Here is a 72089-nt window from a genome sequence, read left to right on the forward strand (position 1 = left end):
TGTGAATAAAAATTCGTTATTGTGGCATAAAAAAATGACCACTTGGAAGAAATTACTAAATCAGTGTTGGGAGTTCATTTTTGGCGCAATAAAGGTACAAACGAAAGTTAGCAAATTACTGATTTTAGCAAAATTGGAAAGAAAAATTCGTTGTGTTAAAATTGATAAGTCCCTTGAAACTTCATTGGTTCCACTTTTCTTGCGAACGTAGGTGGTTACAACACCTGTCTATCTGCTGAAGTTGTTTAAAGTCCAAATTCAAATTAGGCTATGAGCGAGTCCTCAGAGCAGAGCTCAGTATATTTTGGGACACCTGAAGTTGCTTAGAGTGCACTAACAAATCAGACTCCACGGGCTTCTATCAATGCGCATTCCAGTAAAATGCGACTGCCGACGCCGAAATGAAACCTCCTTCATTCAAATTCCTCGGATCAATTCCCCGCAGCTTGAGAAGAATTGTTTTTTTTACATACCACGGTAACGTCGTCTTTTATGTTTGGAACGACTTATGCGGTAAATAACGACCACGCCGGGGGTCGCTGCAGATGAGCCGTGTAATGGTTTGGAAATAAAAAAGGGGCCCGGCCAGCAGAGCGAAGTGTGGCCAACAAGGGTACAGCTGCAGTAGACAGAAAGGCACTCAAGATGCGCAAAGAGGATTCACGCTCCGAGCTGCCTGAAATATACTAAGCCTCCTCCATGCCGGTGGTGAGTGGGTGGCCAGCTTTTCACTTCATGCAGAGCTTGAAATGACTAAACCTTCGACAGAAAGCGAATGCGCTGGCTCGTTGCTCCTCGTCATAACACGACCCGCAATTTTCTAGCAAATTGGTGGCGTGAAACAAACCGCTGATAGAGGAGTATCTCACACAGGAGCTGCGACCAATAGCAGAGAATAAAATGAAATCAGTTCGAAATTACTGCAAAGCAAAACCGGCCCCACGCCTTGAATTGAAGATGCGAGGAGGTCTTCCACATAGATTCTTCACATAACTCAGGGAGAGATATGTTAGATAGAGCAAAATACAAAATTAGAATAGTGCTGAACACGACAACAGAAGCGCCAAGGAGAATTTTGATTTCCAGGAGAAATTTGAATTGTTATCGCCCTTCATTAAGAAATAGGCACTATTTGGCATGTTTCTGATTTACACACGCACACTCCAATTTAACTTTTTAAAATGAAGGAAAATACAGGCAGTGCCGTGAAACCGTCCCTATAGGGTCTTTACCGCCTTGGTTAATCATGTCGTGCACCTCCATTTTTTGCATAGCGTTTAGTCAGACGGGAAACAGACGTCACGAGGCTCAAGACCCCTTTTGTGAAACGTCCTTACACATCTTTTTTATACTTCACTGAGCTTTGCCTAGGCTGATTAGAGCGTACCTTTCAGGACAAATGTAGATAATTGGCTGGCATCCTAATCGCCGGGACGTTCCCGCTTTTCCTCCAGCTCCTAGTTTCAGCGGTTCTCAGTCCGTTGATTGACTAGTTAGGTGGACGCCGTGAGCTGCAGTGACGAATTCTGGGCCAGAGAAGTCGCCTTTTCGGAGGATTGACAAAGAGCTGCGTTTCCTTGCATGGCGAAGAAACCGCAATGAGTGCGGTGACCGTATTGGGGTCCAGCGCGGATTTTTTACCCCTTTTGTAGGAGCAGACCATTCGAGTATCGAAACGGGGCGCTGAGACGTCTTTACGCCTGGGTAGGTTCACTGGCCTTGGGAAGGAGTAATCTTTAACCACGAACAGAAATATTCGCCCGGAAAAATTTTTCTGAGGAATTTCTCCCGTCAGAAAGAATTCTGAATGGAATAATATAAGATATCACGTTTAAGAATAAGACGAAAAAAAAAACTTTGGCCGATGGATACGTAAACTTGGGCCAGCAAGACTTAGTTTCAAAACGAACAGCGAGGGGCATCAGCATGCCCATCAAACGATGTTAATGTTTAGTGCAGTGCTAGAAGGTGTTTTGGACGCCTACGCCAACTAAAGTTGCCAATAACACTGCTCCTCGAGGCTATCCGTGTAAGCAGAAGCAGCCCGAGATTTCACTTTCAGAGAACGGAATAAACAGTGAGGAAGTTTGAATTTGTCCATTTTGTTAACAACACAAATCAATGAAATTAACTTTCGGAACGCCTTCCGATATTTTCGTGTCTGACAAATTGCCTCGCTCTTTTTCTTCTGTCATGTTTTCATCAACTCATGAATGTCCTGTTCGAGCGTGTTTAGGCAACGTGATCGCCTACCCCGCCAATTACTACGCAGCAAACCTGATGAAGGAAAACAAAATGCGCCACGTCGTTTCCGCTCGAGATGTGTGGACAACCTGTTTGTTAAACAATCAATAGGCAGTAGGTTTCGCCGAATGCCATTTTGAGCGGTTTTCGCAAACTTGAGAATTACTTTGAGGACTGCATAGTATCCGCTGTTGTAGCGTGTGACATGGTGCCCTGCTCGTTGATGCCGAAACCGATGCTCATTGTGGCTTTTGGATAATTCGTAATTATCAAATGCGCATTCGAGAACGCGCTGTTCAAGAACCGGCTGGTTGCGATGGCGCAGTGGTTAAGGTGAGTTGAGTTGAGGTGCTGAATGCTACTGGTGGGATTAGCCTTGCTGATTCTGCCGGCAATTGCTCCACCGTAGCGTCAATTCTATATTGATAATGTCATAAAACCTGTCCGACCTACCCCGCTATGCGCACAGTCACTTAAAACATTATCCACACCCGCAGTCACCATATATGCACACATTCACTCCCCGCAGTCCACACCACAGTCCACCCAAGAAGTAACTATCTATGCACATATTCTGTCACAGTAGAATACAGTTCATTGCAGCGCTACAATTCATATATACATTCGCTCACAGTATAACATAGCCCACTTCAGAAGACACCATCTAGGCACACATTCAATCGCAGCAGCCCATAGTCCGTTCCTGCTGTCACCATTTAGAAACAAGGTTAGTGTCCAGCACAAATAATAAAAGAAGGCGTGCAGCCTCCCTTCTGCAAGTCTTGTTTCCACTCGGGTAGGCAATGTCTAAACTGTGCTGTGAAGAGCTCCTGTCTTCTTGAAGGACGAGAACATCACATACCTTTCCGCGTTGTACTCTGGGCAGTACATAATGTAATGTTCGATACCCCGGCACACACCACATAAAGAACATAGCGGAGACGAAGTCATGCCTGTCATGCATCAAGGCGGGAGTGCGAGCAGAGGCCGTGCAAATTCGATGTAGTAGAGTCGCCTGAGAACTTCTCAGTCCCTTGATCACACTTGGCTTGTGGGGCACACTCCACAGAGTACTGAAATGATCGAGAACCGTTTTCTTGTAGAGCCTTTTTCCATCTTGAGGTACTTTCTTGAAGGATTCCTTGACGGAGCTTTAAGGTCGAGACCGTCTGCAACCTTATTCCATCTGACTCCTGTGTGAGAGGGCACCCATTGGAAATATGGATTAAAGCAGCCTCTGCTAGGCAGATTCTGCACCAAGCGTAGAGAGCTTATAGACAAAGCATAAGCACGGAATGCGCGCTCTCACCTCTGAAGGGCAGATCATGAATCAGTTAGGATGACAACAGGTCGAGCCGGACAACACCCTATCTTTCGTAAAGCCGGCTCAATAGCAACACTTTCGGCCGTTGTGGAGGATACGACATCAGTAAAGCGTACGGACCACTTACAGTCCAAAGAAGGAATGTAAAAAGCCGCTGCGCTAGCTTGTTTGATCTTGTCCACAGAATCACCATCAAAATTTGAAGATGGCGGACATACTCTGTTTCTTAACGTTCAAATACGAGCGAACGAGTTGTTGCCAAAGAAGAGCTGCGCTTTGCGCTCATATGGAGAATTGTGACCTTACAGTCAAGGGTCCGACATGACCAGGGGGGTTTCGACACTTTCCTTTGCCTTCGGACATTAAGGCCTAAAGAACTAAGAGTATTAAGTGCCAAGTAGGCATTCGACTCATATCTCTTGTAGAGCCGCTGGAGACGAGATCGCCCAGCTACCGTCTCTGCTAGGCGCCCGGGGTGCATTAGTAGTCTCGGAGAAGCGACAAGGCTAAGAGGTTTCAATAGAGACTCATGAAGTACTGCTTTGTTCGCAGCCGCCTCAGGAATTACAATAGATTTTCTTAGGCCATTTCTGTGGAAATATTTAAGGCGTTCAAGCTGTGATGCCGAGGTGTAAATTAAAGGTAATTGATACAGTATGCAACTGACCACCAGCGCCTCATAAAGTTTGACAATAGAAAAAGGATGGTTTCCTCATTGCTCAGTTGCAATTCTACGGATCACATACAGACGCGAAGATAGAGATGAAATAGTCGCGTCGACAGCTTTTTGCCACTGTAGACGGGAGTCAATAACGACGCCCAGGAAATGCGTGTGGTGGAATTGGCGGATGCAAGAGTGACCAAGGTCTAACTTCAACCGCGCTTGCTCCCAATCTTCTATTTGTTATAGTACGCCTGTAAAGAAAATTCATAGCCGACTGCATATCGTAGTAGCCATTTAGAGCAGCTTTCAGATGATTCGTTTTAATGATTATAAACCGACACACCGGAAACAATGAATGCCGGAAAAACAATTTCGGCAGAGAAGCAGGGCCCGGAGAAAACCCCCAAAGCCTGTACAGTATTGTGCATTTTTATCGTGACGATTTCCAAAACTTTTCCCGCCTCAACCGCTAGCTCGTTTGCGGTGGAACTGCACACATAGCTTGCGTAATATGGTTACATTGTATGGCACCATGTTTGAGACCGGTACTTACTTAGTTGCGGTGCTTAGTTTTGCACGGTGCAAAACCATAATGCTTCAAGATCTGCGAACCAAAACCAGCAAGCGCCGTTTTTTAGCTGAAGGGCAGCAGTGGCGCGATCTATTTTCTTAAGTGGAAAGCGTCATGACAAGGCGCCGAGGCGAGGATGCCAAAGACCGCGGTGCCTTTGTTTACACAGTTTCGGCGTTTCATCTGTTTCAAACAAAGCGCGTGCAACATTTTCGGCCAACAGAACTCACAAAAAAATATTCATTTAACGAGGCTTTACCTTTCAAAGAATAATGTTTGATCGCTTTTTCTGCAGCGTGTCTCGACCCAATTCAGCTCATATAGTCGGCTTTCGTGACTCTCCGAAAGCATAGGAGGCTGACAGAAGAAAGCAAATGGCGCCACTGCCGCCCTTCAGCGAGAAAGCGTCGTTTGCGGGTTTCGGTTCGCCGATCTCGACGCAGACGATGACGTTTTTTATCATGCATGGCTCTACTAAGCAAGTACCCTTGTCAAACTTGCCACGATACAAAAGTTACCTTAATATGCAAACTCTGTGTGCAATTTTACCGCGAATGAACCAGCAGTTGAGGCGGGAAAATTTTTTAATATGCTTCACGATAAAAATGAACAACACTGCATAACATATAGCTCCGGCGTGAAGAAGCGTGCTTCACGGGAGTGGCCGTTGCGGCGCATTGCGCCATCTTGCATGAAATTGAGCAGCGGTGAACGCAGGGGACAGGCACTAATATTCAATTTGAGGTCAACATAAATCGCCAACGAGAAACAGAAAAGGCCTTCGTTTGATCAGAGCCGGCATTTTTATGCCCTGCGTTCATCCGGTATTGCGTGACAATGCCATGTGCTCCATTAACGGAGACGTACGGTTCCATTCGTCACGAACGTCAGTGGCAGAGTGACCGAAAGCTGCAGTAGAAAGTTAGCAAGCATGAAAAGCACCTGTGCAAGAGTGAGGGTGAGGTGGTTTGGCGTCACTCGGGGCATTTCCGGCGTGAGAGCGCGGAGGTGCGCGGAGCGAAATAGCTGCGCGGTGCCGCGGCCGAAACCTGCCGCGTGACCGGATTGAGGCTCAGCATGGAAATAGGCGCATATTTGAATGTGCAAGGGACTAGGTATACCGAGCAACCACTGGTGGCCATCTGAGCTGTAGCTCAGGCGATAGAGGAGATGATCAGGAAACGCGAAGTGGGAAGAATGGCGGCGGCGGAGAGAAAATGATGGAGTAGCACCCGTCCGGCTGGAGATCAGAAGCGAATCAGGGGTCTGTGAGTTGCTTTGAGGGCATGCCACTTTTGGGAAGCGACGGGTAGGCGCTGCCAGAGCTTTAAAACCATTCAAAACCACGTTTTTGCATGCTTGATCTTAACTGAAGTCCAAGTTGTCACGTCGCGACTAGTTCATACATGCACGCACAGCCTCGTCCAGCTCGCGAACACATACACACACACGCACACACACGCACACACACACACACACACACGCACACGCACGCGCGAGCACACACACACACACACACACGCACACGCGCACACACACACACACACACACACACACACACACACACACACACACACACACACACACACACACACACACACACACACACACACACACACACACACACACACACACACACACACACACTTGCAACCGGACCGTTCACTAGCACTCATGTGAAGTCCGTTAGTGCCCACGTGAGCCTCTTCAGTCGCACTGACGGCCCATGTGTGCCGAGCCACGACGTGTCTTAGCCGACTCGATTAGCGTCTAACGATTAAAGAGCTCATTAGGCTGGAGCCACAACAGGGCGACAATTCTACAGCTGATGCCCTCGGGATCAAAAATGTCCGGTACTTCGTAGGTCAGACTGCCTGACCATGCGACGCCTTTGATAGCACGCTCTCTCCATCGCGCCTCGACAATGCTCCTCGTGAGGACATGGTCGGAAACCCCTCGACTGCGTTCGACAACTGTGTGGCACTCTCTCTGGTAGGAGCAACTGGTCTACCCCCGTCTTCTGCCTCGGATCGAAAGTTTCTCTCTTCAGTAGCGATTCTGGGTGGCTCATGCGGTATGCTGGACCCAGTGTGCCGTTGCGGCAACATTAGGTTTCTTTCTGCCACTAGCTCGCCAATCGATCATCGGTCGTCACTGACCGTTTCATGGAACGAAATTTCCTTTTTCGCAGCTTTTCTTGCGGCCACACTTTTTGAAAGGTCGGACTAACTTCAAACATTTCTGGGCTTGCGCCCTCGTGTCAGGTCCCAACTGTGGTACAGAGATTCTGAACAGCTAGATCGTCGGAATGCGCGATCGCTGCATCTACTACCGCGGCGCGGTGTTCCGTCCGGATCCCCTCTTCAGCTGAGATTCCGGTTTCGCGGAAATCCGCCTCACTGCTTACCACTTCCTGGCTATCCTTGCCATGCTCCTTGGTCGTGTCTGAGGCCACCACCTCAGTAATTCAGCTTGCCAAAATATGACCGCTGGCCTCTATGTTATCTGAATTGGTCAGCTGATTTTTGCTGCTAGGCTCCTGCAGCGGCGGAAAAACTGCGATACTTTCGCGCACCTCGGGAGCCTTGCTTCACTTTCTGCGCTTTCGGCAGACCTTCCTAACGAACAATAGTTTGCGCATACCAGTTGGTTGCTTACAGCTGCCTCACTGCTGTTTCGTTCGTCTGTGATTGGCAAGCATAAGCTTTTGCTTTCCAGCAGAGGTGTCCTTCCCTGCTGTCGGGACTCAGAGCATATTACCGTAGCCAGTTCACTGGCTCTTCTACTCTCCGTGAGCTCAGCGAGCTCGAGCTCTAGCTGCTCGCGTTTTGCTACTACCACCTTGGTCATCATCATCATCATCATCATCAGCCTGACTACACCCACTGCAGGGCAAAGGCCTCTCCCATGTCTCTCCAATTAACCCTATCTTTTGCCAGCTGCACCCACCCTTTGCCTGCAAACTTTTTAATCTCATCTGCCCACCTAACCTTCTGCCGCCTCCTGCTACGCTTACTTTCTCTTGGAACCCACTCCGTTACCCTTAAGGACCAGCGGTTATCTTGCCTTCGCATTACATGCCCTGCCCAAGCCCATTTCTTTCTCTTGATTTCAAGTAGGATGCCATTTACCCGCGTTTGTTCCCTCACCAACTCTGCCCGCTTCCGGTCTCTTAACGTTACACCTATCATTTCTCTTTCCATGGCTCGCTGCGTTGTCCTTAACTTAAGCTGAACTCTTTTCGTTAGCCTCCACGTTTCTGCCCCGTAGGTGAATACCGGTAAGATAAAGCTGTTGTACACTTTCCTCTTGAGGAAAATTGGTAAACTGCCACTCATAATCTGCGAGAAAACAAAAAAAAAACAAAAATAAAGAAAAAGAAAAGAAATCCTGCGGAGGCTCCCATGGACGCGCCCGGGAAAACACATCGGGAAAATCAGAAAACCCCCCTCCCGACGACGGCCCCAAAAAAATAAAGGTCTAAGAGGAGAGGGCGCCCCGAGGACTCGCCCTCGACAGAAACTTTGGCCCGAGTTATGAGGGCTGCCGTGGAAAGAAATTTCCTCCAACACCCGAGCCAACCACGGGGTGGCGTGAACGGCCATCCGGCGGCAAGGCAACATGAAAAGCTAAAAGAGCACTATCGTCTCCCTCGAACATAATCAGGAAGTTGAGCACTAATAATGGACACAATCTGGCACAAGATGGCAGATGCACGGCGATCATCAAGCCATCTGCGGCAAAGTGCAGCAGAAGGCTCCTCTCCGTGACCGGGCCACCTGGCCACCGCGTCGTGTGTTAAAGGGCACTGCGTCAAATAATGTAGGGCACTTCCCTCAGGAGCGCCACACGGACACCTCGGAGAAGGCGCAATCCTAAATCTATGCAAATAGACAGGAAAACGGCCATGCCCGGTCACGAGAGAGACGAGAGGGCGCGAGGGCGGAAATTATAAAGGTATTGAAAAAACGTCGGGCACCCCAGAAAAAATCCCGGTACCCTCGTTAAAATCGCGCCACCACACGGCCCACCTGGCACGAACGACCTCGCGAAAAGCCACGCGAACAGAGGCCCTAGAGCGCAGTACGTGCCTCACCCGTGGCGACAAGCTTGCGCGCGAGGCCACAACGTCTACAATTTCATTGCCGAGGACACCGGAATGTCCCGGCACGTGAAAAAGTTTAAACGGTCTAGAAGTATGTAGGGCCAAAAGGTCTGATTTATTCTTATCAATGTTGGAATCGCGTGTGGCGTACGTAGCCAAGGCCGATAATATTGCCTGACAATCAGTATAGAACCAAACTAGCGCCGCACCCGGAAGCAACCGCGCGAAGGTGACTGCCTCCGTAAAAGCGACCAGCTCCACAGCGTAGGAAGAGGTCGCACCCTCCACCCGAAAACGGCCAACCGCCCGAAGGCGACCGCGCAAGCCGAACGCCACAAAAGCAGCGCCCGTAGAGACGGAGGTGTAAGCACCGTCGGTGAGAAGTGATGCGCCGGCAACAACGCCGCAGCCGCCGCCGCCTCCACATCCAAACGACTGTGCGGAAAAGATACAGCCTCTGAAGAGTGCCGCGCGGAACTGTCGAAGGGCTCCTCGACCTCAACAGCCCGGAAGGACCTCGTCCCGAAAGCTACGTCCTGCCGACGGGAGAAGAGGTCGAACTCCGCGTTTAACCTGTCAAGGTCAATCGCCAAGGGTGGGGCGTGCAGAAGAATCTGCAACGCCCGCGTGCTCCTTGTGGAATAGGCCCCCGCCAGCACCAAAAGCGGGGACCGCTGCACCGACACTAAGCGAGAGCATAGGCCGGAATGGGAACGCCCAGTCCACCAAACTGGCGACGCGTAGGCGAGCGTTGGCAGCACGACCTGGCGGTAAAGCGCCCTCAGACGAGCAGGCGCCGGTGTGCCGCTTATGCGGAAGAAAGTCGCCAAGCGGGAAGGCAGCGTCTCGGCACGCTCCTTGAGCCTCTCTGCGTGGGGAATGAATGAGATGGTGCGATCAAAGACGACGCCGAGCACCCTGACGGCAGACCTGAAAGACAGGCGGGCACCGTCAAGGTGAACGGCAGGCATTGTGCGACCCATTTCCCACCGAGGAGGAGAAATGAGCACGCACACCGTCTTGTCGCGTGAGACGGTAATCCTCGCCCCTCTCGCCCACGCAGCAACTCGACCGAGCGCATCGTCCTCGAAACGCACAAGCTCCTTCCTCCCGGCTCCAGGCACCAGAACGACGACGTCGTCCGCGTACGCCTGGAGTGACACACCTTCCGGCATGCCCACCGCCAAAAAGCCACGCACTACGACATTCCACAGCAGGGGAGACAGTGGGGATTCCTGCGGGCTACCCAAGGTGGGACGCACGACCGCGTCTCCCGAGAAACAGCGGAAAACCACCTCTCGGTCAGACCGACACGACCGGAGCAACGCGCAGAGGTTCCTCCGGCACCCCCAGTCACCAAGCGAACTCAGGACCAGGGGATGCCACACGCTGTCAAATGTCCCCTGGAAATCTATGGAAATAAGCAGCGCGTGCAGACCGGCATCCCGCAGCTGCCGCAATTTGGAAACTAGAGCGTGGAGGGCCTGAACAGCCCCCCGACCCCTCGTGAAACCGAATTGAGCTTCGTGGTGCAGTCCACAACGGGACAGAAAATGCTATAGGCGATCGTACAGGAGCCTCTCCAACACCTTTCCGACGACCGAATTGATTACTATCGGCCTCGGGCGGACGACCGGGCTTCAAAAGGCAGATGATTCTTCCCCGCCGCCAGATTCGGGGGAAGTGACCGAGGCGGAGCACGGTGTTAAAAATAAACATGAAAAAGCCGGACCAAGCCGACCAAAGTGCACGCAGCATGCGAGGGCTGATCCCGTCAAGGCTCGAGGCGGTCCCTAGTTTGGTGCGGGAGATCGCCAACTCGACCTCACCAAACGTAACAGGAACGTCTTCGGGACCCCCCAAAAAATGACGGGCCGCCACTGCGCGCAATGCCGCGGGCCCGGGCGCGTCCGACTCCATGTCGTCACACGGGACCTGCGCTTCCAGCAGGACCGCGGCCGTCGGCAGAACGGAATCCGTCATGTCTCCGTCGGGTCGCAAGACCGCAGGGAGCAGAGGCGGTCCCCGCTGACGACCGAACGCCCTCCTGAACGGCCGCCCGCAAAGATTTTGAAGAGTGGTCTCGCGGGCAAGCCCGCGCACGGCCGCCTCTCGCGCAGCCGCGACACGGTTCCTGAACCGGGCCAGGGCCCCGCTAAAGGCTGTCCTGTAATTAGCACGCATCGAAGCGTCGCGCGTGCGCTGAAAACGCCTCCTCAGCGCACGCACGCGCTTGCGCTCGAGGGCCAGGTCGTCCGTCCACCACGACGCGCGCTCTCGTCGCAAAGAAAGCATCCTGCGGGCGGAGGAATAGCGACGGCGTTCGCGGTCGAAGACATCGTGAAAACGCAGAACCACGAGATCGAGCGCGGCACCGGAAAGGAGGTCGCCACCAACGACCGCAGAAAAGAAATGGTGTTTGCCAATCGCGGCAATGACGCGGGCCGCCCCGCGAGAGGTTATAACCCTATCGCGAGGCCCGTCGCCAGCGCCAAAGCGAACCTCAATGTGTTTGTGTTCTGATAGCGACTCGGTTCCGGCCACCGACCAGCTAAAGCCCGCCAGCGCAAGCACCTGACTAGCCAGGGTGACGTCAATCCGGCTATCGTTATATTTTTTGGAATATGTGGGAGGTGAGGAGGTATCATTGAGGACGAGGAGGACCGCCCCCGACGCGAAGCACAGGAGTTCGCCCCCACGCACATCACAGAGGTCCGGGCCCCATACCTCGTGTTTTGCATTGAAGTCCCCGGCAAAGACAGCCGGAATTTCAGGTGCCAGAGCCAACGTCGCAGAAATCTCTCCGAAGACCGGAGTCATCGGAGAGTGCGGCGGAGCGTAATCGCTGACCAGTAAAAACGATGCCGAACGGTTTCCGCACCGAACGGCAACCACGCACTCGGACACCAAATTGGGGAAGATATCTACGCGCGGCGGTCGAGCGAGGACGGCGCATCGGGGGGCAGTGGGATGACCAAACAGAGCCCACTCCTGCGGAATGGAAGGAATTACAGTCTCTCACGTAGGGGTCGGAAACGAGGGCAAAGTCGAAATTGCCCTCCTCGACCAAGGACACTAAAACTTCCGTGGCGCGCCTGCAATGATCCAAGTTTGCTTGTATGAATGAAAAAGGAAAATTAAAACTCATGACGAGAGAAGGAAAAACGAAAAAGAAATAAGTTAAAAAAAGAGAAAATATAAAACAGATTTTGGACATTGCAGGCACGCACCAAAAAGTGTAGAGAAATTCCACAACAATTCCGCAAGAGCCGACCCGCACGACAGACGCAAATGAACGACCAACATAGGACGAGACGAGAGTGGGCGGGCAAACAGCGCTGAAGTATTTGAAGCAATGAATGGCGGAGGCGAAAAAGAAAAGAAAGAAAATTGAAAAGAAAGAAAAGTGACCGGTGCGAGCTCTCAGAATGAGAGCGGCGCACAGCAATTCCGGAGGAAAAGAAAGCATAAAAAAGAAAAACCTCTGTTAACAAGAAGAAAAGAGTAAGGAAGGAAGGAAGAAGGCAGGGATAAAGGCGCCCGGAGAGGAGACGCCAAGCTTTTCGCAAAAGGAAAGTAAGAAAAGAAAAAGAAACATACCACCTTGGTGGCGTACATAAAATCCTCAGGCTTTTCCTCGCACAGCGGCTTCCTTCCATTCAGCTTTGCTAGCTGAGCCTGAAGGTCCGCTAAGCGCGCGTTCTCCAGTTTCAATATGCTCGCCACATCGAGTGTGGATTGGCATAGATAACCCTCCATCCCGCCTTGCGTACCTCTCGTTTGCCCTACCGGCTGGAACACATGAACAGGGGCGTGAACAATGAGACTGAGGAAACGCATGGTTTCGATGCGTCGGTCGGCATTCTCAGCTCCTTGGTGTCGGCGTCCACCGTCACTTTCACCGCACGCTGCGATGAACTGTCGCACGCCGCTTGTCCGCTGCCCGTTGCCGTCGCCTTGCTTCGACCCGCCGGTAACAGCCGAGTTTCCGTACCACGCGCTGCCTTTCCTGGCCGGATGTGGTCCTGCGTCACTGGTCCACTCCCGTGGTCCTTGCCGTCGTCTCTCCGCAGGTCCTTTCTTGAACGCTGCTGGGCTCTACTGCCCCTGGCCTTCCCGAACTGCCGATGGCTGGCTGTTCCGGCCCCGTCGCCCCTCCCTTGTTTTCAGTCTTCCTACTGTGCTGTGTTCCGACAGCGACATGATCCTCTCGACTGCGCCAGTAAAAATGTAAGGGTCTCTTTGCAGGCCTTAATTGGATCGTTAGCTTCTCACCAGAAGTTCCCACCGCCCGAGATGGTTGCTTTATTTGACTACCTAAGGCTCCTTTTCGCACTAGCCGTGCCCCGTCAGAGACGGTACTGCGACGAACCAGGATGCACGCGTTGAATGGAAGTTTATATACAAAATTTACACTGCAAGCAAGTTGATACAGAAGAGACAATTTAAAACGGCAAAAAAGTTAAACAACAATACAGTGAAACTAGCTAAAACAAGGAGAGGCCACTATTCGGAATAGCAAAAGATGCATTACATCTGACCTTAGCCCAAAACCATTTTCCAGGGCTCCGGGCCTTGGTTTCAAAGGCCTAAAGGACCGGCTGATATTAAGTAGCGTCCAATCACGTCAAACTAAAAACGTGATAGGTTAAACAGGTGTATGGCCGGCCCTCCAATGTCCGCAAGGCATATAACCCTTTCCCTAAAGTATACAACACCAGAAATGAAGATCATATTCCTTCCAAGAAAAAAGAAAGACCCATTTTCTCTGAAGGCGCCACAACCCTTGTTACACAGGTTTGCCTGCCCGCTCGGTCTCGACTTTCCCAGGTGTTTAGCAATTGGTTCCGTCGAAGCTCGTCGACCCGGGCGCCGTTCCGCAATTCGAGCTGTCAGCGGACGCAGGCGGGGTGCTTCCGCTGTGTGCGACTGCCCGCTCGGTCCTGACTTTCATAAGGGGATTAGCGTTCTCGATTAGCATACGCGGCTTCAATTCCACGCCGATACCCGTTCGTTGGGGTTTCTCGAATCTGGCGGCCGCTGTCCAATCGTCATTTCTACTGCTCCTCACCTTGACAAGACTACTATTTTTTAAGATTTACCTACGAGATGTTTGTCGCAAAGTCGCGTCGCCTCCGGTGTCTGTCAAGAGGAGGGGGCTTCCAGCGTGAAACAGCTCGAAATGCTAGGATTAAGCGCGCGACCGTCGCTGTCAGGTGTGCTTGACCCTAACACGTGCGCATCATTTCAGCGAGCTCCACCGCCGCCCGCCCCTGAGGTGGGGGGGGTTCGAAGGGAGGCCGCAGCGGTGAGACGCCGAGACCGGGCGACTGGTCCTGGTGGCCCCACGGATCATCGATCTCTTACATGCGTCTTCGTGCTTTGCTTGCGACCAAGCGGCAGAGGACGCGGCGCACATATTCCTGTAGACGAACAGCCAGCAAGGCGGCCAAATGAGTCTTTAGAGGTGGAAAGTAAACAAATCGCATAGAGGTCGGCCACAACAAAAAAGGGCGGCCACAGTGGTAAGCGCGTAATATAACAAGGACCCATAAAATTTCCAAACACTCTTTTTCAACTGCAAAGTAATTGTATTCGGCCTTTGTAAGTGTAGGACTCGCACAGACAACGACGTCGTCATCAAAGTGAGATATGCGCTGGCCGAGCAGGGCGCCGAGGCCAACACCACCAGCGTCCATACGGACACCGGTAGGAGCGGTAGGGCCGAAATGGTACAGTATTTGCGGCACTATGAGAAGGCGGCGACAGGTGTGGTACCATCTTCGCATGCTGGAAACCACAGCGATATATCAGGACTTCCGGACGTAAGTTATTTGAGGGAGCAGCAATTTATGCAAATTTGGGAATAAACTGGCGAAAGCACGAGCACTAACGTAGGAAGCTGCGCTGACTTTTCATGGAGGTAGCTTTGGGAAAGACAGCTACGACATGATTTTTGGCTGGGTCGGGACAAATGACAGTGTGGCCTAAAATGGTCAGTGCACCTGCAGCAAACCGGCGTTTTTATAATTTGAGAGGGGAAGGTCAAGGCATTCTTCAGACAGATGAGATGGATGCCATTGTTAGGGTAAAAGATGGCAATGTGTTATAGGCGTCAGAACTACATTTTCCACCTCAGTGAACGCAAAAAGGCATCTATGATGCTTTCGAAGGTTTCAGGGCATTACAGAGGCCGAAATGTTTCACAGTAAATTGATACAATCAGTCGGGGGTCGCAAAGGCTGTTTGAGGGCGATCAGCTTCTTCCATGCGGACCTGTTGCGCCCGGAGCGGAAATCAATTGATTAAAACAGTTCAGCCTCCTGCTAACAGTCCAGAAAGTCGTGTATGCGCAGGATATTATAGACGACCTTGTGCTCAATCTTGTTAAGGTCGCAGTAATCCACACAAATATTGGGAAATTTTTTCTCAACAAGCACAGCAGGCGACGCCCAAGGGCCCCGTGAGGGCAGGAAGACGCCTTGTTAAACATTAGTTTGCCTTGCTCTTCGACAGTCTGGTGCTCGGTTGCAGACACACGGTAGGAGCGCTGCTGCAGCGGTGCTTGTGCATCAGTGCCGTTGCTTTGGGTGGCAGTCGAAATTATGCCCAAAGAATGTTGTTGAGAGTCGAACGCAAAATGGAACTCATGAAGAAGGGCGAGAAGCTGGGTCCGTAGCAGCGGAGGACGATATGCGATTTAAGAAATGTTTCTTAAGACCCTTTGAAAAATGAGGACGATTGAAATCGGACGTTATTTTTTATCGTGCAGTTCATTTATTTATTTACAATACTGCCAGTCCCATCAGGGACCATAGCAGGTGGGCGAACAAAAATGACAAACATGATAAAATTTTGAGCCGTGCACTTTGGAATACAAATCAAATACACGTGAGCAGAAAGGAACAAGAAAAATACAAGAAAAGGTAAACATTAGCAAGGAAAAAGAAAAATACATGTCTAGGAGTCGAATAGAGCATTGCCATAAGGAATTCAATTAGAGCACATGGGAACACAGCAGCGGAAAAAATAAGACTTTCTTCACAATTAATTAACAATCTAATGAAGTGATGAGAGGCGGTTGAGTATGTCAGTGAAACTGCTTTATTCGTTAATTGATAAGGATTCTATCCGTGACGTGAACTGAGTTAATGTGGTTGCAGTTATGATTGAGGGATCAAGGCGATTTCATTCTCTGATCACGAGGGGAAAGTACGAATACATGAACGTGTCGTTATGGCATGAGTATTCTGTTATCGCGGCTGCGTGTTTATGCCTCAACGGGCGTGATTGCGAGAAAGATATGTATTTTGATACGTCTATCTTGTAGTAGTTGTGCATCAGGTGAAATAAAAATTTTAGTCGTGCTTGTTGCGCTCTTGATGATAGCGTCTCTAAACCCGAAATAGCCGCGAGGTTAGTTGGTGAATCTGTGCGCTTATATTTGTTGTGTATAAACCGCAATGCTTTACGCTGTACTTTTTCTAGTTTTGTTGCATTAGTCACTGAATGGGGGATCCAAACTGTGTTAGCGTATTCTAAAACTGGTCGAACGAAAGTAGTATATGCGAGAAGCTTTGTCGATGTGGGTGCAAGGCGCAGACATCTTCGAAGAAAAAATAGTTTGCGTAATGCTTTCGAGGTTATGCTAGCAATGTGCGCGTCCCATTTGAGGTCAGAAGTTAGTGTGATGCCTAAGTACTTATGCTGGTGAACTTTCGTCAGTATTCTGCCATTAACAAAGTACGGAAAATCATAAGGTTGCCTTTTTCTTGTTACCGTCATGCAAACAGATTTAGTCGTGTTTACCGTCATTTGCCATGTTTTGCACCATTCGGTTATTTTGTTCAATGAATCGCTGAGTGAAATGTGGTCTTCGTAGCTGTTAATTGTTTTATAAATAATGCAGTCATCGGCGAAGAGTTATGTTAGAATCGATATTGTTGGTTATGTCGTTGATGAAAATTAAAAATAACAGTGGCCCCAACACGGATCCTTGAGGTACACCTGATATGACGGGTACTGTCGCAGATTCCATGTTCTGAAACAGTACGAATTGTGTCCGGTTTGATAAGTAATCTGAAATCCAATCTAAAATTTCCCCATCCCCGATGGCACCCCGTAACTTTGCTATTAATTTGTTGTGGCAGACGCGATCGTATGCTTTAGAAAAGTCCAATAATATAATGTCAGTCTGGCTACAGTTATTGATGGCGAATGCAAGGTCATGCACAACCTCTGTAAGCTGTGTGACGGTTGATAGCCCATGACGGAATCCATGTTGGTTTGGAGATAACAGATTGTGTGTATCAAGGAAGTTTGTTAGGTGTTGAAGGATGATATGCTCGAGCATCTTGCAAGCCGTGCTGGTGAGAGATATTGGTCTATAGTTCGATGGTAATGTGGTGTCTCCTGTTTTGTGTATTGGTATAATCTTTGCCTTCTTCCAGTCGTCCGGTAAAGTTGATGACTCGAGAGATTTACGAAATATTAGACCCAAGTATCTGCTGCACCATTCAGCGTATCGTTTCAAGAAATCGTTTGGGATATAGTCTGGTCCGGGTGATTTTTTAGGGTCAAGCGTGAGTAATAGATTAAAAATGCCGGCATCTGATATGATTAAAGGGTCAATGCGTGATGTTTGATTGCCGTAAAAGTCCGGAAGATTACCGTCATCTTTTGTGAAACTTGAGTGAAAAAACGTGTTGTACGCATTAGCATTGTTAGCTCTATCTTCTGGAGACAAGTCGGATAACGGGTTCGTAGTTGGACGGAAATGGTTCCAAAATCTATGCGGGTTGTTTGTCAGAAAGTTAGGCAGTGTTACATTAAAGTAGTGTTTCTTGGCCCGTTTGCCTATCTCTCTGAACTTCGCGATTGCGCACGCTAGTTTTGTAGTTTGAGAAGGACATGAACCATGATTTTTGATAGAAATACGCAACCTTTTCACATGACGTTTAGCGTGGATAACATCCCTTGTTACCCATGGACTGTTTCTTTGTGGACGCTTAGTTTTTAGTGGAACATGATTAGTTATGCAGTGTGAAACCATAGTCTTAAAATGAAGCCAAACCCTGTTAATATTGATTGAGGGGTCGGAGACCATTTCACTGAGTGCTTCAAATTCATGTGCGAGGTAGGTTAATATGCTGGCATTATTAGCCTTATCGAAGTTCAGTGCTGTCTTTACATCGGATCGTTTTTGTATTGAGCAGTCTAGAGGTAACAAACATAATGGTATGTTGTGATCAGAGATGCCTTCGATGATTTCTGTCTGCGCTTGGTGTACTGGAAAGTGATCACTGATTAGTATAAGATCGAGTATATTGTTTGCTGATCCTTGCTTGCGCGTTGGTTCTAGGATAATTTGGTGGAGATTAAAGGAGAGCATTAAGTCAAAAAGAGCTTCTGAAGATGATGATGTGTGTTGCATAGTTATCCAGTCTACGTCCGGAAGGTTAAAGTTTGCTCTCTTTTTTAAAAAAAAATCACTCTTGCCCGTGCAGTTTTGTTTTTAATGGAGCGAACACAGCTTGCAAAACGCAAGTTGGAATTAGAAACCAAAACTGGAGCTATTTCATTCTAAGGCGCCTTCTATTAGCTGTCTGCGTCGCAGCTGAGTGAATTATTACGGCTCAGTTATGCAGACCGAAATTTGACAGTGTCAAATGAGTTGAAGCAAATTGTTTTTTCTATTCGTCTTGATGGAATAAGATTGCTGAGATTTAGATTTGAATTCAAATTTTATTCTAATTCGAATCAGAAATAGTAACTGAACGCATAAGAGAGCTGCCATTTGACTAGGCTACCGTTTCTGAAAATTTGATCTATTGATTGTGCCTTCTGTTTCCGGCTCACAAGAGCGTTTACCTTGTGCCATAATTTGTCGATCTGATCAGTACAGGACGACAGGACGAGCGCTCGTCCTGTCGTTTCTTCTGTCTTTGTGTCGTCTTTTTTGCGCCTAACCTTTGATGTCATTACAGATATCAAGCCAACTAGACCGAAAATAACTCTCGCTGAAGTATTCAAAACATTTGTGTACAGGAAGTCTTATTTTGTAATTTATCGTAAAAGCTGTGTACCTAACAAGGCTTTCGAATTTTTTGTTTATCCTCTTCGGAAACAAAGTGTTTTTGTATCTAATGCTCCAAAAGATAATGGTAGCCGCACTCTACTACAGGCAAATTTGTTTGGCTGCATCAGGGGACCCTGCCTGCGCCCGTTTTTGATTGCTGAGCTAGGTAATTTAGAATGTCTGACTGGCCGCTCCGCCGGATAGACGTTCGAGTAACTGACATCAACCGCTTTTCCTCACTTGGCCGAACAATCAGTTTTCCTAACCAGTTTAGATGCTTACTTCCTGCAGCGTTCTGTCGCTTCTCTTCTTCGTGCTGTGAGCTGACTCGGAGTCTTTTCATGCATTTGTGTTAACGTGCCACAGATTTCTCTGCTGTTGTTCGGCACTAGCAACACGTTCAACCCTCTCAGCCGTGTGCTCACGTTAGCCTGGGCTTATATAGTTTCTCGCAAGTAACAGTAGCCATGGTTTTAATAAAGGCGGAGTGCCAAGTCAGTGTTAACTCATCGGGAGGCTGTCGAGAATCTCGTGTCTAGTTTGTAGCATTTTTAGTTCTCCAAACTTCAGTAATTTGTTAATGCTGTAGCAAAGGTCGAAGGACGGCCGGTTACATCGCACACTTTAGGACGAACGGTGTGCTATCAGCCGTGATAAAAAGTGCGCTGGTAGAGTTAGAGTAGAAATTTTCCGGTGGCCAAAGGGTGCTAACTATTCTTTCGCAGTAACGGACAACTTCTTCACAGCTTCTGTTAGCGTGTGGCTGACCTAGCCGACAATGTACTCGTGAAATCTAAGCTCGGGATGAGCGCGAACCGCACCGAGGCCGATGCCGCCAACACCGGTCTGGCTTATTCTTACAGCACAAGCGCCTAAATGCGCTTTTCAACAGCCGTTTTCAATAGCTGGCGCAGCCTCGTAAGGGCGTCCGCAAATGTTGGCGACCAGACCATAAGATCGTGGTCGGAGTGCAGCCGGGTCATGAAAGCGATAATGTAATAATTGTTTTTTTTTTGGGTGAAAGTAAATGGCACAGTATCTGTCTGATATGTCATTGGACATCTGAACCACGCCGTAAGGGAAGGGATAAAGAAGGGAGTGAAAGAAGAAAGGAAGAGGTGCCCTAGGGGAGGGCTCTAGTATAATTTCGACCACCTGGGGATCTTTAACGTGCACTGACATCGCACAAAACACGGGCGCCTTTGCGATTTTCCTCCATAAAAACGCAGCAGTCGTGGTCGGGTTTGAACCTGGGTGCTCCGGATCAGTAGTCGAGCACCCTAACTACTGAGCCACCGCGGCGGGTGGTCATTGAAGCGACGATAGTAGTGAAACTGCGGACGACTCGTCGGAAGTATGGGCACAGACCTATTAAGCTGCGGAGTTTCTTTATAGAAATGGGTTGTGGCAAATCCGAAAACGGTAACGGTATGGCGCCCGTGTGCTGTGCGATGTCAGTGCACGTTAAAGATCCCCAGGTGGTCGAAATTATTTTGGAGGCCTCCACTATGGCACTTCTTTCTTCCTTTCTTCTTTCACTCCCTCCTTTATCCCTTCCCTTTTGGCGCGGTACAGGTGTCCACCGATATATGAGACAGATACTGCGCCATTTCCGTTCCCCAAAAAACCAATCATTATTATAATTATTATTCGTCACAGCGCACATTGACGGTTCCGGTAGAACTCATTGTCAGTAAAGCAGCTGAATGGGCTAGTTGGTTTTGCATCTTGGTGAAAAAACAGCGCACAAGCAGACACAGACAGAAAGAAGGGGACAAGCGCTGAACTAGCAACTGAGGTTTTATTGAGAAGCATGGCGAAATATATACAGCACAGCATACAGCATTCAAAAAACATATAAAGAGCACATAAAAGGCGGATAAGAAGCCAGCATCCAAAATCATCGCTTAACGTTGCATATCCAAGAATTCCATCTCTTTTGTTGAAAGAAGGATAGACGGGGTGCTGACACATGAGTCCTCCGCTTTTGCTATCGCCCTGGCCTCGATAATTTCCCTTGTTATTGTGCACTTGTTTCGTGCCAGGATTTTGCAGCCGTGAAGGTCGGGTATGCAGGTAGGTTTATGATTGCAACGGTGACAGTGCTTAGCCAGAAAACCTGATGAAGCAATGGATCTTACATTGTTGTTATGCTCCAGTAATCTTTCGTTAAGACACCGACCGGTCTGGCCGATGTATCTGCTTCCACACGGTAACTTAATTTCATAAACAACTCCCTGATCACATGCAACAAAAGGATTCTGGTCGTTGATTTTGCATCCAGGACGAGGCTTTTTCATTGGATTTGTCGCTTTACACAGTTTTATTAGTTTTTCTGGGGCAGAAAACACAACCTTAACATCGGCCTTCTTGGCTATTTTCTTAAGGTTGTGCGAGATCTTATGCATATAAGGGATGACCACAACTTTTTGTTTATCATCTCTTTGTCCCTTTTGTTGATTGCATCCCGTCTGCCCTTCCGCTTTTTTCTCTTTTAGAACACCTTCCGCCACTGACAATAGCAATTCACTGGGGTAGCCAGCCGCACCTAGACGGGCAGTTTGTTTCAGTAGGCTTTCCTCAACTGTGTGAAAACACGACTTGTTTAATGCATTACGAAAGCAAAGCTTAGCTATACCCCTTTTCACCAATTTCGAGTGTGCCGAATCGTACGGAAGTATCGGCTTTTTTCCCCTAGGATCATAAATCCAACAGGCATGGTTGTTCGTAAACCGGAGGCTTAAGTCCAAGAAACGGATGCTTTCATCCAGAGGCAGTTCATTGGTCAAAGTTAGGGGGTTTAAACACTCCTCGAATATTCTTAGAATGCTCCCGAATGTTTCGTCAAGAGGTCGGTCTGTCCTTTCTATTATAATCAGAAAGTCGTCAACATATCGTGCCACGTTTAAAACTTGGCAGCCGTCCAGACGTGTTAACAACACATTGTCACACTCAGCCAGAAATAAATCGCTCAACAAGGGCGCTATGCATGAGCCTATACACACACCTTGCTTTTGTAGATACGTGTTTTTCCCCAGTCTACATATGTAGATGTCAGATAAAGATGCAATAGTTCCAAAAAGCCCCCTACATCTATACCCGACTCATTCTGGAATGCAACAGCTCCTGCCTTATCAATGCACGTTTCTACACACTACATTAATCTATCATGCGGGAGTGAATAAAACAAATCCTTGATGTCAATAGAAAAGGCCGTCACTGATTTTCCTTCTACAGAATTGAGATAGTTAGCAACTTCATTGGAATTTTTGATTAGGAACGGGTCATCAAAGGTAAGCTTTTTCAGCTGGTCCTGCAAGAAAATTCCAATGCTCTTTTGCCACGTCCCACGCTCCGACACTATGACCCTGAAAGGGCACTCTGGCTTGTGCGTTTTGGCGGCAAACAACATTTGTAATGACAAATTCTCACTCTTGTCTATGTGGGTTACAAGTCCTGTTAGATTGAGCTTGTTGCACAGTTTCTTTGCCTTTGATTTCGCTCTTTTTAGTGAAACATTTTTGCTGTCAAACGCAGCATTCACAGCCTGTGATGCTTTACGGGAGAAGGTCCCCACAGAAAACACTGCAAACCCACCTTCTTTATCGGCAGGCAGAACACACAGTGCCTCTTTTTGAAGGAAGGATAGCGTCTTTCCAAATGGCACCCTGGAGTTTGATTGCTTGTGTTGGTCGAGCACATCTACGCCACTCCAAATACACCCATCGATGTTGCGGTCCGTTGCCCGTCGAGAAATCCGTCTCACTAAGGCCAACTGTTCGGAGGCGGTCAGTTTTGGTTCTATGGCGAATTTCGGCCCTCTTTCCAGCACTCGACGAACTCCTTCCGGAAGGCGGACGCCGTCCTCTGTGTGGACCTGGTTTCGTGTTGTGGTGTTCCTTGGAGCCAATGAGTCCCGAAGCCCGCGAAGGACTGGTTGCCACAAGAATTCAGTAGTACAGTCCAGGCATTTCTTCCACTGTGACCACAATATCTTCCTCGTAGACGGCGACCCATGAGTGCTTAATTTTGCGTATAGGCAATCCTTGTACATATGTGCTTGTCGTTGCCATTCAGAACAAAGAAGCTTGCAGATTCTGGCAGCGTGCCCTCTGGAGGGATTTAGGCACCCGAAAAGTGCTCGTATGTCTGGTGGCAAAACTTTTTTTCTGATGCAGAAAGACAGAATTCTTGCTCTGCATGCTGCGTCGGCTGTGAGTGAAATAAGGAAGCTTGGGTCCAACTTGCTACACATAAAAGAGCCCGATGTACAAGAAATCATTGTCAGTAAAGCAGCTGAATGGGCTAGTTGGTTTTGCATCTTGGTGAAAAAACAGCGCACAAGCAGACACAGACAGAAAGAAGGGGACAAGCGCTGAACTAGCAACTGAGGTTTTATTGAGAAGCATGGCGAAATATATACAGCACAGCATACAGCATTCAAAAAACATATAAACAGCACATAAAAGGCGGATAAGAAGCCCGCATCCAAAATCATCGGTTAACGTTGCATATCCAAGAATTTCATCTCTTTTCTTGAAAGAAGGATAGACGGGGTGCTGACACATGAGTCCTCCGCTTTTGCTATCGCCCTGGCCTCGATAATTTCCCTTGTTATTGTGCACTTGTTTTGTGCCAGGATTTTGCAGCCGTGAAGGTCGGGTATGCAGGCAGGTTTATGATTGCAACGGTGACAGTGCTTAGCCAGAAAACCTGATGAAGCAATGGATCTTACATTGTTGTTATGCTCCAGTAATCTTTCGTTAAGACACCGACCGGTCTGGCCGATGTATCTGCTTCCGCACGGTAACTTAATTTCATAAACAACACCCTGATCACATGCAACAAAAGGATTCTGGTGGTTGATTTTGCATCCAGGACGAGGCTTTTTCATTGGATTTGTCGCTTTACACAGTTTTATTAGTTTTTTTTAGTTTTTTTTAAGTTACCGTGTGGAAGCAGATACATCGGCCAGACCGGTCGGTGTCTTAACGAAAGATTACTGGAGCATAACAACAATGTAAGATCCATTGCTTCATCAGGTTTTCTGGCTAAGCACTGTCACCGTTGCAATCATAAACCTGCCTGCATACCCGACCTTCACGGCTGCAAAATCCTGGCACGAAACAAGTGCTCAATAACAAGGGAAATTATCGAGGCCAGGGCGATAGCAAAAGCGGAGGACTCATGTGTCAGCACCCCGTCTATCCTTCTTTCAACAAAAGAGATGGAATTCTTGGATATGCAACATTAAGCGATGATTTTGGATGCTGGCTTCTTATCCGCCTTTTATGTGCTGTTTATATGTTTTTTGAATGCTGTATGCTGTGCTGTATATATTTCGCCATGTTTCTCAATAAAACCTCAGTTGCTAGTTCAGCGCTTGTCCCCTTCTTTCTGTCTGTGTCTGCTTGTGTGCTGTTTTTTCACCAAGATCCGGTAGAACGCCATGCATGAAGATCTCGGCCACCCACAACACCAACAGATCTGCTTCTCTGGTCACTGCGCGAGAGCAGTATGCTGTCGGTGCACCCAATCAAGGCTAGTGTTAAACTGGAACACGCTCTCGCGCTGTCCATTGCACATCGTCGCCATCATCAACTTCCATCTGCAGCACGAACAGAGCAGATCAGCAGAACCTGAGGCTAGTACCGTCGCCAGACGTGCCGACGACCCAGCAAAAGAAAACCATTAGCCAGTCAAGCTAAACACATACTTTTGCACTTGTACTCTGTTTAATTACGATAAAACCCTGCCTTTTTCTATGCCCGCAGATGCCCGCAGGCTTCTGGATGGCTGAGTCACATGGTTTTGGAGCAAGTCGCGCACCATTTCGTCAATGATGCGGGGTACTGCGGCTGAGACTTTCCACGTGTGTTGCCCCGCAAGTATACTAGTGCCAGTGTATATATGGTCGGTAATGACTGTGGCTCAGCCAAAGGAAGAATAATTAAGCAAACCTTGGAAACGCTGAAGGATGCTGCAAACGTCAGCTCATTGGGGAGGTGTCAAGCCAGCATCGAAGAAGCATTATAAAACATCGAGAAGACGGGTCACCGATGTGCTGATTTGAAAGGTAGCCGTGATATCGATGAGGCGGTGACCTTTTGCGGCATCGAGCAACTCGACAATGGCAAGTGATTGCCCAAAGACTTAAGTAACACGGCAGGAGAACGGGTTTTAAACAATAGCAATCGAGGACCTAAGGATGGTGAGCACTGACTGTGGCAGCAAAACTGAGCGGCGATGGCTGGGGACTGTAACGCTGCGGTTGGAAGAAATGCTCACTTTGTGCCGGGGCTGGGTTGGTTCTTGACTGTAATTGCATTCTGGAAAAGTGTTTTCTGCTCTATGTAGTTCAGGACACTTCGTGACTGACTCCCTCTATGCCCACAGGGCAGTGGCAGTTTTCAGACGACGTTCATGTGACATTTCTGTGATTCTGAGCTGAAAGGCCCAAATGCTCAAAAACACTGCTTTTTGTTCGAAAAAGTCGTATTCTGCATTTCAACTGCTTTTATCAGGATTTTTTTTGCGGGAACAGAGAAATCCGTAGACACTGGGAACATTATCCACACCGGACGTGCTCCCCTGACAGCACCACGTGCTGAAAATACATTTAAAAATATCTTTTACAGCAGCATTTATTGAACCGAGCTTGCTTTGTGAACATTATTTGCAAGGCACTTCGTAGAAGGAAAGTATGAAAGGAGAAATGGCACCTGAAAAAAATATCTACAGATTCGAAAATTATTACTGGTTCCTTTAATTTCATATGTCTCTTTCTGGGAATCAGGATATTTATTACAGACAATGATGGCGGTCGAAGTACACTAATGCCTACGCAATTTAGTAAGGTTAACACTATGAAAGTTGTTTACCATGAATAAAAAATCAACTAATATTAATACGACTCTGAGTGCCATGGTCATGCGTAGAGGTGGTTATCTTGCTGCGGTATCTGCAGTTAACAGGTCTATACAAAGATGTATGCGCCGTACATTTCAAGGATTACTTAGGTACCGCGCATCAGCGCAAATTGTAAAGACAAGCTTTTCTGCCAACGAACTAATCTCAAGATTTTTTGCACGCTTCTATCTGAAGCTAAGGGCTGCATGTCATCAATAAATTTTTCAAACGGTGTTTCTTTATTAGTTCTACTTTGTTGCTTTACTTTAAAGCCGTTGTATGTCAATAAAGTCTCACCTTCCGTGATGTGGGCGCCTATTTGGGCCCCATGGCAGAAACAAATGCTTAATATACGTAAAAAGAAATGTATTTGGCCAGGAGCCATTAACAAGCTCCTAAAACTAAATAATGAAAAATGCGAAAAATTTACAGAAAATCTTAAACGTGTTGTGTATTGCATAAATTCAGTGTACAAGTTTCTAATCGTCATGTGCTTAAATGAATGTCATGGCCAGAACGGACCCAACCGGCTATTGTGAACAAAAATGCGTAGTTTAGGAATCCTACAAACCTCCGTTTTTTGGCAGGAGTAAAGTAATACTCGATTATGATACACTATCATGGCCAGCATTCTAGGAAAAAAAATTCTAAAAATAAGAAAATTGTAAAAGACTGTTCTATAAATATTGAAGGTTATTGTCCATTCTTGTTATATGTAGCCAAATCTCTCGTTTAAAGGATTTCTATCCAGCGCACAAAACAGTTAAGACTGCCATAGAAAACCAATGAGGTACGCTTTTGACGATGCCAAAAATGCTAATACAAAAAAATCAAGACTGTCGTCGGGTGATCTGCAGATATGTTGGTTGTTTGAAAAAGTTGCGTTCATAAATGGTTTCCCGCTCAGAAATTATTTTGTCCAGAATTATGAGGTATGTTTGTGAGTAGCCTGTTCTTTGTGTGACTATCCTTTTCTCGCGCTGTCTTGCGCCATACGTTTCTCATGAAAAAGACATATGTGCTCTAGAATGCTGTATTTATTGCATAAGGCCCCTTTTTTCTATTTCTCCTATCTCACATTATTGAAGGCATTTGCAAAGCAGTATAACGGGTAGATACTTTTCAGCAATTTTCACACCATCAGTACGTTTTCAGTATGCACTCAAATAAAGATATCGCGCGAATGAAGCGCAAAACATGAAATACAACTGCACTTTGAAACTGAACTGATAGTTTTCATCACCTCTAGTAGCTACTGAAGAAGCGCATATCCATACATCGAATGACCCAGAAAGAAACCTTCACAAGCTTTCTTTCCGTACTTTTTCTTGAGTCAATCTGCCTTCATTAGTCTCCAGATGCAGTTGCTTCACCCGCTTCCAGGAAATTCCATACAGAAATTTATCACCATATTTATTTCATTGTTCAGGTGGACAACGGTGAGGACTCCTCTGCAAAACAATGCGGACAAGCCATATCACGCAACTTCAGAATCTAATTCCAGTTCTCTGTATCAAGATATGCAAAGTGTTACTCTAAGATCTAATTCCAGTTCTCTGTATCAAGATATGCAAAGTGTTACTCTAAGATATGGAGACTATTTTTATTTACTTATTTATTTATTTGTACATACTGCGGCAATATCGGGCTAATGCAGGGGTGGGTATAAACAAAACAACGCACAGCAAGAAGGAGAACAACAATGGCGAACAGCAGAGACAATGTGAGTACAGAAAAAAACATATGCAAGAAAAGGCAATACTATTCAGTAGCCTCTAAATCAGTTTTAAGGGAAGAGTTCGCGTACAACCAGGTAAAGAATTCCAGCTTTCGATTACACGCAGAAAGAAACTGTACTTAAAAGTGTGAGTACGCGCATCGTGAAGTGATGAAATTAGGATTATAAAACATCGAGCCGAGTGCGTCCTCATTGTTCACCATCCAAAAAAATGACAAAGGCAGCACGGCGTCATTTCAATGCCAGTTGTTACAAGTCAATTTTTAACCCAGTAACCCGGTAACACCCCCTACATTCACTTTGATGTCTGGGCCGGGTATTTAAGCCCACCCAAGTAGGTCATTCATAACGCTTCTGCGATCTGTGGAAAAAATTAGGAGATACAAGTATTGAAGAGGATACTTAATAATATTATAATAATCGCCATTTTGGGAAAGAGTATACTTAAGCTCCACGTTAAGGGTATGACGCGACAGCGTAGTGGGTTCAGCTATTTTGAGCAGTTTGAACCCTTTGAACGCGTTTTCCATCTTTGAATTTTGTCAATAATTTAATTATTCAACTAAGCACTCTTACATTTCTTAATTAGCTTCATCGAGCACTGACTTTTCATTCTCAGCATTCTGATACCTTTGAATTCCTTCTTTCTATTTCTTAATTTTTTATTTATTCACTTAATAATAATTTCCTTAACTCGTCACCGCCTATCACACGCCAACCAATCATCAATCACTGGGACCAAAAATTACCAAGATACTATTTCTTTTAACCAGCCTCCGATTATTTCCGACACGCGGGGCCGACTACTACTACGCCGGCTGCTTTTTCACCGAATGAGGTGTATATACTTTCCCGCAATATACACATACTAGCAAAAGAAAGTAGTAGTGGAGCTTATATTCTTCAAAATTTATGTTTTTTTGTTCCCAATATTTTCTTTACATTTATTTAAAGTTATCGGCGATTTTTCTCAGCCCACTCCAAGCAACGGTCTAAACTCTAGGGCCTTCTGTCTAATTGTTTTTACTAATCCAAACTGCCTGCTGGCGCTGACGGGATGGTTACAAATTCAAAAAGTATGCCAGCTGCAAAGCTCCTGAACCTAACGAACAACATAACCATGAGGAATTATTTGCCATTACAGTCGTGCCTGATAGTATTCAGAAGCAACATCGAGTTTACCTCACGTTAATGGCATGTTCTAGTCGGTGAGCGTGACATAAAATACGCACCTGCATTCCATCATGCACACCGTCAATGTCGTAAAGTAATTAGACATGATCGGCACTGATGGTCCACAAAACTGAAACTTCATGCATCTTCTCCTCTGCAAGTCGTATTACCATGCATCCATACTGGATGGGGGCAATCTTTTGCCTTTGGCTTTTAGTTCAGCACAGTTGTCAGGGCGGCGCTGGGCGCATACTCCTGCACGTTCATCTGAGTGAAGCAATGCCAGAAATATGTATTGTTAGAAAAGGTGTTTCAAGAAGCTGTCAACTCAAACTGCAGTCTAATATTTCTTTTGCCAAAGACAGCATGATTGTTTTATTTTGATAAGGGTAAGGTTACTCTTTGCGAGCGAGAAGCTAACTATCCATCCTGGTATTTGGACGCAGGGATATGGGTTTATAATCAAATGCCCGAGACGAACTGGTACTCGCTACTTGTAGACCCCAGAGTTCGAATTTCTACAACCTTCACTGTTATCACCTTGAGCATCACTGTGACATTAACCTGCGCCCAGTGCAGGGTAAAGGCATCTCTCTTTCATCCCCTATAACGCAACCCTAGGTTAGAAGTGGCGAATGCATATTATTACCACAAATATACTAATATCATTTCGCATTCTGATTATTCACTAACCTGCTGCGTATGTCTTCTTTTGGAATATCCTCTTGGATATCAGTAACTGGTCTTTGGTCCATAACCCACTCTGTCTTCCTCGGGATATTTTGTTTGTTTTATTTTTCATTCTAATTTAGAGCTGCTTTATTAACTTTGGAGGTCCAGTAGAGAAGAGCGGCAAACAGCATTATATGTACTTTCTTCTCTAAAAAACGTCTAATTTGGTACTCATGGCCTGGGCCAGAAGTATAAGTGCAATGTAAATCTTTAAACATATCGCAATATCATTCACTGCACTTTAAAATGAAAAGAGCTGTAGTGTTCTTGCCAGCAGTGAAGAAACAGTGACGTGCAATTTTTACACCAGGTTTTAGGTCGAGGCTGGCGTGATTCTATATTTTCCTGTAATCGCTGCCGCTTGGAAAAAATCCTTGAGGTGAACGTAGCCATTAACCTACCCGAGTTGTCTAAAACGCAAAATTAAGTTGCATTAAGATGCAGTATAACTGAGATAAGTCATTCCGCGCTCTCTACGGTGTTCTCGCATCCTTTCAGTATAACGTGCACCGCATCTAAGGCAGGCTATCCTGCACAGGACATCAAAGGCGAGTACATGAGCTTGACGGTTTTCATTTTGCGTAACACAATAACAAACTTTATGAGCGTGCTCTTTTGCGAAAGGTTTGCATTTCAGTTGCTAACAATACAAGTTTTCACTTTAAACTCGGAAGTTCACCACAGCAAAGCTTTTTAAAGTGTTTAATGACTGGAGTTCAAACCTTTTGATTATTCACCATGACCTCATTGATTTATTTTCTCCACTTTTTTTACGGCGCCGATAATTTTGCGTTTTCGCATGGGTGCATGAAGATATAAAGTGAAAAAGGAAAATAAAATTAATCGCTTTCAGAGCCAGGTCTTTTGAAAATGTCTTTGTAGTAATTAAGCGAGAATTAATAAAATGTCCTTCTAAATAAAGCAAGCAGAATGTGAGCACATTTAATGACAACAGGTATGCTGGTAACTACAACAATCTCTTCCTTGGAATGAATTATATTGAGTAGCGACAAAGCTTCGTGGGGAATAGTCGACTTCCTCACAATAAACTAAACTTTTTGAATAGGATATTGTGGAACTAAGAGTGCCCTGTCAATGTGATCTAGTATGAATGACAATAAACTTTCGTTGCCGGCTATAATCCAAAAGTTGCTCACTTTCATTGTGAAGGTTGAGTACACTCTCAGAAAATTCGTTCTGGCGTAATCTACATAGCCACCTTTCATAAAAATATCTCACTTCTTGATAAGGATGTTTACGCTGCAAACCTCGACGGAGCAGTCCTGAGCCCATGTGATAGATCCTTCTTATGGATTGGTATTCTGTGCTATGGTAGAAAGGTTTATAGAGACCATCATACTGGCCACATAAGCAGCTACAAAAACCCAATATGCGAGAAGCAAAGCACTTACTCCTGTGGCAGTAACGCACGCAGTCGTAGCGGGATTCAAAGACACCATTGCTCAAGCAGCCATTGCATAAAAAGCGTTCACACATTTGGGATGTCTGGTTGAAGAAGTACTTGAGTGTATTTACGGCGCAATCTCCGACTGGCTCCATGAGTGGTTGTTTACACGTGACCCTCTTGATGTACCACTTATCAGCGAGCAGTTGCCACTGGGCTTTAAAAGAATCAGAAACACAAAAAAATTGTTAAGCAATCTTCAATACAAAACGAAGTGCCTGACAATTTTTTCTCGCATTTCATTCTTTAATAATGTTTTGCAACGACACAGAACAATTTAACCGGCTAGGAGACTATCTTATCTGATGATATTTCTTTTCATTCAGGAAGGGTATGTTGCGGTATGACAGCTGCTGTCCAGCAGCCCAATACCTTCATAAATGATCATGCAGAAGAATAGGAGAGAGGCGATGTACTCTAATATTCCACATTTTGGAGACGTTCAGCACGCGATTCGCAAGAATTAGTTATGTACCGTGACAGCTGTATCTGCAACTTTCGTTGATCCGGTGTCACGAGTGATTTGCGTTTTAAAATGGCCGTGGTTTAGCTCTGGTTAAACCTGGAGTGACGCGATAGCTATATCTGGCCGAGTGGAACTCGCTCAGTCGAATTGCAAAGTCAGTCTTTCGCCGCTGCGTTTCGCTGACCATTTCTTCTACATCTTGGTCCCTGGACGTGGATTCACGCTCCCTCCCACTCGGTTTCTCCGGCGCGCCGCGCCGCCGCCAGCTGCAACGGTGGCCGCTGCGCCGCCACGCTGAAGACTCGAAATGCTAGCTAATGACGTCACTGCGCATGCGCACAACTGACGAGGCGGGCGGCGTCTGCTCCGCTGTCGGCGCAGCGGCGAGGCACGCGGCGCGGATACCAGCTGCTGGTTATGACGTCACTCCGCGCATGCGCAAAGATGGCGGAGTGGTGGTGCCACGGCTCAGCGTTCAGCAACGTTGACCTCGCGAAGGGGCTGGCGCGAAGGGTCTGGCTATCACTACAAAAAACCGAAGCCGGTTAGCGGGTGCGTGATGGAAGCTCTGGAGGTAGGGGAAAGTTACCACTAACGCGGAGACTGCATTTTGCTTTACACATCGCGGAGTTTTGTTGGTAACATCCGCGGAGATGCGTGAATCGATGCATGGTGTCCGCGTCAAGTATTTCGTCACTCTGCGTTTAATAAAGATGTATCTACGGTGCTCCTACTGCCAAGCGTCGTCCATGCGTAAGTGTTGGTTTCGTGCCCATCAAGAAATGCGGACTGAAACAAATTCGTACAAGGAGCACAACTCTCGCAAAATATCGTGGTTTGGAAGTTGCTTTAAGAACGAACAAAACACTCACGAGCCTGTCAAATTGTACCAATTCGGCTAATATTCATGCCACGTGCAGCTAGAACAGACAGAGCGAGAAATATCACTGCATTTCTTACACTACGCAGCAAGGCATAAATGTCCTCCGTAATTCTCCGAAGTGGCTCTCCTCATCGGAAACGCCAGTGGCGTCGACAGCAGCTGAGCACCGCAGATGGTGAGCCTCTTTCCACCCTCTGGTAGCCTCTACAGCTCGCCCACACTGAGGCAGAGCTGCAACTGTCTGAACAGCGGGTCGCGCATCTTTGGTCCAGAATGTGCTGCTAATAGCGATCGCTATAAACGGTGCTGGCGCACTGCGATGCTACACCCAAATAAACTCCCGTTCAGAGACGTATTCTCCTAGCATCTTGTTTCGGAGAAAGCAGTCATCAGGCAGTGAAAAAGCTTATGCGATCTAAAGTCATTTGAATGTTAACCCTTTTGTTTAGTCCGGATGCGACCAAGAAGTTTTCTCTTTCCACGAAAAAATAGGACAAAGAAAGCTCCGAACACCCGACATTTCTAAGCAATCAAACTGCACTACTTGGTACCAAAATGAGCGAGTTGCTTACATATTTCAGTAGCCTTATATAGGAAACAACTACACTAATATCGGACGTCAACTTGTCATTATGTATTAGCTGTAGACTCGCGTTGAAGGCTGGCAGGATCGCTGTGTTATTTTTTTTGTACAGGGAAGATTGTGTCAAATTGGCCCACTAAGTTACTCAAACCTCTTTTATATATAAGAATGGCAAAAAGCAAATTATATTTCGGATTTAGAGGAAAGCAAATAGCGCAATATCTCTCTCACATCAAGACGGAGACCTGAACCCCGCCGCACGGTAAGGGATAAAGGAGGGATGGAGAGAAGAAAAGAAGAGGTGCCATATTGGGGGGTCCCGAAATAAGTTCGACCAGCTGGGAATCTTTAACGCGCACTGAAATCGCACAGCACAGGGGGGCATTTGCGTTTCGCCTCTATGGAAACTTGGCCGCCACGGTCGGGTTCGAACCCTCGTTCTCCGGATCAGTAGCTTAGCGGCCTAACCACTGAGCCATAGAGGCGGGTAAGGCAAAACACTAGTTACCAATCTGCCGGTGATGTTTGATAGCAGAGAAGTTGCTATTTTCGATAACACGTAGCCTATGACTTTGTTTCCGGGTTGGGTTGAATATGTGCGGGGGCAGTAATGAATAAAACTTCAGCGCTTATGCTAACCGACCGGTGAATAAAGCTGCCAGTGTTAGAAAGAGCAATGAAGGTGACAGCTAAAGCTATATCTTTCCTACTGCTTTCTTGGGGAAATATACAGCGCCAAAAGAACTTACGCTAGTGTCATTGCAGAAGTGGCGCGTAACCGGGAGCAGTTGGTTGCCAGCGCATGCATGAGCTGCGCTCAAACACTGCGGATGCTCTAACCATTGGTGCATCGAATCGAAGAGGATTGCATTTTATAGTAAGACATCACATACACTGAAAATAAATAAGCATTCATGTCCTTCATGCAGCCTTCGAGGATATAGCTTAGTCGTGGAATATACGAGCGAGCAAACATTGTGGTTATGATATTTTTACGTAGGATTTATTGAAGTGATAGCAATGACAACTTTTTAAATGATCGCTCTTCCTACACCGTTCATGGCTCAGTGGTCCTAAAATTTTTCGCAGTCTTTAAGTGCGCTTCTTCTCCGAGAATTTCAGCTATCCAATAGGCACGTCGCGCCGCCATTATACATTGGGTTTCGTGGAAGTAGTAATCAGGACAGGAAAGACTTGATAAAAGGCGCATGGAGAAGCTACCGCGGTAATCGTGGAGAGTTGTGAAGGGAAAGACATTAGGGGGAAAAAGTTGTTTCTAGTACTTGCAAGCTGTTCTGAGTATTCACCACACACAAAGAGACAAACATGAAAAAACTTACGCGTGTTTAGCTTCCTAGGCGCAAGCTTCCTGTTTGATGGCCTGAGTCTTTACCACAGAGCTCAACTGCATATCATTTTCTCCCCTCCATCTTTCTGATTTTCTACAGCTCGCCGTTCCTGCTACAGGCGTCATAACTAAAGGCGTTCAAGTTTGGGACGAAGTGCTGAAAGCAAAATCCCTGCTCACCAAAGCCGAAGGCATACCGCTGAGCGAAACTACGTTGAATCGTTTGGCGGATATTTGACAGAGCCGTGGTGTGCTTGTATCTCTGTTAATTTACACTAAACTTATGCATGTTTCGCCTTGTACTTGTTAGAAGCGAAAATGTATCAAAATATACTTACGGTTCCCATGGCAAATCAGTAAGGATGCCAAAAGCATCAGAGAAAAAGAGTGTACACTTCTTATTGGCATATAGCAACTGTATTTTCTCAGAAAGAAAAGAAAACACAGCTTAGATGACCACCATACACGCTCGCTACGCAAGGTCTCTGAACAAAACGTCTTTCGGCTACTCACACCGCTGCTCTCTAGATTCTTGAAATCCTTCATATATAAACGACTATACGCTCGTTTATTTTATAACCCTAAATTTCAATTGCAGTTTCCACGAAGTTTCATGACCATGCAGGAATAGAGTAAGCGATAGGAATAATAGTCTTGCTTAACAGGCCAGGTGCAATGGGCATACGGGTTATTAAATTTAGTCTTCTTCGATGAGCAGTGGCTTTAATTATTACGCCCAGTCTGACAATAACACCTGACTTCTAGAACACTGTTCGTGTTCTCGGAGCTCATCCCTCTATTTAACGCTGACTTCTCTATTTCTGAAGCAGAGGCTTATCTACACGCACCATTATTTCAGTGCCAGCGTAAAATACTGTTCCTAGCTTCAAAACTATGTTTTCTTTGTTAACGCTTGTGGTTTTCCTAAAGCGTAATGGGCAGTTCTAAATGCGGTTTGCATACTAATATGGAGCATTTGCCAAATATATACCACCGCATCAAAGCTTGTAAAGAATTTGGCTGTTGACTGCACTTAATATTATTACATTTTTATCTATATTTAGTCCCAGGTGACAGTAAGCTTTGCCGCATTCCGCTGCGTGAAAACAGCCTATACTACGGATCGTTCCTTTCGCTTATAAATTGTGAGCATCCTGTTTCAAATACCATGAATCTGCGCGTTCTTTAAGGAGAACCTGTAACAACATGGCCCACTCAAGTCTGCTCGAAAATACAAGCATGAGGCATAATTTTTTCACAGTTATTGACGAGGGACAATATCCTTACGACTGGCTATATCGATTGAAGTTAGGTTCAATAGTGTGAGGAATAGCAGAAAAAAACAGTGTTATATTTCTAGTCATTACTAAGGGGCCATTGAGGTTTCTGCCATTGAGAAAGGTAGAACTGTAAATGAAAAAATTATATAATTTGAGTTTGACGTTCTGCATTAAATCTACCTGAATTATAGATATTTTGTACATGAGTGACACGAGTTGGCATCCATGGTATGTAGATGATGTGGGTTGCATTGGTGTATTCTAGTCAGATTTTTTCTATGAGGATTTGAGTCTCAGCGTTTAAAAAAAAATTAACGCGCATTGCTGTCTCTTGCCAACCCTGCTTACAGGAAAGAGCAAAGACGCCTCTTCTGCCTCACCTTCAGCCTTGCCCGGTTGAAGTTCTAATAGTGATTATCTGGAGATTACTTCGAAATTACCGCGTTCACAAGAACCAGCATAGAAACTGCAGTCAGATTTCAACGTAGCGCAAACTGACACAGAGGACACAAAGCACAGGACACCCCGCTGAAGCAGCCAATGCAGGAGAGGTGGCTTGATTAAAACACTGAGAGAATCCGAACTCGTGTTTTGCTCACTTAGGCCGTGCCTGGCTGCTCCATCAGTATACTGAATCACAAAGAGCTTTTGCAGCTTTCGAATGTTGCAAAATATCGTTGAGAGACGGCGCGTTGTCATTTCATATTGTTTTCGGGCGGCTCGTGCCCTCTCTTCGAGCCGGTGTCATACAGGCGCTTATGAAAAGCCCTTTGTTCTCCGGAAATTTGTTTTGTGCGTCCAAGACCGGCTGTACTTCAAAATCAACACGCGCTCCCCTTTTTGAGGCTTCCAATTTCGAAATAACCAATTGTCTGACTAAATATGGCCACGACTGAGATTCAAACCCGCGGCGGCGAGAACAGATGAGCTTCGCTGGCCACTACGCGAGAGCACTATGCTGTCGCCGGAACCGAGCGTGTATTACTTCCACTCTCTAAATCTGTGCATTGCATCTAGTCTTCAACATCTATCTGTGCGCAATGTATCCAGAACACACCACTATTGCAGTGCTCTCTTAAGTTGCATTCATCAGCCGGTCAGGTAGCACCGGAACGTTAGAGGAATGTTACAGTTTATTGTTACAGATTTACATATGTTACAGATTTATTTCTTACACGCCCCCATTCAAAGGGGGTGTTACATAAAGGGTGCGATTAGTTGAATAAATTGGGAGGGGCTGAGATCTGCTATGCCAAGATATACATAGGCTGCCGATCCCCCCTGGTAGGCATGTTGTCCAGCTTGTGGTTGTGACTATAATGTTAAGCATTAAAGAAGAATTCAGTGAAGCACACTGCTGATTTATTCAATTATTTTGACAGAAACAAACGCTGCCCGATGATCGGTAAAGTAACACGCAGTTGTATCAATGCTGCCTACACAGTATTTAAGCAGGCTGGTTTCTCTCACATACACAAGGTGAATGGTAGTTCCTCACTGTGTAGTCTGAATGCGAGGATCGCTAGAAAATTAAAAGCAAACTTCTCTTCATCTATCGACTAATAGAGAGTCATGTTATCTATTGAAATCACCCCTCCGTGTTGTATCACCTCAGCTTTTATACGCACAGCCGCACATACGCGGTTTATCCACACGACTGCAAACGCGGCGGCGGCCGACTGCTGACGTCATGCGCCGCGCACCAGTTGCCCTTCTCAAGTTGCCGCGCATGCGCATTCACTAGCGGCGCCGGCGGCGTATTCGGGCCGGCGCGGCTCCTCGCGCGGCTGTGGCGGCGAACTCTGACGTCATGCGCCACACACCTGCTACTCCTTTCTGGTTTCGCGCATGCGCCCTATCGGCCTCCCGTGCTCGCGGCGAAATGCCCGGCTGGGTAGCGTAGTGTATCTTAAGCTACAAAAGGAAAACATATGGCGATAATTATTTAGCATTCAAGATGGTCAGTTAAACAATCCTTCAAAGCAGACGACGAAGCGATGGCGACGACGTCGTAGGGTAGGCTGTTCCAGTCTTTAGCTGCCGAAAAAAGAAAAAAAAAGCTGTAAACGTATTATGCGATGGTGAGCCGAGAACTTGAAATGGATGACTAGTGCGGAGAGATAAATGTACTGCGGGTGTCACATACTGGAAGAACTTGTGATAAAGGGTGAGGCTTCCAATGCGGCGACGTAGAGAGGGGTGGTAGCCCAGCTACTGCTTTGAAAAATAAATAAACCATGTCGCAGGAATATGCGGAATAAAAGAATCGGGCAGCATGATTTTGAACACCTTCTAATGCAGTGAGTAGATACGCCCGATGGGGGCTCCAGATAGCCGATGTATATTCCAATTTGGGTCTTACAAGTGATTTCTACGCGATCAATTTTGTATGCGACGGGGCAAGACGGAGGTCGCGGTTAAGAGAACCAAGTGCTTCTTTCGATGCTGACATCATGTTGGGGATATGAAGGCGCCATGAAAAGTTGGACGGCAGGGGTACTTCTACATTTTTTTTATTGTTCTAGCTCAAAAGGTGTGTTAGAAAAGGAATCACGCAAGATATACCTATTTTGACGAAATGTGAATCATATGAGTTTACATTTGGTGGGAATAAGGGACATGAGTTAATCATCGTGCCAATTTAGTATGCTGTAGAGGTCTGTCTGAAGAGCGTGCTGATCATGACAATTATTAATGGTGCTGGAATGAAGCAAATGATTCGGCACCGACGCCATCGACGACGAAGTGCTTGTGCCTCCCGTCGAATGCTCTTGCTGGATACCTGCCGCTTGTGTCCCGGTCTCTCGCCACGATTGGTCATAGATTACTGGCGCTAGGGTCTTCGTTGCCGGCGCTTTCAACGTGCCAATAAACCGCCCTCCATTTGGTGGAGGTGCCTTTTTGTCATTACCCGTCATGCTGAGCATTCTCGCCAGGTGGCTCTCTTCTTCACCGCAGAGCGTCAAGGCCTCCGCAAACATGAGTCCGATCAAGACACGTCGGCTGTTCACTTCTTCACTGGCTCATTGGTCCGGCTCTGTGTTCCGGCTACATCCAAATTTTCGACCAAGCACCTGAGCCCTTAGCGCATCTTAGAGCGTACGTCACCTGTAAACTAAATAATCGGACCGGTGACACCTTCTTTGGCCCATCGCGGCCGTGGCAGCGAAGTCGGTCACGTCAGCCGCATGAAGCCCTAATACAGCTCCCTCGTCGTCTCCTCGCCGTGAGCCGCCAGGATGGCTCCCGCTTGCCACCGCGGCAGATGGAATGAAGATGATCCAGCACCGACGCCAACGGCGACGAAGCGCTTGAGCCGCCCATCGGTTGCTCGTGCTGGAGTGATGCCGCTTGTGTCCCGGTCTATCGCCTCTCTTGTTCTTATGTTACGGGCGCTAGGGTCTTCCTTCGTTCCCGGCGCTTTCAACGTGATAGTAAACCGCCCTCCAGTGCGATAAATGATACAATCATCAGCTGACATTCGAATTCTACAGGAAACATGCAAGGGTATGTCATTTTTGTTTAGAACGAATGGTAATGAGATTGTTGTTAAGTTTTTTTTTTTGGACAGCATTTCTCAAACTTAGCAAATGAACTCAAAGACAAGCATCATTAGCGCACTTGTTTAATTTTGCTTCGGTTCAGGGATACCCAAAGAACAAAAATACCTAAGGCTATAGCACCTTCAATTTTTAAAATTGGTTGTTGCCTTACAACATAAGACTATCAGGCTTAAATTTTTAAAATGCAATATTTCCTCTGATATTGATGATTAAGACTTATAAAAACAACTGGTAATTATCAGCCATATTTAGTGCGACGCTTGGAGTAAGTGCCAAGCGCAATGGTTGATTATGGATGTGAAAATATGCTTATACAGCACTCTTTTATTTGAGATTTTGGTACAGAAAAACAAAAGCTCTATATATGCCACATTCGAGATCTCTGCGAACGAAAGGAGGTTTATCAGGGGTGTGTGCACAGCCAAGCATGTTGTGCTGGTGCTCATACACACCTCCCCCTCCCCACCTCCCTGAAATTTTATATCCTCGCGTTAAACTCGGTAGCTGCCTAAGGTCACCTGCATTTATACTCCGCCGCCACTGCGTGGGCTGCAGCAGCGGCTCCACTTTAATTTTCTTTTCAACGCCATTTTGCCATCTTCGTCAACGCGGAGGCTCCAAGCAGGTTTTGACGTACGGAAGACGGCTATATGCAACGTAACTGTAATTTCACTGCTGTGCGGTGAGTTATCTGACGAGCCGGAGTCTTTTTTTACTTTTCTCTCCGAAGATAGGCACTGTCTCTAGCGCGCACCGCTCGGTGCCCAGCAGTAAACAACTTGTCAAGCCCCCAAAGAGTAAACGTGTTGCCAGTGGGCCACAGATTGGTCGCGTTCATTTAGCGTTTGCAACGGAGTGCTGTAATGCATCGCGTAGAGTACAGAACAGCGGCGTCTAGTGACCTCTCAGAGAAGGTAGTAGTTCTTTATAGCGAATTCTGTTCCTAACGCATAGATGTTAGGTTTGTTTAACTTTGATCGAAAATAAGCTAAACTTTAACATCTTATTTAAATATCCTGTTGGAAAACAAGAAAACAGTCCCTAGAGAATTGCTCACTAAGAATATTCTTTGGAGCGCCTCGCAGTTGCACACTACTTCCTCAGAGGGAAGAAGAGAAGAAAGGGAATTTTAATGAAAGAAAGGCGGAGAGGTCGGCCGGTGGTAACAGGGCCCTGGCCTGCTACTCCACAAAGGGGAAAGGGAAGAGGAGGAAAAGGAAAGTGTGAATGAAGGCTGATGATGGCATAATACAATGAGTTTCACGGGTGATGTCTATGCACACGCACACACACACACACACAACACTGGCTGGCGCTCGCATCGCGGTTACTGGACACACATAAAACTCAAAACTGGTGTCTGCAACACAACACCGACACATGTCATTAACCATGTAGGTTGTGCACAGGCGGTCACAAACGAGTATCCAGGCCTGTTTCACACAAAAAGTTGAGCAGGGCTTTTGTCACACGCCACCAATCAGAACGTCTCGTCCTTGCGCCCAGAAGAGTTTCCTCAGAGAGAGGGCGAGAGTCCAGGTTTTTCACGGTCGCCTCCAATGTTGTTCTTTCAGAAGTATACTTCGGGCACGCGCAAAGAAGGTGTCCAATAGTCTCTGGTGTGTTGCACTGTGCGCAATTTGGGTTACTTTCGATGCCGATCTTGTGAAGATAGTGTTTGGTGTAGGCAACGCCAAGCCGTAGCCGGTGGAGTAAAGTCCCATGACGTCGCACCACCACAGATGGGAAATGTAATCGTGAGCCAGCGTCAAGCGTACACACGCGGTCCTGTTGATGACTCGGATCATGCCAGTGCGACTGCATTGCCGCCTGCATTAAATGCGCCAACAAGGCTCCAATGTCTGATCTTGAAAAGGCTATCTCAATGAAAGCACCATCACTATGTGCCATCCGAGCCTCGGCGTCAGCACGCTCGTTTCCCGCTATGCCGCAATGGCTCGGTATCCATTGAAACTTTATGATATAGCCGCGGTGGAAAGCCTCGGCTAACAAAAGCACAATCTGTTGAACCAGCTGCTCGCATGCTCTTGGTTTTAGATAAGTTTGTACGACCTGTAATGCCGATCTCGAGTCGCAGAATATAGTCCATTGCTGCGCTGGCTGGTGACCAATATAAAGGACGGCTTCTCGTATGGCTGCCAATTCGGTTGCCGTAGAGGACGTTTTGTCCATGAGCCTGAAACGGTGACATGAGTCATTTCCTGGCACTGTCACCGCTGCAGCTGAAGAAGTGGTCGTAACGGATCCGTCCACGAAAACATGCTGGGTGTTAGTATACATAGATGTAATGTATGACAGCGCCAGCTGTTTCAGTCCGACTGTTGGAATGTGCGTTTTCTTTGTTATCCCTGGGATTGTTGTCCGTATAGATGGATTTGGTACTGGTCAAAGTGGCACCTCCGCAATCTGGTATGGCGCGTAGTTCGAAGGCAGCGCATTGCGCTGCATCCAAAGGGCTCTGGAAAAGGCTGCATCTGGACGCACCGCACTAATGTTAGTCAGGGGGTGATGACGATGCCTGGTCAGATGCCGCAAATGCACACGAAGTGGCTCCTGTTGAAAATAAATTCGTGCTGGGCAGGCGCGGGCCTCATAAAATGTGCCCCATGTAGAAGTTTTACATGGCAAACCCAAGCATACTCTTAAAGCACGAGCCTGCGCGCTTTCAAGCACACGCAGGCCTGATAGTCTGACCCCCGAGAGAACGGGTGCACTGTATCTGAGAAGGCCGACTACCAGCGCCTGGTACACGTGTAGTAAAGATCGCTCAGAGGGACCCCAACATTTTCCTGCCATACACCGCACAATGCTTGCAAAGCTGTCGAGCTTTTTCTTGAGCACAGAAATGTGCTTCGTCCAGGACAGGTCACGGTCTATCGTAACACCTAAGAATTTGTGATGTGTTACGTATGGAACAATTTGCCCGTCGATTGTGACCGGATACCACGCCATTATCTTGCGTGTGAAAGCCAATGTTACGCTTTTAGTTGGCGAAAGTTCAAGCCCCTGACGGCGCAAGTACGCAGACGTAATGGACACCGAACGCTGCAATCTTGCTTGCACTTGGGGACGCGTGACACTTGATGTCCAGATGCAAATATCGTCTGCGTCCTCAGAGGGGACGCGTCCAGTTCTTCCTTCCTGCTTCTACCGTGGGTAAAGAAAGAGGAAGTGGAGAAGCAACTTGATTTACAAAAAGAACAGAAGGTCCTCAAAGGTGGGCTCCTACTTATCCAAGACTCACGAGCCTGATGCTTATGGATAGCTCCGTCAACTAGCCACGTTTGGCCCGCTGGTTGAGCAATTCGCACGGAGCGCTCCTATGAAGAGGGGATGGGTTGAGTATGGGACGAACTATCATGAGAGGGGGCATTCCCACAGGCTCTGTATGAGTTGACTTTAGCCACCCCACATGTTCATTACAGCGGGAGGATAAAGGTAGGGTGATAGCGAAGAAGGAGATATGGTGTGATGTAGCAGTTTGCAGTTGCCTCCAGACCGCACTCTACTTTCAATATAGTGTGCGGTGAACTGGTAAGAAAGAGATGCGGCTGTTTTTGTAAAGATTGATCATATGATATGTGAGCAGAGCACACGAGGATTCCTACGTGGGTTTGGGTATCCGGTATTTCAGGACACGGAGGAATAGTTCTCGATCCAGCGCATGAAAGCACTGCTTACAGGGATCGAAGCATCCTAGGAACCCACGTGAGGTTTACCCCTTGAGTAAACGAGTGTCCTCATGCGAGAATGCGTCGTGCGGTTGGTGCGATAATGCTCTGCTGATAATGACTGCACGCGGCTTGGGAGTCGCTGCAGGTTTCCGTGGTGTTGGGATCTTGTGTAGCGTGTATGAGCGCCAAGGCGAAGACAAGACCCTAAGGCACCGTACGGTTGTTAGTGTGGAGCGTGGCTGCGGTGCCGATGGTGTCATCCTTGTAGGCAACGAAAGTGGTATAATACCCTGGTAGAAGGTGTTTATCCCCGTCCACGAAGAGGATGTCGGGTCTGCATGTGTAGTGACTGGCGCAACATTCAGCTCGAGCCTGGCATCTGCGTATAGCTCAGGGTTGATATTTCTGGGTGGACGTTTGATGCTGAATTTGCCCTGGATGTCAGGTGGGATGATATGATAGTCTGGAGGACGTGGCCAAGTGGTGGAGGCCAGGTGGAGATGCCCAGGAGGTGTTGGCTGGTTTCTTGTGGGTTATTCAGAGTATCTGTTTTCTTCATTGGACTTAAAGGAGATCCGAGATTGTATTCTCGATGCGCGTTGCGAGTAAGTGCTTTGTGCCCACAGATTGTGGTACGTGGAGAGCTCAGATCGTCGCTTTTTTAGTAAGAAAATCAGCTTTGTTTTGTTGCGTTTTGGTGAGCAAGTGATAAGGAAGGTTATAAGTAAAGCAGCTGGAGATGAGGGCGGATGTCACATTAAGGGTTCCCCTCTCCGGCAGACTATGATGCGTGTGGGCAATCTTCGGATAACGCCATCCATTTGTTTTGTTTGCTTGTCTAGGAGATGTAGAGTGAAAGTTGTATCCAGTGTGTCCTGTTATATAGATCAAGCACCTTGAGTCGATTGACCAGTTGTATGTGGTTATCGTTTGTGTGGATCCCGGGGAGGTGGTGTGATTACGAGCAGTTCGAATTTTAACTGCGAACACATGAGGTTCATAATAGGAAGGTTGGAAGCGACGATATTAATTCCCAATTGCAAAGTTTGGCTGTGTGTGTGTGGATACAGGGGAAGTGGTCTGAGTGTACAGTTTAGTTTTTAAGGGGCAGCATTTAAGACCCATGTTGGTCAGGCTCAAGATGATGATATTAATTGACAATTACAAAGTGTCTTCCGCTTCCTTATGACACCTTCAGTCGTCCATAAGGTGATGTCGGCGTATATTGCTGCGTCTAGAAGGCATGTTAGTGAGTGGTTTCGCCAGTGGGGCTGGGGCTACATTAAATAGGAGGGGAAAAAACGACCCTTCTTGGAGTGCCCCGATTGAGGAGGGAGAATGGAGGTGATGATTTAGTGCCGAGTTGGATCTGGGCTGTTCGTAGCGTTAACAAAGGTTGCATGTACTGCGATATGCGCGACCCACAGCACGTGGTTGACATGATGCAATAAATATGGTCGTGGCTAATATTGTCTAAAGCTTTTTTGAATGTCCATGGCGATAATTCCACATAAGGTGAGCGTGTTCTTCGTGTTGTAGAATAAGGCTCCCTTAATGGATAGTAGTATGACTTGCTCTTAGATAGTGGGAGGAGAGCCGAATTGGTTGTTCGATAGGAATCCTCAGGCTTCTGTAATGGGTTGCAGTCTGTTCGGGATGAAATGTTCAAATAGCTTCCCAGGCAACTGGTCAGGGAGCTCGATTGAAGGTTTTGGAGGAGATTTGCATTGCAACGTTTAGGAAAAGAGATGCGTGCGCGTTTCCAGGTGCAGGGAAGCGTCTAATTACGCCATTGTTCTTTAAGGGGTCCCTGAGTTCCTTCATTAAAGAGGTCAACAGATGGTTCAGAGGAGTGCGCATATGTAAGCGAGTGCGCCTAGCGGTGGTTTCTCAAGTGTTTGCAATATGGGTAAAGTCGCGCGCTCTCCTGAAGAAGCCGCACCTCGGGAGCGCCGGCTAGAGTTCGCGTGCGAACTGGCACGGCATCGTCAGGCGTAGCCAAAAGCCTCGCAAGAGATACCGAAGCTGTTTGCAATACAAAAGCTGATCACGAGTGTTTAAAAAAATTGCGAAAAATTATCCTAGCAATATCGTTCGAGAAAAAAATATTCCTTAGTGGTCAGAAAAAGGAGAGAGTGTGTCATAAATACATAACCGCTCAGCCAATTGATCTGCTGGCTTAGAGAAGTTGTATGCAGATTATTCTTGCGGTTAGGGAACGGCAGGCACATGCGCTGTTAACATTAGTGTTCGCGACGATAAGCCAGTAAAGCAGGGCTAATTTTTTCCTTTCCCTCTGGAAGACCGTATGCTACATTCCAAGGTTGACATAACCATTGTTCTTTCTTAGGTCTCGACTGTCGCGTTTGTTCGTTCAACAAGGTGTTGAATGCGCGCGTTGCGGACTATGGCCGTTGGATGTCGTTTTGACGCCCAGGTGGTCCATGCCGGCGTATGCCAGACATTGCGCGCTTTTGTTGCTCCAGACTTCGACATACGAGAAACCATAGTTAACCTGAGCTGTTTCGTCGAGCAACACTCTCCAAAGAATACTTCTCCGCGGCTTCTTCCGTGGCCCATGTCGCCATTCTCTCTGCCGGGTGTCATCGCGCGGCTGGCCAGCTCCACGGCGGCCATGACGGTTTTTCTCTTGAAGTGCTCGCGTTCCCGCCCCATGCCTCTGCAATGATTCCTTGCGCGACCTCCAGCTTCACCGCATATTTTGCGTGCTGTGCTTCACACACAATTTAAAGTGCCCGCTTAGGCTTCAGCCTCCCTCCGCCATGATCGCCGGTATTATAACCAGGAGGTATTGTTCCCAAGAGTTACCTTTGTCGTGAGTGCCTTTCGCGCTTCTTGGTCGTTTCACTCGCGCCTCAGGGCGCCCTTTCTCATAATACCACATTCTCTTTGACAATGGCATGTGCTTGACGTTGTCTGCATTGCGTGCACGAGGACACACTGCTCGGTCCTGCTTTTGGCAGTATCGCACACTGTGTATCTTATCGTGTACCCTGTCAAAGCTGTAGGCGATCGAACTGTTCACGTTGATTGACGGCCCAGAACAGAGTGCGAGCGCATTGTCCGTTTACGTTAAGATGATTACGTGATATTAGAAAGCTTCGCATCGCTATCCTACGAGCCCCCCACCCACTTCCCCTTCCCCTCGTGTACCTACTTCGTTCCACTGGCTCAAAAAAGTTTGGTGGAAGTGCTGGGATGAGGCGCACTTTTGATTACACTAGCGGCAAATGTTTACTGTTCCTGCGCAGCAAAACGCTCCCAGCTGTCCTGCTGGAAAGCATATATATAGACGGCGGTTATAATGTTAATTTAAAGGATCCAGCCGTTGTAGCGTCACAGGCGTGTTGTTCACGATTTCAGATCATGGTCTTGCGCGGTCCCCAAGACCCTTCGTGTGTCAGTCGCGCAACTGTGCTTATATACTTCTGTCCAGCGTAAAAATATTTTCTCAATATGCTACGCGAACGGGTTCTTGCAGGAGTGAATATTTTGTCACTGCAACTGTATGACGCTGCAAAATAAACACATGGCTCAAAGATATGCTGCTAAAGCCTTGGATTGTATAAACAAGTCTGAGGAGAATAGTGTTATGGCAGCGAGTCTTACATTCCAGCTTTTAAATGCCTTTTCAGTAAAAAGAACGACCAGAGCCTCCATGGACGACATTTTTGTTTCATTGCTTGCACAGAAAAGCGTTTATTCTAAGTGAGAAATAGTAGCTATCTTCTAGCAGCATCGGTATGCTTCATCGCTGTAATCTCGAATGACTAAAGGTGCTTCCGGAGCACTGACTTCATTTCTTTTTCTCCTCTAGCTTATTCAGCATGTAATGTTGCGTCTATAGATTGCACTTCAGCATGTTTTTTTCGTTCTGTCAAGCAAATTTTCGGCGACCAAGTTCATGGGCACCATATATAAACCTTAAGACCTCACTGTTAATGCAGAAGTATTTATTTGCCATGCTAAACATCAAATCCGCTGGTGACAGTTATGCTATCATGCGCCCTTTTGTGACCGCCAGAACTGCAGCGCAAAAAATATAGAAAGCCGTTTGTCCAATGTTGTGACTGCAATATCTCTACGTGCGGCAAGAATGGCCAAAAAATGTGCGAAGAATGACGACCAATAGAGAAAACGGGAGGTAGCAAAATGTGTTTCTCTTTGATCTGCGGTAAGAAAAATTGCAGCCATAGCAACGTGCTGGGGCTGGTCCTCGCTCTGAATGATCGGCGTTGTACTAAATTGACCTCTAGTTGTCTAGTTGTGCGTTATACGCAGCATCAGGATCCGCTATGCGATTATACAGCACGCAATGATTTAATACCAAAGTTATAATCTATGCTCTCGAGCGCAGTAAGAGTACTGAAGACCGTATTTTGCTTTATTTTGAAACTACGTCGTACAGGATGGAGCATGTACTTATTAAAGCAGAGTATTTTCCCCTGATATTCTAGCTTAAATGTTTCTCCTAATATTTTGTTGCGCGTAATTAATGAAACCCTATCTTCTCACAATTTTTTTAAGAAACAATGCGTACGCTATGCGAGTAAATAAGGTATATTAATATTTTTTATATTGGAGGCTTCAGAAGATATTCCCAAAGCGGTTCACTCATTAAAGCAAAAAGGAATTTTAAAAACTAACTGAAATAAATTACGGAACGTGTCAAAGGATGTCCGCGTTTAATTTGCTTACGAATCTGGAAAGATGACATTAAGCCGAGATAAGCAGTGCATTACCATATAAGATATAATTAGCATACTCGTTGTGCTTTTTCAGTCACACATGCGGCAACGTAAAGGTTTCTGAAACCAAAAGGGAAAAGTTTGAAAACTCTTTTTTTTTTCAATTGGTGTCTGCTAGATAAGCTATAAAAATGCAACAAACCAATAAAAGAGGATTAAAAAGTATGCTAGATTGCTCAAAATTCTTTCGCACCAAATCTTAGGAACATGCAATGAATGTAACATATATGTAGTCATCGTGCGAGCCACAGCTTGTTCATCATGATTTCAGGCGTAGCAGGTTTCTTAAATACGTTGTCTCGCCCATTTTGCTGGATACACCACTCGCAAGAAACCAAGAGTAATACCTTTGATAATTTGCCAAAACAACTTCTTTCAGGCATCTATGTATCTTTCAAAGCTCACCAAGACCTCTCTATTATTACCCCCAAAATACTTAAGAGATATCAGGAGTTTTGCGAAAAGATTTGAGGTTGTAGCGGAACCGCTCCTGCTCGCATGATGAAGCAGATTTGCGAGCACCAGCATAACAGAAGAGGTTAGGAGCGCGGCTTAAACTGCAGCCATAATATTCAGCCCCTCGATGCTTCTACAAACCGCCTTCGTCCATGGAACGGCATCAGCAGCAATAAGTGTGGCTGCACTGCATCTGGTACACCACTGTGCCCCACAAGATGGCTAATGCTCTTTTTGTAGGCACCGTGGAACACGTTCTAGTAGTATTAATATAGCTTGCTCGTCATAATCAGCAACATCAGGGTTACTGGTCCACTGTAGGACGAAGGGCTCTCCCATTTCCTCCTAGTTAACCTTGTCCTCCTCCTACGGCATCTAAAACAGGGGAGGTAAGATATCTCACAAGGTGTTCTCAAACAATTTCACAGTTTGTTATTATCAGCACAAATGCACAAGAACATGGTTTGATTTTGTCCTTTCCTGCGCTATTCACGGCAAATTTGGAAGAGGCAACTCACAGTAATACACAGATCACAACCACAGGCTTCAGTCTAGATGTCTACAATGCATATAATTGGCTGTATCTGTTGTCAAGCTAACACTGCTGGTGAAAAAGGAAACATAGGAAGACGGGCGCACTCGGCCGGTCACGACAGCAGGCGGGCATCTTCAGGTGGCGCTCCCATGCACAGCGGCAAGCTTTGCTACACTAGGCGTTTTAACGGTGCTCATACCTCTTCTCATAACTGTACATATGGTTGTGCAGATCGACAGCGGTAGGGAGCGCACCACACGCATCTACACTGCTGACTCTCTCCGGGTGATATTTTCACGCATGCAAATAAATAAAGTACCGTTTACCCACTCTTATAAATCCCCTCACGTAGAGTTGGTGCAACTTTAACCACCATGAATATATAAAAAAATGGCGTAGCATTTTCTTTATTCGCCTTGCTGTAAAATTCAACAATCTTGCCTACTCTAGGTTCGTCATGTGGAAATGCTCGTACGCTTTTTTTTGCTCGTGTTTTGTACAGTTCCTATCCAAGCCGTGCTGTCGAGGCGCCGTGCTATACGGGAAGAGCTTTTCTTGTTGTTTCAATGAGAGGAACGGGCGCCTTTGGCGAGGCGGCCCGTGCGTTCTCCACCTATCTTACTGTATTTTTTTTCTTTGAATCAACTCTGGCTTCGCGTAAAGTGTGCATGGGCGAATACATTACTTGTTTTGATTTTGTTGTTGTGTCGTTGGGGTGCACCGTGTGTCTTCTTATAGTGTGTTTTGTTGATCATTTAGTGCACGGGGCTCCAGGTGTCTTCTGCGAGCCACCTGAGCGTTTCTTGTGCCTCTGAGTTTGACGGCTCCTTTCTGTAACAGACTCAGCCACCTGTGGCAATTTCCACGCGTACCTGCCATAATTGTTCGTTAGCACTGCGGACCGAGGTTCAGACGCTTCGGCATCCCATCCCACCCTGCCATAAGTATTCCTTAAAACCGCAAAAACATGGCCTTTGGGAATGGGGAAGCATTGCCGTAATGATGGTCCCTTGGAGAGAATTTTTAGAACAGCCGCGAGCTTTGGGTAGGCGTGCACTCATCATTTGATTTTCACTGCACCTTTTTTCTTTCTGTAATAAAATCATTTGATTATATCAGTTTCTAAGTTCATTTTCCGGCGCAGTTGAGAGGTTTATTCTCCGGAGCAGAGAAATGCGACTGATCGAGTAGTAGAAAGAAGAAACAGCTACCAAAATTAACCACCATCATGAAGAGTGATACGACTTTTGTTAGCGGCGAGTAGTAATTCCGGCGGCGATGAGCTCAATTTCAGAGATGCGCATGTGTAGAAAAGAAAGGAGGAACGATGCGCAAACACCCGACTGACACACTAGGTGGTTCGCCGAAGACACCTGCTGCCACGTGCAATAAATCAACAACTAAACACTTCTATGGAGACGTACGGCGCATCCCAATGTCACGAGAACAAACACAAATCAAGCAATGAGTAGGTACATGCATACTTTATGCGACACTGGTGTTCATCCAAGAGAACAAACATATAGTATTGCAGATAAAGAACACGCTGGCCGTCTTACCGAAGGCTTCGGGATTCCGAGCCGTAAAAACAAACACAGACTCCCTCCCGAGACGGATGACTTCCCGGCCAAAGAGACGTAGAAGCATGCAAACATGACGGCCATAAACCTGCGATACTATGTTTGTGGAAGACCGTGGTTCATAACTGAGCACGAAAACAACGAAAGAAATGCCTTATTTTTACTTTCGCAGTAATTGTAAAATGTAGGTCAACGTCTCAAAAATATGAAGCTCAGAAGCGTTTATTTAAACAGGACGTGTAATAAAACAACTGAGCAGCTTGAACGGTAATCTTGATGCGATATTTATTTTAGATTCAATAACGTGGGTTCTAGAAGTTACACAGAAAATTTCTAAGCACGCCTTTTGACCTGCGGTTGGAAGATGTCACCAGATTCTGCACGATACAGGAAGCAAAAAGTCGTGTCTGGATCTGCAACCAAACGCCCGTAAGACGAGAACTACGTGGTGTCTTTTGAACGTCTGGAGCTGACCTAGGTGTTAATATTTTTGACAGATGTTGAAATATCTGAATAAATCGTATTCCTGTCATTAGCGTTCTATACACGATGAATTGAGGGCACTTAAATGGAGAGATTTGAAAGCCATGAGATTTTTTTCAGCAAATGTCTTTCTATTGCTCCAGTGGCCGATTTGTGACCGTGGCACATCAGCTGTGGTGTGTCAGTAGTCCCTGCCATGCGCTTGAAGGAGCAAATGCGTAAGCCGTTATTTTTGGCATGTTTATTCCCTTTTTTGAGTCGGAGCCTGTTCTTTTCAGATGATTTTTATGAACGGCATGATGCTCAGGCTTCATAAAGATCCCTAAAGATTTCAGAGCACTTCAAGAAGAAAATATTATGTAAATAACAATAAGGGCTCATTGTTTATACTGTTGAGGAATAAAATGAGCTCTGCTCACAAGGATGTAAAGTTTAAGTACAATCTGCGTCGCAAACGAATCCGCTCATTACTAATGTACTAGGCACCTCTTTGACTATATTGGATGTATTCTTCAGCGTCCAAATTATGCAAAAAATGTATTAATCTTCAAGAAAAACTATGTTTAGCTTAAAACTGAACGAATCAATTACCAAATATATTGCGTCGATAAGGAGATCTCAGTGTTTAATTCTCAATAGTTTTCTGCAAAACATCCTTGTGAAGCTTAAAGATTGAAAATGCGTAGCGAATCTCTGCAACGATACGTACCTAATCAGCACTGTTTCTACTGGAATTTGAAAATCCCCTGAAAAGATACAAGGTTGTCCAAATGATCGAATTCGATTAACTGAGAGCGAAGACCTCAACTAACTAGCCTAGCCCGTATCTCTTCTTTAATAAGTAATGAAACTTCCTAAAATTTTTGTCTTATGATTGAGCGTCATTTGTTAGTTTCTTTTCAAGATTTAAATTTGCGCCTAACAAGTTGCATTGAATCCATGTAGTTGCAGATGCTGTAGTTGGGACATTTAACGACTTAAGGACAATGCAGTTTTTGAGCCCCGTGGGCATTCCTTTTGACGTGAGATTGCAAGCAAATTCTCCAGAATAATCTTTGTGGTGGTCGATGCATACATTCTACATAGGCAGATATTTCCATTTTTTTCTGTAAATCTTTACCAAGTCCCGTATATGCTGCGTTTTTCTTGATGAGAACCAGAATAAGAACGTCCCACATACTTGAATAAAAAGCTCCGCAAGAACGTTTAGAAGCGCTCAGTATAACGAATGAAAGTGCATTCAGCAACCCGCTTTTGCAATGCGAATATTTTCTTTCCTTAGTGATACATTTTTATGGCAAGTTAGATCATTCCTGCCAAAGCGTATTTGAGGCGCACCTGCACTGCATGATGCATGTTGTTAAAGATGTAAATATATTTGAATTCACTGCTGCAGGTGGTCCACAGAACTTGAACTTCTCACATGTCGTCTTGTTTATGTCGTAATAATATACATCCATATCGGAGAATGTAACTTCTTCACCTTTTTTCTTTCGTTCATCACAGCTATCAGGTGGTCGCTCGGCGCACACTCCTGGTCTTTCATCTTAGGAATTAATAAAGAATTCAAACAATGAGGTAAATAAACATAATTTTCTCTTATTTGAAACCAGCATCACAAGTATGACTGGATCAAGCATCATAACATTTACTACCGCAAGTGAAAGCACCAGTTGCAGCGAACAATTAAGAGAACTGTTCTGGCATCAAGTGCGCATGTGCGATCACCATCATACAGAACACCAGCTTAACTTGGCAGTCATCTCGTTCTTTTTTACATCAATGCATGGTATTCAGAATTTTTTCGTTAGTAGCTGTTGTAGAGAGTAATGACAATGTTTTACTGCACCCGTCGGAGAATAAAACATGGCTCTTGTATGACATCGTAGTACAATGCGAGAAGAATCAGCAAACATGATAATAAGCTCTCGGTCACGAGAAAACCAAGAGCTGCTATAAGAAAACCAAGCGTCGGAGGCAGTTATAGTGCATAAGAACCGCGCAGGGAAAGAATTCTGCAAGGCTTTATATTCTCAACTTCCTAGATACTGATAACTCGTCTCTTGCACTCATAAGTCCTTAAGTAATACTGGAAGTTTGTCTTGCGGCTGCAGGAGAGGAGCATCTGTCCTTGTGGCTAACGGCCAACGCTAGTAGTCAGAGCCTGCTCAAGTTTCTCGACGACTTACTCTAGCTTATCCACAGTCGCTATGATGCCACATACCAAGTCGCCGAAATTAAAAGAAAAGGTACTGATATGAGGCACCACATTTTTAATACTCAAAATAACGTATTATAGGTAGGTCGATGTCTCTTTATGAAACTTCTCTTTTCCTGCCGTATTCTATCTGGCATTGGTTGCTTCAGGAAAATATATAGTAACAGACAAAACTAAGCCTAAAATTTTAAAGTTTTTCAGAATTTTTTTTTCCAGCAGTGATGATGAGATTCTTGTGGCCTATACATGGCAAACAAACTGTGGCTAAGCAGTGTGCTTAGCTAAGCCTTAAGCGTAAAAGCGTTGAACCCAATTTTGGAAGAACAAGCCGAACTATCCAGGCTAATCAATAAGCCCAAAGTAATACACATGAACAGATTTTGTACCGAGGATCAAGCATGAGCTTAATTTGAGGCATCTGAGCAATCGCTAAGCGAATTAATGCAACCTTAAATCTAAGTTAAGCATTGGAAACTGGAGTATATAACAAACCTCTCTATGCAGTCTTCCTAGCTTTTGAGGAAGCATTTTCTTCTGTGAAACCATAAGCATTGTTAAATAACAGCCATTGCTAAATAACAGGTATAAGCGGCACGTGTAAAGGCGTTGGAAAGCCATCCTAATAATTACTATAATCCTAATTACTTCCGCTGCAGAAGAAAGATCTCTCGCATATCCTTCCAATTCAATATCTCTTGTGCTAGTCCGGGCCTGTCGTCCCCGCAAAATGTTTAACTTCATATGCGCACTTGACTTTCAGCAGCCCACTGCGACGCTCGATTTCATTTGAAATCAATTCTCTCACCCTTAGCAACCATGGGCTATCTTGCTTTCGCATCACACGCCCCTCCGATGAAGCTATCATGGGTCCGGGCACCAGGACGAATGTTTCTGCGGAGCCTGCATAGCTTTGCTTAGCTGCGGTTGGGTGGATGTCAATTAATAAATACTCCTTTACTACAAAACTACTCCGCTATGGGGGATTCTCCTAAGTATCTGACGAGCAGTGTTCCCTTTTCGAGTAATTTATCAATTCGCTCTCGCACTATCTTATGGTAGCCGTCCGGTTAGCTCAGTTGGTAGAGCGACTGTTTCGGTAAAGCAGTGGTTTCGGGTTCGAACCCCAAACCAGGACGACTTTTTTCATTTATTATGAAACTTCTGGGTAAGATTTATAGCTTTACTTTGTAGCGGTATGACTTCGCTTTGGTGGTTGCAAATAAGTAATCTCTCCCTTATTACAAATCTACTCCACTTTGGGGGAAACATGTAACCAATACTGTTCCCAGTTTGAGTCCCAGTTTGATCCGCTCTCGCCCTACAATATGATAACCATCCCGGCTAGCTTGGATCGTGTACAGCATAGTGAAAACACGGCGGTGCAGCAAGGATGGTATCTGCATCAGGAATCTCAGAGACCCTTTATGTCTAAGCATGGAATACATGAATTGGGGCGTAAAGGAGATCGTACCGAAGGCCTCAAGCGGAAGAAGTTTGGTTTTGCGCGTGATTGTAGAGTCACCAAAGCGGTCCTGTCGGAAGTTCAACCCGGCAGTCGCTTTTAGGACGCCATGTGGAGAAGCCTTTTTCTTGCAGTGGACAAAGCCAGGATGATAGTAATGATGATGATGAACACACATTCAAGCTCGTCATCTACCAGCATTCAGGACAGAACCCTTAACGGTCGCTAAGGCAACCAGGATTCCATTCCTCGGAGGTGATAGCATGTGCATGCTCATTCCCAAGGGTAGCCTGGTGCCCTGGATCTCATAAGATATGATAGCAGTACGCGGACGCAATCGTTCCGTAGCTCGTTACTTGTGCTGCGGTGTGTTTGGGTCTGTCTTGTTTCAAGTAAGAACACGACCTTGAAATCTGTGGGGATTAGAACCGATAGAGCGGCCAGTAACATCAGCCGGTCTGCTATGAATGGACTATATATTTAGTTAAAGCGAGCTCCAAGTGGTTCCGAGTGGTGCTAGCGTAAATTTCAATAGCCACAACTACCAGAACTGTTGGTCACGGCTCCCGTAGTAGTTTCTGCCCTGTATCCAGGCAGCAGGGATCTGTCTGCGCATACCTTGTGTTCGCCTCCATCTGAAGAGGTGTCGAATCTAGCATGCACGAAGGGTTCTTTCGTCTTCATGCCTGTCCGGGTGGATATTAAGCAGTATAGGTGAGACACAAATCCAAGCGGGCTCATCGTAGAGTGAGTTGTGCTCTATGCTTAACGGTAGTTTCGAGTACCCTGTAACAAAGGAAGCGCGAGGACATATGAGCCCTAAGAGGTCTCACGCAGGCACTCTTTTTAGCTTGACATCTCTGCGCACAACGGTAACAGAGCGAATCAGGAGACGTAGCCCAGTCTGCGTTCTCTTGCGACAGCCGCCCTCATCTTGTGCTTTTTTTTTCTTAGTGACGCTGTGGTACGGGAGGTGGTAGGTGAGGCGAGAAATAATAAAATTTTGCTTCGGTCGAATAACGTCTATCTCCCCCAATCCCTGTAGTCGGTTTGATGCGCGCCTTTTCATGTCCATGACCAAGTGGATTTGTGCTTCAGCTCCAACTTGAAGACATTGTTTTGTGCAGATTAAAGAGTTCATGAATACGAATGCTCTCTTTGGGGGATTGGTTATCCGTTCAGGTGTACCGTGTGGAGTGCCGGGTCGCGGGGGTTTTTCTGTGTCAGGAGCCGTTCCGAATTTTCTCTAGAGCGTGCCAAGCCCACGCGCTGCGCGTATCGTACAGTGCGTCCATTGCATGTTGGAGCACATTCTCGGCCTATACATCTGAGCCTGTCGTGGACCATGTCGTCAAGCCGTCCAAGTTGACAGCATGGCTTAAGGGGGCGATGGTACTGAGTGTGGCAGACACGCTCTCTGTTGCTAGATTGAAGAGAAGGGGCGAGAGCACCGAATCCTGCACCGTGCCGCGCCTATGGAGCCGTTTTCAAGTTGAATTCTTATATAGGCAATTTGGTACATCATATTTACAACAGAAGACGGCGGCGCCGGTCGTGTCGCTTTGGGTGCCTCTGTCGTCTTCGTCTGTCGCGCCGTCTTCTGTAGTAAATCTATTCAGCTGAATGGCGACTGAATTGAATTGCTTAATTGCTTGAATTGCTTAATTGAATTGCTGTAGAGCGGTTGTGCAGATAAATTCGGACGTAGTTGTGTACTTGCTATCCAAAGGTGGCAGCTGCGAAGCTGTCAAGTATGTCTCGTGCGCATCGCTGTGGGAGCCACGTTCTAATTTTAAAACGAGCATGATGCATCCTTGTGCTGCGCAATGACGATCTACAATACCGTGCTTGAGCTGGAGGTGGAAATTCTTGTAGGGCATTTCTTTCACAAGCCTCATGCATGCGTGGCAGGATGTCGTGCCCACGCTAGAATCGCGCCTTCAGTTTCTTTATTACACCTTGCATTAGTTCGCAGAAGACGAAAGACTGCAAAATATTTATTTTCTACCCTTCTCCAGGTCGGCATGTCAAGTCGGACTGACTCAGACTATATCGCCCAAAAAATAGAGACGATGACGCAAAAGAGATGGGTTACAAGTTTACGAGGGAAAGAGACATGCCTCTATTCGGAATGAAAATCGCGGTAACGTGATTCCTGTCCAGCGGTACTGCATGGGGCTCTGCTTCAAACAAGAGCGCTGGAATTCGCTGATGGATAACATGGTTGCCTTTTTGGCGTCAACACATGTGGATCAGTCAGTGGCAGAGTTCTACTAGTGCTGAGGAGATTTTGATCGACGTCCATTATGTCGGCTGTGAGTTAAGATACTTAGGCCAGGGACAGTGAGTGCCCTGCCCAGCATGAAAAGCAGCAGCTGCTGTAAGCGCAGGCTCCTCTAGCCACAGTAGGAGCCATGGTCACCAGGTGCACTGCTCAGCTCGAAAAAGAGATGAAAGGCTAAATCTGAGCATCGTCAGTGACCAGTAAACCAGGATTATAGGCAAGTGCGGCCACCACCATCTCAGAGCCCTGATGCAATGCGCTATGCTCCCCAGCAGTGTATTTCATGCTTACAGTCACGCAATACTACAATAGGAATTAAAAACTTTTGGTGGTAACTTCTAAATGGCATTATAGGCTAATTTGGAACATTTATTTTTAAAAATCGCTTATGATGTACAAATCCCACCAAGTGCTTAAAGTCACTTACCGGGGTTGCAGTTCAACCTGCAGTCCAGCCGAGTATCAAAGACACCTTCGATCAAACAGCCATTCCATAAAAAGCTCTCGCACATTTGGGATGTCTTGTTGAAGAAGTACTTGAGTATAATTACATTACATTCACCAACAGATTCCATAATTGGAGTTTCACAGCTGACCACTTTGATGTACCACTTGTGATGCGAAGGTTTTGATAAGGCTTCAAGATTGTAAAGAGCGAAGGGTGAAATTCAATTACGTAGTAGAGTAAGCCATAGTCCCTGTGTTACCAAAGCTTAGCTTCAAAAAATCTATCATGCATATCCCCGCGGAAATTCCCAGCTGTTACGTTGCTCTTTGAAAAATAAACTACGCTCAACTTTTGTCATCCGAATTGTCATAATTCTCCGCACCGACCTTTTAGCACTGTTTTTTCTTTTGACCTCGCGCTTTATCAAGCTGCACGAGTTATTGGCTCTTCGACACGTAGTTCAGGAAACACTAGAATGCTCAAGGCCAAATCTACGATTTTCAATATCTTCAATAAATGCATCAACTAGCTGAGCTCGCCGCCATATTTACAATTACCAATCTCATTAGCCAAAACGCTAAGATGCGAACCGCAGGATGGTTTTAACAAATGGGTACTGTTGTCAGGTACGTTTCGAGTGCGACAAGTTTTAAAGTGTATTTGTTACTACTTCCACTAAGAACACGAAAACTATGTACTACTGGAGACGAAGGCTTTCGCGACGCGAGTTCTAGGCAAAACTTTTTTTGTAGCTGCACCTCGCTACCCAGTCGCCTGATTGTATGAAGGCACTGAAAGCCTAAATATCCCTTCCTCTCTTCACAATAAAAGACTGTCTGGCGTGGTGGAGCTGCAATAAACGTTTTTCCTAGAGCTCGCGTCCCGGAAACTGTTGTCCTGGTTGTGCACCAGGGCGTATTTGGTTAGAGCAGACGAAAGTTTTTCCGCCCTGGCATGCTTGAAGTGAAAGCTCTTTCCTGATCGGACATCGGACACCACGTCTCATTTAGCGCAAAGGCGTCTTGCCTTTTAGTGTACAGCGCTGTGGCTTCATATAAAATTTCGCAGTTATTAATGTGGAACTATTTTTATAGCGCAAATTTTACAATTTATTTTGAAGAACGTTTTTAAGTGTCTTAGAACGGTAGCGTAATGAATAAAAGGGATTAGTTACGTACAAAGTTTAAAGCCATTATTCTAAAAAGTGCTTTCGGCAAACCCAGCGTCCCTAACTTATTGTTCGAGCCACAAGTGTCTGCTAAAACATCTCACGAGTACAAGTTTTCACACAACATCGATCGGTGGGAATCGCGGTTTCAATCGCTAACTCCACACAATTCAGAAGTGGTTTCACCGACTACGGCATACCGCCGACATTACACGCCAGGATGTGCAGTTGAAATAACTTGAACAAATTTAATAATGAGAAGGTTCTATAATTAGAGACGTCATGACCTTATGAAAAAAAAATTTAATACGGAAGCGAAAGAGACTGCGCGACAGTCGCTTTCTATTCCCAAGGCGCCCAAGAAATTGATGAATCAAACGTGACGTTTCCACAAAACATTATTGCCACTTTAATTATTAAATTTCCTCTTCTCTGGAGCATGTTTTGTTACTATTTTCGACACTGAGTTTTACGCCGCTTCTTGGTTTTTTGGCGGCGTCAGGAAGAGGGTGTGCCAGGCCACTTACTCATCTTTCGAGCAATTTTTCTACCTTGTTTTTCCATTTGGTTGGAAATCAATTTTGTTTCAGCGGAGTTTCATCCTCAATCCGGCCGCTCTTTGCCCTCTCAAGAGCAGAACTCGAATGTTCCAACGCTCGCGGGCAAGAAAATCATGTATAGGTTTGAAGACAATACCCCCTATATATTCTGTTAGTATCCACATAAAGACTATAAAGGACTACAGCCACAAGCTAGCTCTATTCATATTGTTTAGGATGCCACTATCTAACTGGCATCAAACATCAATGCCGCAGTGCACGGCGCACAGTATTCTTCCTTTACCGTTCGGCTTTAGAAAGAAAAATGCGTTTTTCACTCAACTGCCTGAAAGGCCTCTCCAAGCGTCTAAATTTTCCTGCTGGTATCACAGGCATGTTGCTCCACCCACTCGGAACGAAAAAGCGTGGTGGGGTTCACGTTTGGTTTGGTGCCGGTAGTACGCAATACGCATGCGAAATCAGCGTAGTGCGAGCTCAGCGCGCTGACTTCTGTTTGCTTGCGCTCTGGATGCATGAAATCAATTGTGTCCACTAGATGAAATGTGACATCTATGCATTATGATGTACCTCCCGCACCTGTGCTGGGACTCATGCAATTTAGCACTGCAGACAAAGGTAATTCTCTTCCGCTCAACAAACATTTTTTGTGCTCAGAAATTAGTTACAGGTCGAACTAAGTTACGTATTTTTGTGTTGTCTCCTTGTCCAAAAAGATATCCCCTTTCAGTATAGGTCCCCAAACCCGTGCACCCCAGTTTGAATTATGTCTTAGAAGCCTGTGAGTGACTGTTGCGAAAATAACCGACTGTGACCTAGTGAACTCCTGGGTGACCCCGCTGGAGTTCGTATACACATGATCCTACATAGATTAAGACAAGGTTCTGGGCGAGTTGCTTTCTGCATGTTTGGAGGTAACACTTAATGTAATAAGGTAGATTTGTTATGAATTTAAGATGAGAACAGAACAGTAAAAAAAACTACCGGGGCAATTAAGTGTGCATGTGTGCTATGACTGTGGAAGTATTGTGCGCTACTGTTGTTTACATTGGTGCGTGTGTTGTGTGTCTTTGTGTAATTTAGTTCGCGTTGTTCACCAAACCACACACTATTAGAAGCTCCGTAAGTTTATGTCCACATGCAGAATTCGTCATTTTCTAATTAACATTCACAGATTGCGGCGAGTCGTCATTCCACTACCAGCCCAGTGGCGCATCAGTTAGGCAATGCGCCACTGTGATGGTAGGTGTCTGTTTCTGTCACAACCATCCGTAGGATTTTTACGGCCCATGTTGATCTTCCTGAGCAACTTCTCAAGAACCTGGCGTGACGCTCCTTCAAACTTACTCGAGCTTCCTCCTATTGCCTGGAGTTTGCGCGGCTCGGCTCCGAACTTACTCTAGGTTACCCGAGTTACTCGGTAGTAACTCAAGTAAGCTATATTAAGTGTAAACACTTTCTGTTAACACGTTCCGTGGGCAGCACACATGAGCCAAGTAATGCTTACGCATCACAAATGAGTAACTGTGCCAGCGATGTGCTGAAATAAAACAGCCACTCCTGCGCATTTCATTCCTTAATTGGCAGGTACAGAATAGTGCCCCACTGGCGGAAGTCTCCCCAGGGGCTCTTTTTATATTAAAAACACGCATTTCGGGAAGTACAAGGTTAGAGGCTTTAGTGTGGGTCCAACATATTGAATGAAAATTTTTAACTAACGGTTAAATTCCGGGAGGCATATATAATGAATAGTAATGGCCACCTTAGCACTGAACTTGATAATCAAACTAAGAATTATACTCACTAGAGCTGAAAAATAACAATAAAAAAGCCACGAGAAGAAAACCGTATAATTGGCCAGTCTTCACTGAAATACTTCCGCAATATATATTCTGTAAGAGAGAAGAAACGACAGGCTTAGTTCGATGTTCGATATGCTCATATTCTGCAACAAATACCCCTGTAAAATAATGGACCCTAACAACTGCAAATTATCTGTGGTAAGGCAGAAATACGAAGAGTTTCGTACAGCTTTTATGAATGGAAAAAGCAGCAAAAAACACGGGACAAGAAAGAAGTGGCGTGCATTGTCCTCCACTTCTTTCTGGTCCCGTGTTGATGCGCGATGTATTTAATTTTAAATGACTTATGAATGGAAGAAGATTCATGCATTAAAACGCAAAGCTTCTATAAATTTGCATTTTTACGCCAGTAAACACTTGTAGTTAATCTGGCTAACGAAATGGCAGTCTGAAGATCTATAATTTGGCGCATATAAATTGCTCGCACTAAAACATCCCAACATTACATCTAAAAGACGCTTTGAAAAATCGCAACAGCATGGTTACCATGCAGTGTAGCTGGAATGCGATTTCAGTAGGGAGGGTGGGAGGGGGTTGGTTATTATTAATTTTTTTTCCTCGGAAGCAGTCCTGGTGTCTTGGAGGCGAAATAGCAGATACTGTCCTCCCGAACAATCCACGGAGTTATTACTGTCACCTGGGTACACCTTGCCTTGAAAGACGTAGTGCGCCCTTCCAGCCCTTGACGCCGGATCTGGCCATTCGGAATACGCGCCCCGCTACCATGCAGGAATTACCGGAAATTTCTCCGAATCATTTTGCGTCATGAGCTCGCTTTGCGGCGGGGAACAGAACGGTGCTGACGTTCAACTTTTGTCTATATCTTAAGGAGAGGGTGGAACAAAAACTCGTTTAGCAGACAAGCTATTTCTTATGCCTCGTTCCCTTACGTCATTGCGTGGGTAACAATCCCAATAACCGGCACTTTGGTATCAATTCCAGATTTCCCGTTTTTCCGCGTACGAGAAATGTACTGAATATAAAAGAGACTATTTGAAATGCCTAACGGCATTTAAGGAAAACGTTATTAATACCGGTACCATTTGAGGTAATTGCTCAAATGTGCCAACTTACCATTGCCTTTGTTCCAACTGTTCGCTTCAAACAGGTAGTTTTAGTTTGGTTTGGTTACTGGACTGTGAAGTCCCAATGCGACTCAGGTTGTGAAGGAGTCCGTATCACCGCCTGGGCTTTTTCATCATGCCCGGATATTGCACAGTACACGGAGTTCAATCGAAATGCGACCGCCGCGGCCTGGATCGAACCCCCGTCTTTCAGGTCAGCAGCAGAGCACCATACCCTAGCAGCCACCGCAACCCCCTAAAAAGATATAATAATGAAAATTAAATCAAATATAAAATAGTTAAAAGTACCTAAAGGTTATTAGGGTTTTCAAACCTAAATTAGAATACGTCTCTAGCTTTCATCTGGCTTTTATCATCACCCGTTTTCGCACTTTTGTATTTAAACGCCCAATTTTCTTGAAAACGCCCGTAAAACTATTTCTTTCCTTTCGAGGAACAGCCGCATTGTAAAACAAACAACTTAGAGGCCACTCAGGTAAATTTATTTGGTGTTTCGGTAAACTATATTGTCCTTTAGTGCGAAAGCTTCGGCCCTTCTCAAGATGTGAGCAAGACGAATATTCACGCTCCCCGGCGTAGGTTCGTCGATTGGTTTCTCCATGCAAAAGCGAACAGTTTTACCGACGCTACGAAACAGCCGACGCTTGTTTTTGCCTTGCACCTGCACCAACGGGCCAGGAGACAAATTATTTAGCACTTTTGCGGCACCTGGCTGCCGTTGTTTTTTTTATCGCGGACATTCCGTTGCGCACATCTCTAATTCGAGATTTGTCAATAATATGAACCCGCCGAGGTGGCTCAGTGTAACGTTAGGGTGCTCGGCTACTCATCCGGAGTTCCCAGGTTCGAACCCGACCGCGGCGGCTGCGTTTTTATGGAGGCAAAACGCTAAGGCGCCCGTGTGCTGTGCGAAGTCAGTGCACGTTAAATATCCCCAGGTGGTCGAAATTATTCTGGAGCCCTCTACTACGGCACCTTTTTCTTCCTTTCTTCTTTTCTTCTTTAACTCCCTCCTTTATCCCTTCCCTTATGGCGCGGTTCAGGTGTCCAACGATATATGAGACAGATACTGCGCCATTTCCTTCCCCCAAAATCTAATTTAGGAATTTAAAAAAAAACTAGAAAATTAATAATTTGAAGAGCGTGATACGGCATTTCTAGAAGAGGCAGAACCGTCTTGTTGGTCGTCTAATCATTACCTAATTTTGAATGCCCGCGGAATGGTACAAAGAGCCGCTCAGATCATTGCCGTGGACCATTCATGATAAAGAAATTGCTTTTGACCGAACTTTTTCAAGAGTGGTCGGGGCAAGAATTATGTGTCTGGCCGGGTGATATTGGAGTTATAATGTATCCTCCTGTCTGCAACAAATTAAATCAACAAGAAGCAGTTTACTGGAGGAAGCTGCAAACCGGAACCTTCCCCAATTTACACATCCTTAGCAAAATGTTCTCGAACCAATACAGGGACATCTGCCCATGATGCGGTGCAACACCCACCCTATACCATATTACTTGGGAATGTCACAGAAATAAAGCATTCCATGGCTCAGAAAATTCGACTGCAGAGCGGTGGGAGAGTGTTCTCTCCAGCGGCAACCCAATCCTCCAAGGAAGATTGGTCATCCATGCCCGGCGAGCGGCCAACTCAGCGGTGCCCTGGAATAGGGGCGCCGACCTCTGCAAGACAGAGGGAGACGTCTGTTTGAAGATGAAGACCTCTGTCTGACCGAATGATTTTGTTAGAGCAATAAATGGTACCCTTTCTATTGGAAAACAAAGCCCACTATTCCTTTCCAACTAAAGGTAGATGCCATATTTATTTGTGTCCTAAAGCGCACCGACTCGAAAGAAGGCTACTCGCCATTACAGATATAGAACATATGAGAAATTTGCAATGAATGTTTTGACTTTTTTTCTTTCCTGAAGAAAGCTGCTTTCTACACAACGGGAACCGTGTAGTACCAACAAAATATAAAGGTTTGTGCTGTGATTCTAATAAAATGTATTTCTCCTGCGGCTGCATTCCATCTTTGGCAAATGAATTTGCAAGTGTGCCAGTTTGCTTGTTTTTGTTCTCAAACGCAAAAACAGGATGTTTCGCCTACGTCTTTGTACAATTTCTGACAAGCCGCCGTGCTGGCACAGTGGTTGAGGCGCTCGACTGCTGACCCGAAAGACGCGGGTTCGATCCCGGCCTCAGCGGTCGAATTTCAAAGCAGGCGGAATTGTTGAGCCCTGTGTACCGTACGACGTCAGTGCAAGTTAAAAAACTCCAGGTGGTCGAAATTTGCGGAGCCCTTTATTACGGCGTCCCTCATAGCCTGAGTCGCTTTGGAACGTTAAAGTCCATAAACGAAACCATTTTTTTACACATTGTCGGCACTATGTTATATTAGAACAAAGTTAAGACGTGCTTACTAGCATGACGGTTAACCAACATTGAATAGTTAACTTTTAAACTATTATTGTTAGGCTCATTAATTATTAAGAGGCCTGTGGCCCACCGTAATTAATATTCATATCTGGTTTCAGATTTTCAAAAACCAGATTACGCTCAGCGCTGTTGCCCTACAAGTTATTACTACATCGGGCCAAAATACATGAAGTTTAGAGGAGCTTGCAGGCAAAGCAACCTCTCCAGTACACGCAGATATACTTGAGTCATTTATCCCATGGACCAATGTTTTGTGGCCTCATTATCTTTTATGTCTTAGATGGTGTCCTTGGCTTAAATATACTTCATTTCCTGATGGTTTTCTAAAACGTTTTTCCAATGTGTGTGCTTCAGCTGAGATAGAGCTTTGAAATAGCACAGTATTGGAATGACATATGCTTGTTCACACATGTGCTAAGCTGATACAACGTGGAATGGGATTTAACATCCCACCACGTTAGAGGGACCTATTTTGACCACCAGTGTTCTTTAGTTATGAGCTCAAGTGCACCGCGTGAAAGACAAGATGAAATGTAATCCATTTAATTTCATATCAGCCATATAAAAGTCATACATATGAGCTGACTGAGAGACGCAGTTCACCCATAGGAGTGATACGAGAGCTGCATATTGGCTAAAATAAGTGATACGGAAGACACATACCGGCCCATTCGAGTCATACGAGAGCCATATTTCGGCTCAAACAACTGATACGAGAGACTCTATCAGCCCATATGAGGAGACGAGGGACACCATCAGCCCATACGATGGATATGAGGGACATATATCAGCCCATAAGACACACATATTGCCTTATTTGAGACACATATTGGACACATATCCCGTATGACCACATACTAGACAGAAGAATTCATACGAGACACATATGCATCCATATGAGCTTTTCGATAGGGCTAGCCCGTAGAAATAGCCAAAATTTGTTGAGTCAAAGCTCCGAGGGCAACCAACTATTCCAAATTATGAAAATTGATATGTATATTAATTGCGGTGGGCTCATCATCACCATCATCATCACCCTGACTACACTAACTACAGGGCAAAGGCCTCTCCCATGTCTCTCCAATTAACCCTGTCTTTTGCCAGCTGCGCCGACCCTATGCCTGCAAACCACTTAATCTCGTCCGCCCACCTAACCTACTGCCGCACCCTGGTACATTTGTCTTATTTTGTAATCCATTCCGCTGCCCTTAATGACCTGCGGTTATCTTGCCTGCGCATCACATGCCCTCGCCAAGCCCATTTCTTCCTCTTGATTTCGCCTAGGACGTCATTAACACACGTTTGTTCCCTCACCCACTCTGCCAACTTCCAATCTCTTAACGTTACGCCTATCATTTTACTTTCCATGGCTCGCTGTGCTGTCCTTAACCTAACCTTAACTCTTTTCGTTAGCCTCCACGTTTCTGCTCCGTAGGTGAGTACCGGCAAGATACAGCTGTTTAACACTTTTCGCTTGAGGGATATTCGTAACCTGCTATTCATGATCCGAGAGAACCTGCCATATGCGCTCCAACCCATTGTTATCCTTCTAGTTATTTCTCTCTCATGATCCTGATCAGTTGTCACCACCTGCCCTAAGTAGACGTATTGATTTACCACTTCCAGCACCTCGCTGCCGATTGTGAACTGCTGTCCCTAGCTAGACGGTTGAACATTAATTTAGATTTCTGCATACTAATTGTTAGACCCAACGTTCTACGCTGCTTGTCTAACACATTGATCAGGATATTGCTGCAGAATATATATTCATCATTAACTGAAGAAGACGACTTTATGTTCAAAAAATGAACAATAATCTGACAGCTACCATTAGGAGTGCGCAGTAGAAATAGGTGGTTGGACGGTTCCACAAAATACCGGCAAGCTATCTAAGGAGACGAAAGATCTGATTAAGAAACGCCGAAGCATGAGTGCGTCTAACCCTACAAACAGAATAGAACTTGCAGAGCTATCGAATTTAATGAATAAGCGCAAGGTAACCGACATCAGGAAGTTTAATATGGAGAGAAACGAGCATGCTCTAAAGAACGGAGGTAGCCTAAAAGAGGCGAAGAGGAAACTAGGCATAGGTAAAATCCTGATGTGTGTGTTAAGAGACAAGGAGGGCAATGCCAGTAGAAATATGGATAATATAATAAAGAAGCCGAAGAGTTCTACACAGACCTGTACAGTAGCCAATGTAATCATAAAGTTAATGAAATAGACAGTATTAAACCGCAATGCGTCATCCCGCCAGTAACAAAAGAGGAAATAAAGAAAAGCCTTAGGAGCAATGCGCAGGGGAAAGGCAGCTGGTTAGAAACATGTAACAGCAGATTTGTTCAAGGAGGGAGGCGGGATTGTGCTGGAAAAATTAAGCACCCTGTATACACAATGTCTTAAAGCCTCGACCGTACCAGAAGCATGTAAGAACGCAAACATTACTTTAATTCATAAGAAAGGACATGCCAAGTACTTGAAAACTTTCAGATCGATAAGCTTACTGTCCGTTGCCTACAAGGATGTTAGTAATGTAATCCGTAATAGAGTCAAGGCAACCTTAGTCTTTAATCAACCAAATCATCAGGCAGGCTTTCCAAAAGGATATTCCGCGGTAGATCATATTCACACCATCCATCAGGTAACAGAGAAATGCGGAGAATATAACCAGCCCCTATATATAGCCTTCGTTGATTACGAGAAAGCATTAGCCTAAATGGAAACCTCAGCAGTCATACAGGCATTGCGGAATCAGGGTGTAGAAGTGTCTTCTGTGAATATACTAGAAGATATACAGGGTGTCCCAGCTCAATTTAGCCTGAGTTGAAAAATACACCGAGGCACTCCAGGACGACGCGACTAAATGCATGCTGCTGCTTATTGTATGGAGCAAGTCACACTATTTTTGTATTCTGCTTAATTGCATAATTAGGCACGATCAAATAACCAACTTCGCAAGCAATGCAGATAGGCGAAAAAGGCCAATGTGAAAGTTGCAGAACAGTGCACGAAACGACCGACTGAAAAGTTTTTAACTTTCCATCTATTACGTATCAGCATTTTCGCTCACTGCAGATGCCCGCGAAATACATAAAATACCACGGGACGTTCCCGCTTGCGCGTCGCGAAAGCAGCGCTCTCAAGCGTACCGTGCAGAAACGAACAGATCACTTAGCCCGGTTTGCTACCGCTTAAAAGGAGACTGGGAAGTGACGCAGCAGCTGGCTGTGTGATTTGCGCCAGCGGTATGCTTCCTTGGCAGCGCTCGATGATAGCGACCAGCAGACGGTTCTTATCGCTTGCGCTCACTTAATCGCACAGCCAGCGCCTGCGTCGCAGCCCTGTCACCTTTAAAGCAGCAGCACACCGGGCTAAATGTGCTGTTTGTTGGGCAGAACGTTTGAGAGCGCTGCAGTCGTGGCGCGCAAGCGGACATCTCACGTGGTATTTTTGTATTTCGCGAGTATCTGCAGAGAGCACAAAAAACCTGATACGTAATAGATGGAAAGTTAGAAACTGTTCAGTTGGATGTTTCTCGTTGCATTTTTTCGCCTATCTTCTTTGCTTCCGAAGTTGGTTTAAGAATCTAGACTAATTAAGCAATTGAGCACAATATAAATATTGCGTGAGTTACTGTATACAATAGCCAGCAACATCCATTTGCTTGCGTCGTCAGAGAATGCAGCGGCATATATTTAAACCCTGGCTAAAGTTACCTGAGACATCTTTTATATACCAACTGCACAGCTACCTTAGTCCTCTATAAAGTCAGTAATAAAATTTCATTAAGGAAGGGCGTCATTCAAGAAGACACGATCTCGCCAATGCTATTCACCGCCTGGTTACAGGAGGTGTTCCAAGGCCTCGATTGGGGACATTTCAGGATAAGAGTTAGAGAATGCGTAAATAATCTCCGATTCACTGATTACCTTGCCTTGCTTTGACACTTAGGAGGTGAACAACGGTGGGCTACACGCCAATAATTAAGGTGCCTAATAGTAATAATTAAAAGGTCAACTATTCATGATTAGTTGACCAGTGTGCTGTTAGCTGTATTCTAATGCCCTCCAGGGCTGACAATGCTATGCCGAAAAAAGCGCTCTTCTAACTCCAACAACCTGTTTATAAAAATTGTGTAAATTCTTACGTGAAACACGCTGTATATTTGAACTTAAGCGCGTGCACAGTCCTGTGTAAGGCGGGACATGGTTTTTGCATTTCTTTGTTACCGAGACAATACAATAACATCTTTAGAAAACTGTCTAGTTCATCAATCTTGGCGTCTTACAGCGGCCTATTGTGGCAATTAGTTTATTCCAGAAAACTATGGCAGGTAAACACTCAACTCAAATTTGACTAGCGGTGATCACACATAGTGTATCATATGTTCGTTCATTTCATTGCAGATTCGTTTGGCAACAGTCACATATCGGTGTTGCGTGCGCACTATGTACAATGAGGTCTTCATTTCCCAAAATATACGAATTATTATTATGAGATCTCAATTTCGCTTTTCTTTCTTACCATGGCTGCTGATAGAGAACTTCTGTGATGAGCGCTGTGTGGTGTGTGCGGCCGCGTCCGATGGCTGATAGCTGAGATGATAAGCACATTATTAATCAAAGGTTGCCAGTCTCACGAGGCCGCTTTTGACTCGTCGCTGCAAAAAAAAAAATAGTGGTAAGATATCAGGTAACAAAAATATTAAAGTGGAGCTACCTGTGCATCCCGATACTGTTGACTCTATGGCGATGAGAAACATACACGCCACGTCAAGAGCTCAAGTGCAGAATAGACTGCCCGCGCAAGCAGCGCGTAGGTCCCTACTGGTGTGAAGCTCACGTACGACATCTGTGGACGCTACTGTTGCTCTCCTGAAATTCGAGGGCCGTTCCAGTCTCTGTTGCGGCAAAAAAGCGCATCGCTAATTTAACAATTTTTGTTTTTCATCGCTTTCCTTCGAGAATGAAAAAATGGAACAAATGCAGCGCAAAATTCTGACTCCTTACTGGCTTCGCATCTACGTGGCACCACCGGAAGCTGGGTAAATGTTCGACAGCCGGCTCGGCGCCCCTTGTGACCTACTGAAAAAGTTTTCATGCGAAAGCCTCATGCAATATTTCATACAAATGTCATTCATATACGATTCATTTTTGGAAAATGATACCTTTGTCGTATAGATGTCATACAATATTGCCAACGCACCAATCAATACGGTGGCGCTATACCGCGGCCGAATTGTTTTAGATGGGACTTTCCATGCCTTGCGCACTCGAGGGGCTGGAGCTTTTGTCATCTTCCTCGCTCGAGCTCCCTGCTGTCTTGCACGCCCAGCATGTCTAAATAAACCTGGTTTGTGTGTTTCGACCTATTATCGGTGACATATTTTGTGGAGCAGCTGGGTAGCGTCCCATGTACTCTGACTACGAATACACTCTTGACGCATGTTCTCCACGCGTGGACTCAAAACCCGTCAAAGAGGCGAGCAACCGTCTCCGAGGACTACAACCGGGTTCGACCAACTGACGGCGCCGGTAACGGCCATGACATCCACCACGGCTAGCCAGACAAGTCCGCACTCCGGGAATGCCCCGCCATTCGTCCTTCACGCACCTCGGTCGCCGCACCGTTCCACGGGGACAGGTTCGAGGACGCCTAATACTGGTTGGCCAGCTTTGACCGAGTGGCGGGCTTCAATGAGTGGGACTGCTAGAGCAAATTGCGCAACGTCTACTTCGCAGTGAAAATCTCGGCCAAGACGTGGTTTGAAAGCGCGGAGCTTCTTTCACCAACTGGGAGGTTTCTCGCCGAGAGCTGTTGGCGACGTTTGAAACCAGCGAAAGAAAGGAGGAGGCACAAATCGCCCTGCATTCGAAGTCACAGCAGCCCAACGAAAACGTCACCATGTTCATCGAGGACATGACGCGACTGTTCAATCTGTCCGACCCTGCTATGCCCGAAGCCAAGAAGGTACGCCACTTAATTCGCGGCGTAAAAGAGCAGCTGTTTGCCGGACTGGTCCGTGACTTGCCACGAACAGTGTGAGACTTCACCAAGGAGGCAATGGGTATTGAGCGCTCTCTGCAGGAATGAGGCGCGCACTACGGACGTCAGCCTTCTGTAGCAGCCGCTTCCAGTACACGCCAACGTCGCTGCCCCCGAGTAGCTTCGGGAGCTTGTAGGAAGCCTCGTGCGCGAGGAACTAGCGAAACTTCGCCTTGAAGCTCCACAAGTCAGCGTCGCTGCCGTAACGGTGAAATCCGACGGTTTGTGCAGCCACCTCCAGCTCCACACCCGGCGCCCTCCGTTATGACGTACAGCGAGGCGATACGAATTCTCGGGCCAGCGATGCGTGCCTTTTTCCTTGTCGCTCCTGTGCCATATCTGCAGGAGCCAATAACACCAGTACCCTCCGTGGCGCAGGAGTTCAGATCCCCCGTGAGCAAAGCGCATGTTTGGCGTACGCCAAACAATCGGCCACTGTGTTACCACTGCAGGGGGGCAGCTCGGCCACATTCTCCGCCACTGCCCCTACCGCAGAATGGGTTTAAGGGGGCTTTCACCTGACGCACATCGACCACGCTACGGTGAAAGATCACGGGATATCGAACAGTACTTGGCTGATAACGTGCAATCTTCGACCTCGCAGCGACGCCAGTCCCGATTGCCATCCCCAAGGTGGTTCTCTTCACCCGGCCGCACGTCGTCTTCTAGCCAGTTCAGAGGTACGTACTCACGTCGGGAAAACTGATGACGTCGTCCTTCGGGGGTAGGCCTGCCGGTACTGGACCGAGTCACGAGTCTCCACCCGACGATTTGCCGCGACGCTCCGACCGACGACGACCGGACCTGATGACCTCGACGACGCGCTGCGACCGACTGGTTCCCGCCGAAATTCCGGTTTCCGCGAACAGCCACGGCGTTACCGCACTCATGGATACCGGCGCCGATTTTTATGTAATGAGCAGACGGTTAGCCACAGCCTTGAGGAAGGTTCTGACCCCTTGGTCGGAGACGCAGATCCGGACAGCTGGTGGCCACTTGGTAACTCCGATCTCTGTTAGCACTTCGCGAATCCAGATCCGCGGTGTTGCTTTCCCTCGTTACTTCGCTGAGTTACCCGAGTGCTCCAAAGACCTCATACTCGGTTTGGATTTCCTTCAGGAGTACGGTGCCGTTATCAACCTTCAGGAGCTAATCGTGTCGTTTTCCACCCAAGGTCCTGTCGACGACGTTACCCAGCCACGCAGGGGTAAGTTATGCGTCTGTGACGACCACGTATTGATCCCGTCAAGAGCCAGCATGTTCGTTACCGTAGAGTATGATACCAGCCCCAGCACTCGTCGAATCTCTGAAACCAACGTCTGACTGCTCCTGGGTCAGCAAGTCTGTGTAGCTCGCGGAATTATTGAATTGAACAGTGGGCAAACCGAATTTTGGTGACCAATTTTGGTTCTGAACCCCGGAGTTCGTCAGGCAAATCAGCTTAGCGTACTTCGAATAACTTAGCGAATTCGCGGGACAGCACGCGCTTTCCGAAATCTCAAGATCAATGGAGACACCGACCACTTCCATAAAAATAGACGTGAACCCGAACCTCCCGTCTAATCAGAAAGGCTGCCTGGATAGCATTATAGAATCTTTCCGCGACTGTTTTGCCTCGACCTCCAAGGTTAGGCAGACTCCGCTCAGAGAGCACCGCATTATAGTTGACGCAAGCCAGCGATCGTTATGCCAGCCGCCTTATAGGATCTCTTCGAAGGAACGGGATGCCATTCGCAGGCAAGTTCAAGAAATACTACAAGACGACATGATACAGCCGTCGACGAGCCCGTGGGCGTCACCTGTTGTTCTAGTGGTGAAGAAAGATAGAACCCTACGGTTCTGTGTTCATTACAGACGTCTAAATAAAGTCACCAAAAAA

General features: G+C 46.3%; 1 protein-coding gene and 1 long non-coding RNA gene across 2 annotated transcripts; both read right to left on the reverse strand.

Annotated features, from left to right (window-relative positions):
* Nucleotides 1-27226: 27226 nt before the first annotated feature.
* LOC144134945 (uncharacterized) lies at nucleotides 27227-31047 on the reverse strand. Its single transcript, XR_013315315.1, has 3 exons — nucleotides 30951-31047; nucleotides 28866-29073; nucleotides 27227-27346 (listed from the first exon to the last, which is right to left on the reverse strand). It is a non-coding gene; the product is annotated as an uncharacterized LOC144134945 (long non-coding RNA).
* An 11978-nt stretch (nucleotides 31048-43025) lies between these two features.
* Nucleotides 43026-58755, reverse strand: LOC144134132 (BPTI/Kunitz domain-containing protein-like). Its single transcript, XM_077667105.1, has 4 exons — nucleotides 58752-58755; nucleotides 57036-57245; nucleotides 51983-52190; nucleotides 43026-43155 (listed from the first exon to the last, which is right to left on the reverse strand). The coding sequence occupies exons 1-4, from the start codon at nucleotides 58753-58755 to the stop codon at nucleotides 43026-43028; spliced, it is 552 nt and encodes a 183-aa protein (XP_077523231.1).
* Nucleotides 58756-72089: the final 13334 nt, after the last annotated feature.

The sequence above is a fragment of the Amblyomma americanum genome, chromosome 5 (genome assembly GCF_052857255.1).
Source record: "Amblyomma americanum isolate KBUSLIRL-KWMA chromosome 5, ASM5285725v1, whole genome shotgun sequence".
NCBI classification, from domain to species: Eukaryota; Metazoa; Arthropoda; class Arachnida; order Ixodida; family Ixodidae; genus Amblyomma; species Amblyomma americanum.

Excerpts from the sequence above, each read along its gene's own strand:
- LOC144134132 (XM_077667105.1), bottom strand. Across the intron at positions 52,191-57,035 it reads CAGGTTGAACTGCAACCCCG|ATGAAAGACCAGGAGTGTGC; the intron begins GTAAGTGACTTT and ends TTAATTCCTAAG. Across the intron at positions 43,156-51,982 it reads ACATGCATCATGCAGTGCAG|ACCCGACATCCTCTTCGTGG; the intron begins GTGCGCCTCAAA and ends CTACACATGCAG.